Genomic DNA, 71,301 nt, shown 5'->3' on the forward strand with positions numbered 1-71,301 from the left:
AGAGACCTAAATCATGATCTTATAAATTATTCAAGATGATTTCAAAGAAATAAACTTTCACTGAATGTTAAGTTAAGTAAAGTCCAATTTTAAGGGTTTTGTTGTGAAAAGGAAATGTGACAGTGAACTAATAAAACTTCATATTCATAATGAAGAAATAACTCAAGTTTCAGCAACATGTTTTTTGGGTATTCTTAATGATAACAAACTTTCTTGGAGAGAACAGGTTGGCTGTGTCTGCAAAATGGTCAGAAAATCTCTTGAGATTCTCAAAAAAAGAGACTTCGCACACAATTCAAGTTCTCTTACATTATATTATACTTTAATTTATCTGTACTTAACTTTTCCATTCTATCTGCACAAAATATTATTGTTGCAAAAGCGCTTTGTTGTGATTTGCAACTTTCTCTAACATTTTTTTTCCCAAGTGTACCTCTCTTTTGTAAAATGAAATTGTTAACTATTCTTGACATCAACATTCTTCAAATCTGGCCATTTGTTTTCAAGTCAAATATAAGATTGTTGATTTACCTCGCGGTTTTAAATATTATTTTTCTAATAATTCTCAGTTTCATAATTCTCTTCAAAATTTTCTTCAAAAACTCGACAGGCCAAGAATCTTCATCTTCCGTTATATAAAACATCCCATGGTCAGTTTTCTATCAAATACTGTGGAGTTATCATATTGAATATTGACTATGTACATTTTAATTGATTCATCTTTGTCATTGCCTATATGCTAATAGAAACTTAAAAATGCTCTGCTGTTTAAGTCTAGTAATTTGGAAGAATAGGGCCACTGCAGTAACAGCCAGAGATAACTCCATTGGGATACCCCACACATCACAGGTGGTGAAGAGATCAACAAAGTGGGATAGACGGATAGAGACAGAACAAAAGCGGGAAGAGAGAAAATGTAATAAAAATGAAAACAAAAACATACAGTTGTACAGTGATGAATGATTATGGATTAATGCCTGAATTCCACAGAATGACCCAAATAACTCTAACCCTCTGGTGTTTGCTGAACATCCATCTCACTGTGTCAATCTGTGCAGTGGAAGTTGAAGAACCCTCCTGCTGCTGCCCAGCCATGCCCTGTTAAAAATACTCTGTCCCCTCTGCAATTGGTTTGCAGCACACAGTTCAGGGAGGCCATTTTGCTGATAGCAAGGCAAGTAACCCTTCTGTTACCTCTGAGCTAAGTGAATTAAAAGAAATCCTCAGAAATCAGCAAGGGCAGTTGGCCTAACTCACCAGAACTTTTGCCACCTTTAGCAATGCCACTAAAACTCGCAGGGAAGATGTCAATTGTCGACAATGCCAACAGCCTGGTCACTATGCTAAGGAGTTTAGAGGCAAGTATGTAGCTACAAGGCCCCAGCCAGCCTCAGTAGCAGCCTGCGTCACCTCTAATAACAGGGATTGCCCACAGAATCAGGGAAACTCTCACCCCCTGAAATGTTGAGCCAAAGTTTGGGTGGGGGCTCCTCTGGCTCAGAGTCTGTAGTGGATAGTTCTGAAAATTTAGTGTCAGCTTGCCCACATATTACCATTTCAGTGAGTGGGGTTCCAGTTCCGTGCGTGGTTGGCACAGGATCCGTGGTATCAACTGTAACTGAAAGTTTCTTTGCACAGCATTTTGAATCTTGGGGCCCTGAGAAACTCCACTCGTGTAACTGGCTGAGGCTAAATGCTGCTAATGGGCTAGCAATACCATACATGGTTATTTTGAGTTGGATGTGCAGCTTTCTGACAGAGTAATTCCCAAACGTGGGGTGTTGGTGGTCAAGGACCCACTACACGGTGTTCCCTCGGTTCCTGGTGTGTTGGGTATGAACATTATCAAGGAATGTTACTGGGAATTGTTTGTGTTGCATGGCTCTGCTCTCTTTGACTTACCCTCTGTGTTGCAGGCTCCCCTCCAAATACAACAGGCCCACCAGCAGTTTCACCAAGCTAAAGTTTGAGGCAGTGACAGAAACAGTTTCCTCCCAGACTGTAAGCATTTCAGTACAGGACAAGGTTGCTAATGTCGATCTAACAGCGCTTACAGAGCAGGAGCAGAGTCAGGTCAGGTCTTTGCTGCATAAGTATAGTGGTGTGTTTTCTGATCATGAGGGAGACATATGTTTGCACTAACCTCATATCTCACAATATCCCTTTAGTGGACGAGGCACGTCAGAGGTATAGGTGCATCCCCCCTTCAGAGTATGAGGCAGTCAAGGCCCACATCCATCAGCTCCTTAAGGCACAGGTTATCAGGAAAAGTAGTAGCCCCTTTTGCCTCTCCTATTGTGCTGGTAAAGAAGGAAGATGGCAGCCTTCGTTTGTGCGTGGACTACCAGCTCATGAACAGTTGAACAGCTTGTTGGTTTTCGACTTTGGACCTTGCTGCAGGCTACAACCAGGTACCAGTTACAGAAAAAGACAAAATGAAGACTGCATTCTGCACTCCCTTTGGGTTGTTTGAACGGAACAGGATGCCTTTTGGTTTGTGCAATGCTCCAAGTACTTTCCAGAGATTAATGGAGGGGATCTTTGGAAATCAGCATGGTCAGTCATGGTTGTTGTACTTGGACGATGTTGTTGTCTTTTCTTCAATGGTAGCAGAGCATGTGGAACGGTTGGATGCTGTGCTGGGCTGCCTACAGCAAGAGGGCCTCAAGGCAAAGTTGGAAAAGTGCTCTTTCTTCAAGCCAGAGGTAAGCTACTTGGGCCATGTTATATCCAGAGACGGGGTGTCCACAGACCCTGGCAAGATAGAAGTGTTCTCCAAGTGGCAGAGCCCTAACCATGTGTCAGAGTTCCATTCCTCTCTAGGATTTGCAAGCTACTACAGACGTTTCATTGAGGGATTTGCAGGGATGGCTGCTCCTTTGCACTGTCTGGTAGTTGAATTGACCGGCGCCAAATGTCGCAGGGGATCTACCTGCCTTATGGACAGAAGAGTGTGAGCTGAGCTTTGAGGGCCTTAAAAGTAGGATGGTGTCTTCCCCTGTTTTGGCCTATGCCAACTTTTCTCTACCCTTCATCCTTGAGGTCAATGCCAGCTACCAGGGACTGGGTGCCGTGCTATCTCAAGAACAGGACGGCAAGGTCAGACCTGTAGCCTATGCCAGCTGTGGCCTTAGGTCGACAGAGCATAATGGTAGCTGAGCATAATGGTAGCTATAGCTCTATGAATTTTGAGTTCCTGGCCCTTAAATGGGCCCTCACTGAAAAATTAAGGGAGTACCTGCTGGGACAGAAATGTCTGGTGTATACAGACAATAATCGCCTATGTCATCTCTCCACAGCCAAGTTGGGAGCTACAGAACAGCACTGGGTGGCTCAACTTGCTGCATTTGACTTCACCATCAAGTACAGGTCTGGCCAAAGTAATCAAAATGCTGATGCCCTCTCCCGGCAGTACCCAGCCAGTACAAGCATGATTGAGTATGCAGCTTCTGGCATTCCTGTTCCAGTCCCACTGCAACAGGCCATGACTCCGGCTGTCCAGGGCACTCAGGCAATCATATCAGCTTTTCCTTCTCACACTCACTCTGACCTATGTGTTTTACAGGAGGCTGACCCTACCATCAGGAAATTTCTGAGATTTTGGACCAGACAGAAGAGCCCTGATGCAGCAGAACGGTGTCAGGTCTCGAAAGAAACACTGTTGCTGGTCAAACAGTGGGACAGGATACATGAACAAGATGGGGTGCTCTTGCGCCAAATCTGCCACCCTGAAAGGGGAGAGGTTCTCCAGCTGGTGCTGCCTCTGTCCCTTAAAAGCCAGGTCTTGAGGCAGCTACATGATGAACATGGACATCAAGGGGTCGAACGAACAACTGATCTGGTCCAACAGCGATGCTATTGGCCCAGAATGCACCATGACATCAAGCAATGGTGTATGGAATGTGAATGTTTTTAGGTAGCTAAAAACACACAACCTGCTGCCCCTGCTTATATGGGTCATTTACAAATCAAATTCTGGCTGACTTCACTGTGCTTGAACCCTCAAGGAATGGGATGGAGAATGTCCTTGTTCTGACTGATGTCTTTTCCAGGCAGTTCCCACCCATGACGAAAGGGCTTCTACTGTAGCCAGGGTGCTTGTGAATGACTGGTTCTGCAGGTTTGGCGTGCCAGGCCAAGTAGATAATAGAATTCTAAAGGTGGTAAGTAGGATGACTTGCACAATCCCACTGTTACAGCATGGTGAACCTGTATAATTTGTGTTTTCTTGTTTTTGTGGGTTCACCTGCTGCTGTTTTGTCCATACTTAAGTTGTTTTTGCTCTTTTGTTTGGTTTTGACTTAGTTCTGTCTTTGTTTTGGTATTTTATTTCCTTTGACTGACTGGGTTGCGGTTGTTTGATTTGTTGTTTCATTAACCTTGTTTAATTTTTCTTTCAGCAAGTGTCATCTGAAGGAAGTCTAGGCACTTATGTTCGGGACCCTTTGTGTGTGCATGTATGTGTAAATAGGGTCACCAGGCACACGTGTGGATTCCACCTAGTTTGCTGCAAGTTTGATGTGCTGGACTAAAGGTGGCGAGTATTGTGGCACCCCTGGCACTCCTCATTGTAGACTGCCTTCCTCAGTGACCTCAGCTTAGCTATTTTTTTCATTTGTTGTAATTTGTTTACTTTATTTATAATTTACTTTTGCCACTGTTAATATTTTAATAACATCTAATAAATCTAATAAATATATTTTAACTGCCATCCTGGTTTTTGTTGTGCTTTAATCCTTTTTTCCCCTTTTTAGCCTGCTATTTTATATGAAAATTATCATTTGTTTAGTACATGTCTCTGTCCTTTTTATTCAGCAAGGAACCTATTTGTGCCCTATTTTGTTGATCTTGGGTTTTTTTTACCTGGTAGTTCCTGGGGTGAAATTCCCCAGGTGGCGTTGTTGCAACCAGTACTTACATCCACAGCGCTCCACCACATTAAGATAAATAGGAATACAATCTTATTTTCATTTAGGTGCAATCCATCAGGAGAGAAGCGTACTTGGAAACAGTTAAAAATTAAATATTAAAAACATCATTCAAAAAGATAAGGCATATTTTTCTGGGCTATGGTTATACCTCACTCTGATTTTAATTTTATTATTATATTTATTATTTATTATTATTTAAGAGAGAGAGAGAAAGATTCGCTCTGAGTGTCCGCAACGCATTGTTCATCCTCAGATAACGGCGGCATGGTGAATCCCTCGGCAGCAGCGGGAAAAAAGGAAAAAACAAACAAAAAGACAAAAAAAAAAAACCCCACTCTGCACTCATCCTGTGAGTTGGAGACTGTGACTCAGGATTTTGTGGTGGTAGGATCCAAATGTTTGGTGTTGCTCCCTTCGGCGATCCGCTTGAGACGAAAGCTGGGAAAGCTTTCTACTACAACTGGGGCACGGGAAAAAGTGAAGATGGAGAGCCACGGAGCGTCTTTATTACCTGTGTGACGTCACCGAGGACCCCTGCTGAGGGTACTGGCATCCAGTCAATGCTGTCCTGTTCAAACTCAGAGCCACACCCTAGGGGTGGATCCTGGGGTCGTGGCACCATTTTCAGGCAGACAACTCTGGCCCAGGCTTCAGGAGGGACATGTAAGCCTCTCTATTCTTCTTTTCAGAGCACATGGGAGGCGATCCCAACAGTGAGGAGTTGCAAAGGAGGCCAGGGCCAACCTATACGTCATGAGAGTTAATCAGATGGAGGCCTCAGAGGATCAAATCAAATCAAATCGGATTTATTTGTATAGCACCAAATCATGACAAAGTTCCATCAAGGCACTTTACATATTGAGCAGGTCTAGACCAAACTCTTTATAACTTGGCGACAGTGGCAAAGAAAAACTTCTTTTGAGAGCAGGAGAGGGGGATATTCAAACAGGTGTCGGCAGGAACATGATGCCGCAGGAAGTTCATGGAGTAGATGCTGTAGTAAGGAATTCATAGGAGCAGCAGGCATTGCAGGAACATAGGATGGCAATGAGTCACCACCTGCAGGATGAGGACAGAGAGAGAGACGAGAGGAGCTGGGAGAGAGACTTCGGGAAAACAATGTTAGTAAATGCAGTACACATGCTTAGAACTGGGGGACTGCTTAGTCCTTACAACGGTCCTTACTCAGCACTGAGCACCTCTCTTTCTCTCTCCCTCTCTCCATACCCCTTACATTCTACTAACCACATTTCCCTGAAGTTCTTGTTTCTCGCAGTTCCTCTTCTCTCTCTCCCTGTCCTCCTCCCGCAGGTGAATCATTGCTACCCATTGTTCCTGCAACGCCTGCTGCTCCGGTATTTCTATGTACAATATCGTGTTTCTGCTTGCATCTGCCTTGAGTACCCCCTCCTCCTTACCTGTGTGAAGCTGGCCCCCCACCCCACGCAAAATTTCAGGGAAATAGCCCATTTAGTTTGTGCTTCGTTTGTACCATAATTTTTTTGTTTGTGCTGCTACGGTTTTATAGATATTACACATTTTAATGTTTAATGTTCAATGACGTCACCACTCGAAATGCTCTCGGGCTGGTGTTACCCTCTTCATTTTTTTGGATGCGCTAAAACAAGGTTCGTCTCGTGCAACCACGCTAAGTGAGTAGCTTGTTTTGTTTTTAATTCCATATCGTTTTGTATGGTTCTGCACATTTTTCATTTTTAAAGCTCCTGGAATGCCACTGTGGCAGGAGGAACTTCCGGTAAACATGTTACACTACTGTAGCTTTTTTTGCTAGCCTACAGAAAACTTCCTTGTTACCTTTTTCACCATTGTAAATGACTTTTAGTATGAGCATAATATTTATTTAAATGTATTGTTCCCATGTTTATTCAGTTATTTTCTCAATATTCATTAAGCCCATGTAATTATTTCAATTATTATAATAATTAATTAATGTATGTGGAGTTGACAGCATGAAGAAGAAACTTAGGTTATATCAATGACTTTATTTGTCAAAAGGAATATCATCAAAATTAATGCACTGAAACAACAAGCAATCACTGCTTTGTATAGAACACATGTGGGCAGATCTTTGTGTTAACTGATTCTGGTTTCACTCCACTTACCAGGTCGTGTCTATGAATATTCTCATTCTCAGGTCATTGTTCTCGCTCTCAAAATTGATTTGTGGTCAACTGGACTTGTATTTGTCTATGAAAACGTTTTGCCTCCTCTCCAAGGGCTTCATCAGTTCATGCTCATACTTGAGAGCCGAAAGAGACGGCTCTTTTTTGTGAGCCGTGCCAAAAGAACCAGCTCTCTAAACAGACTCGGAATACCCATCACAACACCACAGCGTCAGTCGATCCGGTATTTTGGTTTAACTGGGAACCGTCCTAAGTGGTGACTATATCGCATTACAATATACGTTATAAGAGGTGAATGAGTCTCCTGAACACTATTTAACTTAAGCATAACTTAGATACTAAACACAGATCAGTATGTATCTAAAAACGATAACCAGCCTACTAAAGACTTTGAAGAGAGTTTGCGTTACCTTTTAACACGGTCACCAATGAAACTGAAACACCAGCTTTGTGCGAACTCCCTTGCTGCTTACTTCCGTAACAACTCTGTCCCCCGTCCGTGTTCACTGCTCCCTGCTGCTGTTTTCGGTGGCATCCTTCTACTCACAAATGCACCCTGGTGGTTGTTTGGGTACATTGCAGCTTCTGATGAAAACACAATTACTCCTCCACTAGGCTAGCGCTTAAGCACGCCCCTCAAAAAGTTTCAGCCCCCCTAAGTACCCCCAAGCAAATATAAAAATACTGTAAGCAGCTGCAACCAGAATGCTCTGACAGCTCATCCGCAGACATCCCAACCCTCCCGCAGGAGCGCAGAGTGGCTGTGTGCGCGAATGATTGATCACATGCGCAGTGTGTCTATGTGTGACCGACAGACAGTTAAATTCGTAACCCCCCCCCCAAATTAACAATCCAGCACAGTAACGGTGTGCTCGTTACTGTTGCTATGCCGTCGACACACAGCCTTACATTGCATGTCCCCTGATGACATGGGTTCAACTGATGCTCTTTTAAACTGTATTTCAGGTATATAGTCATTGATGGAAAATAAAAATCCTACAGCTCAACCAGGACAAAACAAAAGTTAATTATTGGTCCTGAAAATAAGAAACAGAAACTCCTGCCAAAATTTAAAGCTTTTAAACCATCACAAGGAGCAAAAAAACTTCTGCCTTTGGCCTTATGACTCTGTGCTTGATTTTATTTGACATATCACAAATACAATTAAAATAGGATTTCATCATCTCAAACATATAGTCAGTCCACTTTCATCAGCATGGAAGTGCTGATGCATACTTTTATCACATAACGCCTATATTAGAATCACTGGATTGGCTTTTTGCACGTTTCAAGATTGGATTTAAGTTTTGTTTATCAGTCCACACATTTTTTTAATGGTCTCAGTCCTTCTTATTTATCTGACCTGCTCTAACATTATGGGCTCCTGCAGACCCTGTGTTCCTACAGTATTGGCCTTTTAACTGTCCCAATGGTGAAAACAAAAACCTCTGGTGAAACCTTGTTCCAATACTATGGTCGTGGCCTGTTGAATAGCCTGCTGGAGGGTCTCCTTCTGAAGTTTATTTATCATGTCTTTTAACTCTTAACTGTGCCCAAGAGTTTTACTCGTGGGAGCCTTCCACACGGGGAATTGTGTCTGGCCGACCAGGAGGTCTGTCCTCTGAGCCTTTCTGGGCTGGGCAGTGGGGGGGGCCTGCACCACGGTTTTATAGCCTTGGCAAGGGCTCTCTGTTGTTCTGGGAGGGGGTCACTGTGGCAGCGCCGTCTGTGATGCTTCTTGGTGTGGATGGCGCCCTAAGATGTTGTTTCTTAACCTGCTTCCTCAGAGTCACTTGCTTGTGTGTAAGTGTGTATGTGTTGTGTTTTCTTTCTTTCTTTTAACCTATGAAGCACTTTATGTTGCTTAGCAGCATGAAAGGTGCTATACAAATAAAGTTTGATTTGATTTGTGACTAAAGACTCATGTCTACAAGTGACATTTTCTGTGTCCAAAAAGATTTTGTTCTGTACATCCTGTATGTACTCTGTTTAAGCTGCTAGCAAATTCTATGGCAGCTACAGGTCCAATGCATCGCTGGGAATCCAGAATTCAAACTTGAACAGAAGAGATACCCCACATTCTGATTGCCGCATGGTTCAAATTCACTTTGAACCATGCTGACTATTTACAGGGCAAAGGTTTGGACACACCTTTTCATTCAAATGAATAGGAAAGTGTGTCCAAACTTTTGGGTTGTACTGTATATGCACAACAAGAAATGGTCTTCAGCAGAGTAATTCACACTGATTAACAGATTAATAAAGGAACACACACTGTCTTTATGATTATATGTATGTCAATTATGACACAATGATTATAGCAGTGATGAATGGGGTGAGGGACACACTTTATATATTTGTGGTGTGGTCTGATGACCAGCAGAGGGCGAGACACAATCTACCACAATCACACAAAATTAACATGAACAGGGTGCAAATCTCCAGGAAGCAGGATGAAGATGAAGAATCTGCAGCTAAATCTGTGTCAAACCTCATTAAATCAAGGTTTTCTGATCACTAATCACACAGGCGAGCAGAGGATGGGTAAATGTTAAACAGGGACTGAGAGGAAAACAGCAACCAGTATGTTTCCTACTCATTTTCCCAGAAAGACTAAGATCTGACATTGACCCCGACACCATTGAGCCATGTCTGGTGAGCACCCCAGAAGGACTCTCCAGAGTCAGAGTCCAAATGTGAACTGCGTCATAGTGGACTCTAAATTAATACAGATGACACTGTTAGGCTCGAAGTTGCTGTGACAATGACAGGGACACTCTGCCAGTAGAAATACATGCATTGATTTAGTTCTTTAGACATACAGCTTGTCTAACGCTGACTGTGAGTGACACAAAAGACTGTGTCCCTAAATGGGTCAAACCTTCAGATGTCTCTGAGTGCAGAGGCTGTGAGGGACACTGTAGACTAGCTGAGAATTGTCCCTCACTGAGCTGCCAAACTACTGGCTAATCAGAATCCTGCAAAACTGAGTTTTGATTCTACAGGCTGACCACGTTTTGTCCTTGACAGACCTGTGACTGAGATTTAGTAACTAACCTGAGCAGTCAGAGTATTGCACAAGTTGGAAACAAACAAGAAAACTGTTTAACAAAGCTTTATACACAAAACTCACTAACACTGGAGAAACCCCTAAAGTCTGAGACTTGTCACTGATGTTAACCTCATGTTGGAGCCACAGCAAAAATCAGACACTTACCAAAGTCAATTGCTTTCATCCTTTGAGAGCCAAAAATCAACAGCTAAAATACTGTGTGAGTTATAAAAAAAACTTTCAATCTTGTTTTAACTCAGTGTGTACCATCTCTGCTGCAACAGATTCTCCTCTTTGACTCTGAGGCTTTCCTGTTTCTGAGACAGAAACCTCTCGTCCTTGCCCCACTACTCGAACAATACAATACCTGCTTTTTCAGATTCAACCAAAAGTTGGAAGTCTGCAATTTCTGGTGTTATTAATGTAGACTCTCCTTCATCTTCTAACCCTAACCCTAACTATAGTGACAACAGAAAACTCTCTCTTGCTGTCAGGACTGGCTTTGGCAATGGTTACACTGCCAGCTCTGCTATTTGCAGGTGAAGGGGGGGTAAAGGGGCTGGAGGGAGACCAGCCCTCCTTCGTTTCGGTCTTTGGGAGCTGATGTTCTGCAGGCTCCTGTGCCTTTCGAGGTAAGGGGTTTGAAACCACAACCTTCTGTGACATAGCTGTTACAGACATCATTACTGACTTCAAAGTCAGACAATGTGACCTTCCAAAGCCATGCCTGATGGAGTTTGGGACTTGGAGTTCAGCCATGGAACAAGGCAGCCTCTGAAGGTAAATTTTTTCTACGGTTTGGCATAGCCTCCAGGGGTGAGGAAGGCATTTGAATGAAGAGGCTGAAGATGGGGTCAGACCTGAGAATGAAGACAGGGAAGTGGAGCCTAAACTTGTTAAAGCAACCTTTACAGTAACTCCTGGTTCCAGATCTAAAATAGGGTTTGGGCAGATGGAGCTTGAAGGACTGGACATGATGTAGATTGACCAGAAGAAATGACAGGGGTGAAAGGTGGGCTGGATCCTGCCATAGAGGTCTGCAAGGGCCTGGGAACATAAGCCTCCAATAATATGTTATTCTTGACATGTTCCTGATTCTCTGTTGTTGGAGACATCTGTCTGAACACAGTGGGAGGAGTTGCTTTACTCTGAAATGAATGTTGAATTGTAAGGTTGCTGTGAGGTGCACAACAGGGACTCGGTGTAGAGCCATGCTCAGAAGCAAGGCTAGATTCACGCAGTTGTTTTTTATTTTGAGTGGAGGGAGAGTAAACCAAACCTGCTGTTTTAGCCTCATGTTGCAGTGGAGCAGAGGCCTGGTTCATTAAAAGCTTGGTTTCAGATTTGGAGCCAGGATTAGTATCAGCTGGCTCCCTGGTCTCAGCCTGCAACAGCTCTTTGACCACAACAGGCTGCTGCCGAATCGAAAATGTGACACCCCCAGTCTCCCCACCTGACCCATCCACTGCTTTAATGCCAACAGGGTCACTTCCACGCCTTAACCCAAATATGGTTACACTCTTCCTTCGTTTCCCCACATTTGGGGCAACTCCATTGGTGCTGTCTGACAATGGTCCGACATCCTTGAACATATTCCTCAGGCTGTAGCCACCCTCCTTCTTCTCCTCACAGTCCTGGGATTGGTCCAGCAAGTCCCTAGAGCTGACCAATGGATTGGGATTTCCTTGAAGCTTCTTATCAGTGTGTGTCACTCGAAATCTGAGGGACCAATGAAATGTGGAGGATGAAACACTGATTCTGTAATAAAGAATGTTTTATAAATAAGTAGTTTGAAGCTGTTACCTGCCAACAGAGAACACAGTCTGCTCCACTGGTCGCTGTTTAGATCGGGCGGTTCTGCTTTGTCTGCGCCCTTTTTTTGATTGAACCTGGGCACAGAGGTGGCAGGAGTTGTGGTCGGCCCCAGAGTGGACTGTGTGGTGATGGGGAGGAACACAACCTACAGACTCCTTGCGCAACCTGCATGTCAACATCATCATAATTTCATTAATACGATTCTTCTTGAGTTGATGTCTGTGGTCTGCAGCTGGAAAGAAAATTGTAAGTAGATGCTCAACTGATCATTTATACTTCTAATTGACTGGGGTTCAACATGTACTTGTCCTCCAGAAGACAGGGTCATGTTAAGCAAATCAAAATGTAGAAGAAATCAGCTTCAGTGCCTTCACAAACGTTCCTCCTCAACAATGTTTGTTCTCTCAAACTAGAAGTTAATGATATGGATGATAGGAGACAGAGTGTCACTGTGACACTTTCAGTTTTAAAATCATCTCTGTAACTCTGTTTACTGCTGATTTATTAACACACAAGTCTTCAACTGCCTAAAACTTTGAGAAATTCTGCTCATCCAGTTTCAGGTTGAGATCTATGTTGTTGCCTGGATTGATAAAATGTGATGCAGACACCTCCCAATGTATCACACTTCATCAGTTAAATCCCTTTGTCTCTCCCGCAATATTTTCAATATTTGTGTTCCCAATTTTATTTTGATATTCACTTCTTGTCTTGTTTTGGGTCTTTTGACCTGCGCATCTGCGTGATTACCTGACCCTTCCGTAAGGTGTTGCATCGGTGTGTCACTGTCTCACCTGTCCACTGTAATTAGGCTGTGGTCTTTTTCTCAATCTCAGTGAAATGGCCAGAAGTATTTTAGTGTCAGAGCCATAATGAGAACTGGTCCAATTCTCTAAATAAAAAGTAAATTACCCTTAATTCTTCCTATGTTATCAGCATAGAAAACACTGTAAAAGGATTGAAGAAATAAAAGGAAAGGAAAAAGGCCCTCCCACAATCCCTTGCTGCAGTAAGCACTGTGGACTAAATTGAAATGCTGATTGAGTGTGCTATATACTACATTTTCAGCTGTGAGGGTGTGCAACTACTAAACACTCATCTTGATTAACTTACCTGGGGTCATGACGCACACAGATGTTATGGTTTCCCAACATCTCATTGAAGGCTTCTATGTTGGCTAGAGGGGACCAGAAGAGCTGACGTTAGGGGCACTAGATAAGAACTGTAAGCCATCAGCTGATAAACTCTAACCTGTGTGTCCTCTCAACATTTTCAGACAAAGCAGCTAGCTACAACTATACCTCCAACTCTTACAGGCATCTTTAATTAGTCACCTTCATTTTCAATGATGCATTTGAGGATTCGTTCCACTGTGTCTTGGTGCTCTTCATCCTCATCTGAAATATAGCAAAACCGGAAACAAAAGGTGGTCACCTGAGGTCAATTCGTTTAATGGGAAATGTTCTTAGATATTTGCCCAAATACCATGGAGATAAAGTGTGCATAAATTGTAAAAGTGCTTCTGTCTGTCCCTCTTTCTCAGGTGGGTAGGACATTTTGTATGCAGTGGTGAACTGGTCACTCGTCACTTTCTCTGCTCAGTTACTCTGCTTTCTCCCAGTGCTCGATATCTATTTGTAGTTGCTTGAGGTAAATTAATATATTCTGCCTTCCCATTACAGAGTTTTCCAGACATTCCAACTTCTCTGTTGGAATGTCTGGAAAACCTTCCAAGGAGGGTACCCAGGAACCCCCTGACTGATGTCCTCTTCATGTGAAGGAGCAGCAGCCCTGTTCTAAACTGAGGAGCAAACTTGTATCTGTGATCTCTATCCCTCTATTACAGCCCCCGGGCCGCAGACAGGTCCGTGGGTCATTCGTACAGAGCCGCAAAGAAAGAATAAATAACATTATATATAATATATAATATAATATTATAATAACATTATTTCTGCTTTATTCAATAGCTGAGTCTGGGTGATATTTTATTTTGAAAAATGACCGGATTCTCTCTGTCTATGACTCACTCTTGACGCATGTCAAGAGGCTTGTCTTGGCCACGTGATACGTTACGGCTAAAATTAAAGCCACAAGCTAGCGAAATTAATAAAAAACAAACGTCTTTTAAAAATTTCTTTGCGAAGGGGAAAAGGCCCAGTGAGGAGACCCTGAAGAAGACTCTGCGACTTCCATGAAAAAGAAAGCTGCATTTAGGTTAGGGCTTAGGGGGCAGAGAGGATGTTACTCATTTTATGTTGTTGGCGCGATGTTATGAGGACGCTGCTAATAAAGTTGCATACGAGGGCATTTAGAAAAAAAAAAATATATATATATATCACGGTTTTTATGCCGATTGTATAATTGTATGTAGTAGTATTTATCCGCCACATCTTAAAGGCTGCTGGAAATATCGTCTGACATTAAACCGGTCCGTGGCTCAAAGAAGGTTGGGGACCGCTGCTCTAGTAATTCAGGCTTGACTCCATGTGCATTGCAATGCCAACACAACTGCTGTTGCACCAATCTGACATCCATTTACCTTCACTTGAACAAGAACCTCAGGTACTAATCAGCTCTTTTGCTTGGAGCAGTGACCTCGCCAACGCAAAAGCAAAAAAACTGAAATCCAGGAGTAACTCGAAGACCAGTAAACTGGGCTTTAATAGAAGAAGATTGTTGCTGTCAGTCACTCTGACATCTTTGTATGTTTTTTTTTTTTTTTCTCTCAACTCACCGTCTGCATTTCCTCCAATTTTCTCCCCCTGCTCTTCGTCATCCATGTCTCCAGTCCGGCAGTGGTACCCCTTCTTCTTCAGCAGGTGACAGATAAGGAAGCCCAGCAGTCCAGTCAGGAAGAAGAGGAAGACCACCAGAAAGATCATGTAGGGTGGGGGATGCTCCCCCACACCAGAGGCTTCCAGTTCAGTCATAATGTTTGTTTAACCTGAGGTTAACAGATAGCTTCATTATTGCAGCAAATGAGCATATCTTGCAGAGAATATTTAGCAGCAACAACTTAATTCTGGAGCAAAATAAAACATGGGTGAGGAAGAGGAGACCCATATTGATGAGAATGAAGTGAAACGTAAAAGGGGGGGACATCTTTGTAGCTGCCTTGTCTGTATCTGTTAAACAAGTATAGACAAGGTGAGACTGAAGCTGATGTGCCAATATTGATTTATACAATATTTTGCAAACTGGTGATGTGAGGTCCCACGAAAGAATGAAGGTGGAAGACACCTCCCTGGAGCTTGCTGAAATATATTAAATATACCATAGAATCCTTCTCCCTTATTCAGTAGACCCAGAGATGTATATTTATTGTGATGAAAACAATCATCTTGAGGCTGTCTGTTGTTTCTCTATTGGGTGTGAAGAACCTGGGAAACAAAACAAAACAAAGTCAGATGATCAGAATATAGATTTGTATGCTGACACTTTGTGCTTGTTCTCTGTCTGCTGGAAAGAAAGACTTTTCGTAAGATCTCTGCAACCTTACCGTTGCAAAACATACTGATGACATTGGTTTCAGAAGGATTTCTGAACTTCTGATTGTCCCAGTGAGCATTATAAGGACCATAATCTGGAAGTGGAGAGAAAATCATTAATTCCTTCATCTTCCACTTACCTGTTTCCAGGTCAAACAATTATCCAGTTGTCCAAGAGCCAAGGACCACTTGTGGAGAGCTTCAGAAAGACCTGAAATTAACAGATGCAATTGTGAAAACAATACGTAATTAACTCAACCACCATGTATGTTCACCATACAACTTGATTGCTAAATAAAAAACATGTTGAAGAATGACTCTGACAAAATGAGTCATTCTTGATAAATGTATGCTGCCATATACTACAATGATGAAGCTGAAACAAGAGTTGACATTTTGGCAAGACGATGGTCCCAAGTGCACAGCCAAGAAACCTCAAATGGTTTCAGAGTAAGAAATAGAATGGCCCAATGGCCTGACTCAAAAACTCAAACCAATCACCTGACTTGAATCCAATAGAAAATCTATGGAAAGAATTAAAGATTAGAGTTTATAGAAGAGGCCCACGGAACATTTAAGGAATGAAGACTTTTTGTGTAGAAGGATGGGTGAAATTAGTTTCTTCATAGAGGAGGGGGGCACCTCAAAGGTGCCATTACCAACAAAGGCTTTTGTGAAAGATATTACATTACAGTAAGCGTGTTAAATGCTTTCTCCCTGTGCCAATCCGATTTATTACATAATTTAATTTCTGAATTTAACTGTTTTGGGTACATTGAATGTATGGATTACTTGGGTTGTTAACGGCCTCTGATGAAAATTTCATGTCAATGGCATTTGTCAAATCGGAGTAACACAAGAGAGGAGAGAGGAGAAACACAAGAAAGTTGTGCTACAAAAAAATGGACCAGACTCGGTCACTAACTCCCTAACAACAAACTTTCGCCCTGCCCTATGTGCCCTAAAGATAATATCTAACTAGGCCAGTGAGCAGTGATGGCTAACTTGTCTTTGGGGTCATCAGGTGGGAACTTCCTTTCACCAGTGTTTTTTCGTCTAGTTAGTCCCAGGACTCCTCCAGGAGGCTAGACAGTGGTCACTGGCCTCCCAGACCCATCCCCCTAATGCCAGCCATCACTGCTCCTCACACAAAGACACTATCTCAAACAGCACTACCGTCTACTGAGAAAAATTGTGATATGCTCAATACTTATTTTATTCGTAGTATGTGTTCAGATAGTGGCCCTGATGGTGACAGGATTCATAAATACCTAATCCCAGCAGTGCAATGGATCATATCACTTCACTTTTCATGAATTAAAGAGAAAACACCTTCATTTAGTGGTAGTTCAATGAGAGCACTTAAAGCCTGGTATTTGTATTAAATACCAGTCAGAACAGAAGAGATGTGGACATAACTGTATCAAGATTTACATAGAATTAACATGAAAGTGACTGTTTCATGAAGAAAAACTTGTAGCATTGCTTTAGAAAAACCTCAACTGACAAACAAGTGATCCCTACCTGTAAAATGGTTAGTGGGCCCACAAACCTGAAACCTGAAGAAAGCAGCAAAACTGTAGAGATTTGGATGATGACATGTAAAGGTTTGTTGTCATAAGAAGCAAAAATATAGAAAGACAAGATGGGCCTCTCCTGTACAGTCTGGGCCCCTAAGCCCCACCTCATTTATCTCAGGGATAGTGTGTTCACAGAGACAGTGTAAGATGTGGGAAGCGTAAAGCATGTAGACTGTAAGACTCACAAGAAACAGCTCATCAGCTCTCCCCACCCACTGGCTTATCAGTGACCAACAACACCCCTTACACACGCATGCACAAATTTAGTGAGGACACACCCTCTTCATGTCCCTTTACCTCAACTATCAAAACTAATCTTTAAACTAAACCTGATTCTAAGAATCCACACAACTGTTCACACATCAAAAAAGATGAATAGACAGTGAATAGTCTGTGTTAGCTCATACAACACACCAATTTAACCAACAACTAACCAAAAACCACTATTTGCTGAGTATGAATATGGAGCCCTGATCGGTTTCCTTGTTTTGTTCCTTGTTTTTTTAACACAATAAATGAGAAGGAAAAGAAATAGAAAAAGGAAGGATTTCTAGTTGAAGGTCTACATTACATAATTACCACATACATAGTATAAAACACAGTGAATTTCTAACATGACATCCATCCAGTCATCGGGTGTTAGTAATTCATTCTATAAATTCTGAAGGACTGGAATTGTTCTTTAGCAATACATTCAGAATGTGATAACACTATTGGTCTGTTGAAATGAGACGCAACTCAAACTAGATCTTAAAGACCAATCGGATGAAGAGCCAGATTTTGACCTGGTTAAAGTAATGTTTTTCCATCACAAAGGCACAGAATGAGTGAAATAACCAGTCAATACCATGACACCAGACTACAGTTAACCAATGTCAGTTTCATAAAGTGAGACGGGCATTGATACATCACAAACCTAAGCAATCAATTCTGTTATAATCAGTGATGTGGTGAAATCTTTGTCCATCACATTAGCCAACTTGTTCGGTAAGCTTCAGGTACAACCTATGACCAGATTTCTCGGCCCAAGCATAGGTATTTTCTTTCATCAACCTCAGAACTGAAAACACAACTTATGCTAAGAGGAAGCTGCACATACCCCCCCCACACACACATACAATCACTTTCTATAAACATGCTCAAAATGTAAATAGGTAGAGAGCTGAGAGATGACTCAGCATCATGGTGACCTCAATAGCTCTTCCCTGTGATGTCTGTGTGCATGTTTGGTGCCGTAAGACTGTAGTGTGTTATCTCATGAAAAATGCTGACTGAGGCAGATGCAGTGTGCAGATACAGATTGCTATACCTCCCAAGTCCTTATCACCATCTTATTCCTTTACACTTCAATTTGCAATGCAAATAAACTGGTTAAACTGTTTCTCCTAAGTACTGGTTCTGCATTGTGGAGTCAGAACAGAATTCATACCTCCCATTTTTTTCACTTTCACTAAAAAGTCAGCTAGGAGATGAGTAAAAACTTCCATCCATCATTTATCCATACCGCTTATCCATCCATTGTAGGACACAGACCTTCATAGGACACTCTTTGGTCTGGCAAATTCAGAACAAGTTTCACCACTGGGGAACAAATAAAGGAATTTTACAGAGCTCCTCTGGTGACGTTCCAAAAATAAAGTGGATTTTAATTATTGTTGCCCTTTAAATGCAGACTCTGTATGGAGTGGGCTGTTGGTTTGACATAGACTGATTTCATTTTACTTTTTCATCTCGAAATGAAATTAATGAAATGAAATTAAGTACTGAAGGCACTCAAATGGAGTGAATCTTCTCAACAATTCAACTGCTCAAATGCATGGGCTTCAACACAGGAAATATGCTGATCTGGGGGAAGTGTATTTCTCTGCAATCAAGTGGGCCGCCATTCACAACAGTTGCAGTTAAGCCAGCCACAGTTAAGGAAAATAGTTGAGCCTCTGCTGGGAAAAACACAGTAGCAGTACCAAAGGCAGTGAAAATAAAAGTTACATATACAGGTGCATTCCAATACATTAGAATATCATAAAAAAGTTTATTTATTTCATGAATTCAACTCAAAAAGTGAAACTCAAGATAAAGGGGACCATGGTGTCTCAAGAAGAACATAAAATTGCCCTGTTTGCAGATGATATTCTGATATACTTGGGGCAGCCAATTAAGTCCCTGCCAGTATTGCTCATAAACCTAAGAGAGTACGGTTTATTATCAGGTTATAAACTGAACACCCACAAATCTCAAATTTTGACATTTAACTATTGTCCTAGCCAATCCTTCAGAGAGGAATTTAAAGTGAGTTGGGAATCAAAGATAATTAAATGTTTAGGTGTGAATATTCCTAAACAACTGAACGCAATTATATCAGAAAACTATGATCCCCTAATTTCCAAAATTAAATCAGATCTGACCAGATGGAATTTAGCCATTCTTTAGGACTAGGACAGAGGATGGAAGCAATAAAAATGAACGTGTTATCTAGATTATTATATCTGTTTTAAAACATATCAGTAGAACTTCCGAAGGGGTATTTTCAAGAATTAGACAAATTGATATCACGATTCATCTGGCAGGGGAAGAAGCCGAGAATTTGCTGTAATACTCTTCAATTAGCAAAAGACAAAGGAGGGCCCTCTCTCTCGAATATTAAAAATTATTACAAAGCGGTGCAAATAAAAAATTTGGTTAACATCTGTAACCTTTCCTATAAAGTGAAGTGAAAAGACATAGAATGTCAGATATCTGGTGGAATCCCATTACAAGCAATCATAGCAGACAGTGGGTTGGTTACTTATCTAAAAGACATAAACCCATTGAAAACGTCAATCAGGATCTGGCATAGGTTAGTTAATGAAAACAAGGCCAAAGAACCATACTGGATTATAAAATGGATAGGATATGACTTAGATTTTTTACCAAACAGAATGGATGCAAGATTTAAACAATGGGTTGCTTAAGTGTTCACAAAACACAGTAACCTCTATGAGTAGGACATGATGCGACAATTCCAGGATATAAATAATACTGGGTTTAACCAATCAGGACTTTTAAAGATTTTTGCAACTCAGACATTACCTAGAGAAAATAATCAGAAAGGAAGAAGAAACTAATTTGCAATTAGTGAAGACATTTCTACTCGCCTACAGGTCAGACCCTGAACATGGATACATATCAAAGATATATGGAGTGTTACAAAAAGTATTTTTTAGAGTTCCAGCTCAAAGGATCTCCCAGGGAGCAAGTACATGTTGCTGGAGATCCTGCAGAGAGAATAAGACAACACATTTTCATGTGTTTTGGGCCTGTCCGGTTATTTCAAATATTGGAAAGAAATTAAATTGACCATGGAGAAAATCATGAGAATAGGGATCCCATTAGAGTTTGAGACTTAATGCCTTGGATTAAGACCAGACACTGTGAAGGGGTCTGAAAACAAATATATATGTATATGACATCATTTGCAGGAGAAGTTATGAATGAAAGGGGGGACCATATGGAGGAGTTGAACCTACTAATTTTACAGCTGTTATTGTCTATTTTTATTCACTGCTGTATATGTACCTGTTTTACGTATTCTATTTTAATTTTTCTAGTTGTCATTGCTTTTTCTTATTGCTTGGATCCTTAAGATGTCCAAGAGCCCTGAAACTGTATATTCCTATAAAGCTGTGATGGGAGAGTGTGAGGGTTCTTTTGCAATTATGTGCATTTGCTTTCTTTCTTTTAATTAACTTGTTTATTTCATGTTATCTGTTTACCTACTTTTCTTTCATTACCCAATTTTATAAGACTAAATGAATAATATAACCTACTTTTCTTCAAATAAAAGTTTAATAAATAAAATAAAATAAAAGTGAATCTCATATTTTATTTTTTTTAAATCACACACAGGTAGATCTATTTCAAGTGTTTATTTCTTTTCATTTTGATGGTTTTAACTCAACAGTCAATGAAAAACCAAAATTCTGTATCCAAGAAAATGTGAATATTGTGGAAAAAGTTAATTATTCAAGACTCCTGGTGTCATGCTCTAATCCACTATTTAACTCAAAACTTCGGCCTTAGAACGGCCTCAGCCTGGTTCAACAGGCTACACAATCATGGGGAAGACTGACAGTTGGCCAGAAGACGATCATTGACACCCTGCACAAGGTGGTAAGACACCACAGGTCATTGCTAAAGAAGCTGACTGTTCACAGAGTGTTGTATTCAAGGACGTTAATACAAAGTTGAATATAAACAAAAAATGTTGGAGAAAGATACACAAGCGACTTAGAATAACCGCAACTTTGAGAGTGCTCAGTGCTGCTAGAGCCAACATGCCACACCACAAAATAATGTTAAAATGTCTCAAATTTACATTTTATTTGATTTGCTCGTCCCTCTTTTGCCAAATTTTAACTCAATCAGTCTATTAAACTGCAATTCTGTTCAATTACCATCCAATGTGTAAACTCTGCTAGGTCTGGTGCTTATGTGTTATCTCGATGGAGGAGACAGGTACGTCTGTTCCGTCACCCTCTGCAGCGCCAATGGACTGCACCATCCTCACCACCCGCACTCACTCACTCTCGACCGCACCGTCAACTCCATCCAGACGGGATGGCTGCGATCACCAGCGCCGACTCAACAGCTCAGATTGAGACCTTCTCGATATGAAGGTTAAAGACCACATAAACTAATGGACGGTCTCCACACCATAGACATCCAGCGGGGGACACTCACCTTTGGTCACACAGTAACACGGCCCGGTCCTCTCCTGCTGCTTCAACGTTGCTCCATGTTTCAGGCGAATCCGGTCGCCCAGGCCGGAACAGGGGGATGCGCCTGTCTGCTAAAAAGGGCAGGGTGACAGGAAGCTGGAGACATAGTGTGCTCAGGATAGTAGCGCAAGTGTTTAACCTGTGTTTAGATCCAGACAGTCAGCTGACAGCAAGCTGAAATCACGTGGGCAAACTAAAATAATACCTTTAAAATTATTTAGTGGAGTTACGAAGAAAAGTTGATTATTGTTATCTGTGCTATAGCTTTACATGCAGACAGATGTTTAAATATATAACATTTATTGTACTTCTTCTGATATGTGTTGGAGGCACTGAGTTCTTTCAGGCCAGAAAGTCAACAAATCATTGGACCAGATGAGAATCAAAGAGAAGCTGCTGGAGTCTATATCACCACTGTGTTGTTGTGCCACCTCAATGTACCCTTCTAACCCTTTCTTTACTATTTGTTGAGATCAAGGTTCTAAATTCTAAATTGGCTGATAGGCAGAGAACTCCCTGACTTTGCAGATAAGTAAAAATGATGATGTATTCTGCAAACAGAAGAATCATTTAACAAGGCTCAAAAACATTCATCCTGCCAGGTAATTACAACACAAATAATCATCTGGCTATTTATTTATTTATTTGGTCCTCAAAATTTCCCAGAAACAAATTGACACACACGATCTTCATACAGTACTCAATCATCTCGATTATATCCGCACAAGGATGCTCCAAACTGTTATCAAGGGGTGAATAGAGGTCAGTTTGACAATATTGAACTGCGCCTCAATTTCACGAAACGAACACCGTCATTTTTATTCGTATCATTGATATTATTAAGCTGTTTCACAATTTGACAGGTAAAATAACCATTTCATTTTGAATGTCAAACCGGAAGTGTTACATCAGTTTTGCCACAGATAGCTCTTTTGCTAGCGTTATCGTCGTTACCTCAGGATCAGCTGCGGAATTATCTGTTATTTTTTGGCTGTGTCGAGGTTGGTATATTGGTAACTGCCTGTCTAGTGGTAATCAGAATTGAGACTTAGTTCAAACGAAATCGGGTGGCCTAAAATGAAAGCAATACTGACGGTTTATTTGCTTTTTAAATTTGCAATCTCGCCCACGAGCTAACGTTAGCTAATAGCCTTATCTTACAACCACCCGATCTCCTGCACAGCACATTTACTAGTTCACTTAAAGTATGCAGCTGAAGTATGTTGCTGTTTAATGTATCAAATATTTTTTGTTCAGTTTGATTATATTACGTAGTAAATGGAGACGTTATTACGACAACGGCAATGCTAGGATCACTGGGTTATCTCACTTCTGCTTTCGTCTTACTGGTTTCTCTGTTTATGGCTAACAAAAAGTATAACACATCTGCTTTTTGGATACATTGCAGATACTCATTGGTATGAAGTAAAGATAATACCGTGTCGATACATAAGTTAAAGCGACCTAGGTGAGGCTGTTAAGCTTTGGTATGTACGCTGTAAACAAGTGTCAATGTAGCTATTAAATAGCCTTAGAGTGTTCGACTGGTGCTAACTTTAAAGTCATGTGACTAGTTTTAATAAGTCCTCTGTTTGTGAATCGCACACTGAAACAATATTAAGTATTAACTCCGGCTGTCTAAACATTAATCTCCTCTAGTTTAGACAGTTGGAGAACTTGTTTTTGTCGCATGTGTCTTTCTTGCAGTGATTCGTATGCTTTCGAAAAAATAAAAACTTTAGAAAGTTGTAATAAATGAAACAATTGACAAATTCACTTCCCAAAACTAAAAATTATAAAAATCAAAATCAGATTAACCACATTTCTGTTTCTTTTCCAATGGATGAAGTGCTACCCTGCAAGGAAAATACATATTTAAACAGTGAAATTATTTATATTCAAAGTCGTCCCTGTATTCTGTACAAAGAAACAGTATGTACATATGGTGAAACTGTATGTTTATGTTAATAATAAGTATGAATTTAATCTAGAGGGATTGAATGCAGATTTATTTCCAAGGTACACAGCACTCACTGAAGTTGTTGAAACAACAAAAGGGTCAAACATAAAAATAAATTAAGAAAAGAAATGATTTAAATAGCTGGAGCTATATTGTCTAGTCTTTCACTCTTGCATACAGAATTCTTGGAAGTTGCTCTACTCTTGAACTCCGGTATTTTCATCAAGGGGGTTCTTCACGCTGGGAGTTGTGTGTGGTCCACCTGTAGGGATGTCGTTCTGTGCTATAGTGCTATATAAATAAATAAAGTTTAAGTTTGAATTTTGTGACGTTGCTCTGTCCTTTGCAGAAAGGTTCATTGTTGAACCACCATAATGACAGTTTCCCAGTGGGAGCTTCCTCCTGAACTATGTTGTCGACCCATGGCGTTTGTAGCGCTAACTGGTTTGGATGTGGTATACAATGCTGTGCACCGAGCCATCTGGGATGCCTTTTGCGCTAACCGTCGAGCAGACAGAGTTCCCATCTCTTTCAAAGTGCTCCCAGGAGACCATGAGTATCCCAAATGTCGCACTAAGGTAAGTGAATAATGTAGATGTCCAATGAAAGATGACATGAAATTGGTATATAGCCTTTGCATTTGCTCATATACAGATTAGTCAGATTACTGTGTGCATCTGAAAACAACCAAATCAAAAGTATTCTCAAACAGCTGTATGCTCTCTGTAGCGAACATCATATGAGTGGTACATCCCCAAAGGCATTCTGAAAACTGGATGGATGAATAAACATCTGAACCTGGTGCCTGCTCTGGTGGTTCTCTTTTATGAACTGGACTGGGATGACCCACAGTGGAAAGAGAAACAATCTGAATGTGCTACTAAAGTGGAGATTGTCAGGTGGGTGAACATTTTTTGCATTCAGAGGAACAGAGGAAGTGGCGAGAGCAAGTAGCTGACTTTTACACTGTTCTTGTTGAGGCCTCTGAACAGTTTGTCTTGTGTGTGTCTCTCTGTTCTAGACATTCAAGATGGTTTGTCAGTTTTGATCTCTCCCGGTTTTTGTCAAGTACAATTCATATATTCACTTTAAGCATTTGTATTCAATTTTAGTAAGCAGTTGCGTTAGCATTGGTACAGTCCCTATTAAGCCCCTTAAATGCAAATAAAGTCGTGACTTTGATGGAACTGTTTTTGAATCATATTAAGGTGTTCTTCACTTGGGTCAGTACTAAAGTCTCTGACATTTGCACAGTTCCACAGATAAATGTGCATAAACTGGGAGCAGCCTGGGTTTTATATACCAAACACTTTCACACGTTCCTATCAGAAATTATAACCAGAGTAAATTTCACCTACCCTTTTTTTTTTTTATATGTTTGCGTGTGTTCAGGACCAGTCTTCAAGGCAGGAACACCAAGGTGGCTGTGGTTCTAATCCAGAAGAAAACACCTCTGCCTCCAGGTAACAAGTAATTTTAGTTTGCCTGCTCATTGTCACCCCACCCCTCTCAGTCCTAGTGTTTTTTTTCCTTTTTTTTTAAATGCATGCATCTATCTATCTATCTATCTATCTATCTATCAGTCAATCAAAGCTGTCAGTATCCTTCTACAGGAGAGGACCTAGTAGCCTCAGAGAGAGCAGCAGCTCTTTGCAACGCATGTGATCTGTCTGGAAAGAGTCTGTTTGTACTGCCACACACTGACCACTTGGTGGGCTACATTATAAGGTAATGGACAATATTTCAATGTACATTTCCCTCCAAAAGTATTGCAACAATGAGACCAATTCCAGTATTTTTCCTGTTGACTGAAAAAGTATTAGTTAAGACAGAAATGAGACAAGAGATGAGCATTTCATCTTTCATTTCCAGGTATTTAAACCCTTTTCTGATACATAATACACTATCTGATACACAGCGAGAATAGTTTGTAATGGACAACCAAATTTCTAAGAGAAAATATAGACTTAAATAGATTAAAGTGGATAATACTCAATATTTAGATGGAAATCCTTTGCTTACAAAACTCCCATCAATCCTGTGACCCACTGACTCATAAAACTTTTGCATTCTTTCTTTCTCCAGTCCTTTTCGGTTGTGTGTTTTTGGGGGTTACTCCAATCTCTTTAGCAAGTATGCTCTGTAGGGTTTAACTCTGGAGATTGATTTGGCCAGCCCATCTTCCACTTCTGGTCCCCAATCAACTCCTTTTGTTATTTTGGCAGACTGTTTGGGTCATTATTTTACTGTATGACAAAGGATCTCCCAATCAGTTTGGTAACATCTTTCTTTAAATTGGTAGACAACATGTTTTTGTATACTTCTGAGATCATTATGCTACTGCCATAACGAGTTACATCATCAATGAAGATTAATGAGCTCATTCCAGAAGAAGCCATGCAAGTCAAAGCCTTGATATTACCTTCACTGTGTTTCACAGATGAGCTTTTATGATTGGGATTGTGAGGAGATGCTTTCTTTCTCCAAATTTTAGCATTTCCCTCACTTTGGTAGTGGTTAATCATTGGCTCATCGGTCCATAAAACTTTATCCAAGAACTTTTTAAGCTCATCTCTATTTTTTTGCAAACTCCAGCCTTGCCTTCCTATTTTTCTCTGTCTTCTGCGAATAGTAGATTGTGATATCTTCACTTCTGACATCTGAAGGCTGTTGCTGATGCCATTAACAGTTGTTTTATGGCCTTTCTTTACAGCTCTCACAATGTTTGTGTCGTCAGCTGCTGACATCTGTTACTTACTATACCAATGGTTTCTTTCTTCTTCGGGACATTCCAAAAGTTAGTACTGGCTATGGCCAATGTTTATGCAATGGCTCTGATTGATTTCCCATCCTCTCTCAACTTCACAATTACTTGTTTTTCACCCATAGACAGCTCTCTGGTTTCCATATTCGTTACAACTCTAATTATAAATGCTGTCTGCACAGGCAAATCCCAAATCTAAAACTAAACGAAAACATTCAGCACTATTTAGTGTTTAAATAATCAAGGTAATAAAACAGACCTGACCACATGTTCCAATACTTTTGCTCATATAAAGAACAAAATGTGCTGTCTTTTAAGTTGTGTATCCGATCCAGATGTAAATACCTGGAAATTAAAGCTGGAATGTTGAGCTCTTGTCTCATATTCATCTTTTGATGTCATACCCAAATGTATTCAGTCTCCAGAAAAATAAAGGAATTGGCCTCACTGTTGGAATACATTTGGAGGGGAGTGTAGCATCACCACAAGTGGAGTAGGGAGGCAAAATTAAAGTTTCACTCAGAGGATGTCTGTGATCCTGCAGGCTGGAGAATGCCTTCTATGAACATGCTCAGACATACTACTACACTGAGATTCGCCGTGTCAAGTCACACAAGGAGTTCCTCAACAAGACAACTCATCAGGTATATACATACAAACTCTACCTGCTTGTTGTGTGTAGGGAAAATTATGATTCAGCATAACCGCAAACTACCCCAATGTAACATTTATTCCACATAATATGCAATTAAATGTCAAATTCATCTCTATGTTCCAGCTGCTGTTTGTCAGACACCAGTTTAAAATTGCTTTCTTCAGTGAGCTGAAACAGGACACACAGAACGCTCTCAAGTGAGTCTGAGGCTACAGCTTCACGATTTACTGTAATCAGCTCCTTGGAGAACCTTAGACAATAGGGGTGTAAGGAAACCACTTTGAAAGTTACTAAATGTAACTTAGGTTTGTTTTACATTGACAGAGTAAGAAAATCACCAGAATCACTCGGATTGTTTATTGTGATCATACTTTAAGAGCGTGTTAGCCACCAGCACTAATATGATAGGTCATTGACTCCTGATACATACAGTGTATGGAGCCTTCATCCTCACAGACTATGAAACTTTTTCCATTCAGTCTTTTCAGACAAAAGCTGTGTCTTGAGAAGTGTGAAACATTTTTATATTCTAGCTCTTAAGTATGAGCTTGTATCTATGAGTGTTTGTCTCCATAGGTATTATAGAACTGCGTACAGTCTTGTTCATGAGCTCAGATCCCATGAGACCAACATGTTGGAGATCAAAACTATGTCTGGATTCATCAACTATAAGGTACGTGGCTGTTGAAGTCACAGGTGTTCGGGTTGGCTGTGACCTTCACTCAGTCACAGTGTGTGGGCAGTGGAAAACATTCACAACACTGCAGTAATATCATAAACATTGATTACGGTTAAGATTAGCGTTGTTATACCTTTGCATAGGCATTACAAATTTTTATATTAATGCACTTCTGGTTATTGTACCAAGTGCCCCAAACCTGGAAAACCCAAAATGCTGTGCTACCATTATCTTTTTGGTGAATGGTGGATCCTCTGGAAAGTTTCCATTTCCTTAAGTCAGGTGTGTAAAGATTTGAGAAGTTGTAGACTGTTTTTCTTTATTATTACATAAAATTTACCCAGAGGAAGCAAAACTATCTTAAAAACTAGTGATTCCCATATGTGTAAAACAAACTCTTTCTGTCATTGTCCCTTCATAGCCGTCCTTTTCTGTTTCTTCAGATCTGTCGTCTATGTTTCCAGCACAATACTCCTCTGGATGCCATAGCTCAGTTCAGGAAGCACATCGACTTGTGTAAAAAGAAGATTGGCAGTGCTGAACTGTCTTTTGAACATGCAGCATGGATGTCTAAACAGTAAGATAGAATGACAAACATTAAATTATATGCATGCCTGCAAATCTGTACACAATGTAACAATTACTGGTATAAAGCACAGACAAATACTCCTGTTGCTGACAAGGAGAACCGACTCTTTCAAACCACAATATACATACATACATACAGTACCAATCACATGTTAGCGGTTTAATATCTTACCTCAAACAAATGCTGGTGAAGAGCTACACTTAATGAAGAAGCATGTAACTTTGTGACCAGTGACCGGGGATGGAGTGTTTCTGAAACTGCAGATCTCCTGGATTTTCATTCCCAACAGTCTAGAGTTTTGAGTTAGAAAACCCATGTTTAACATAGAGCATTACCATAATGCTGCTGCTCTATGTTAATGAGAGAGGTCAGGGTTCAAGAGGGAATGCACAGACTTGTTGGAGCTGGCAGAAAAGCCACAGTGAATGCACATAAAGATGAATGCCTGGTCTCCATTTCTGGTCCTCATCATTAATTTTCAAACCAGATAGGTTAATCGTGCTGTTGTTATTCCGTTAATACTTTCAAGTTGTGAGTGTCAAGAAGCCATGAACGCCGAAAAGATTGACATAAGTCGGCTTATTCCACTGTATTCATGTTATGGAGGTGCTTTGCATTGAACAAAGAAGTACTGCTTGCATGTATGATAAATTTTATATAGCCAATTGTTTTTAGGTCCATGCCATTTTCATTGGATTTGTGCAGGTACAGTTGTAATATACACACTGTTTAAAAATGGGACCTCAAACCTCAATCCAATAAACCACCTTTGGGATGTGGTTGAAGGTGGATTTGTAGCATTACTCATTGTATAAATGGGCATGAATGATGTAAACTAGTCAACATAGAGCAAAGTCATTCTAATTTGGTACAATTGTCTAGTCATTATCTCGGCTCAGGACAGTAGCTCTTCCTTTCTCTTATGTGCATTTATTGTCAGGTTCCAGTCATTTGGTGATCTTTTTGATGAAGCAATAAAACTGGGTCTGACAGCCATCCAGACCCAGAACCCTGGTTTCTACTATCAGCAGGCTGCCTGTTTCAGCCAGGAGAGAAAACAGCTGGCACAGCAGCTTTGTCAGGTGACAACAATCTCTCAAACTGTAACTACCTATAATACTAAGTACTGCATATCGTAATTTACCTCCCCTCCTACGACACTGGTTTTATGATTCCAGTAATACTACGTGTGCTAATATGCTAGTGCTACCATGGATTTACACACAGTTTAATTCCATCAGGACAGGAAAAGTGTATACACTACATCTTTTGCTTCATGTTTATTTTTGTTAGTTCTAAGTAAATCAGTCAAAACACATTTAATTAACCACGTTAAACCTGACATGAATGACCAATGCTACCCTAGCAATATAAACTAAATGATCAATCTGTGGTTTCTGGTTCTAGGCTGCAGTGAATTATCCCTCCCCTGACCCACTGGACACTCAGAGTGGAGGATTGGACTTCTATGGGCAGAGACCATGGAGACAAGGACACCAGAGTAGGCACAAAAGAGAAGGATATCAGCATCATCATAGCATTAAGTAATGTCAGAAATGTATGGTGAAAACATTAACTGTTGTTGTTTGTAGGTATTGATCCTCCGGATGGAGAGAAGGAAAAGACTGGGATTCTAGCCCTTCAGAATAAAGAGATAGATGTTGCACATTCTGTAAGTGTACATACCTCAAACACAGCTGTGGCCATACTGGGCCATACTGGGCCTAACTGCTAGTTTTGCCCTTTGTTTTTCGGGACAGAAGTTAAAATGTAATCTCCTATGTTATGAATTCTTATAGTATTCTAATTTCTATCTGTTACCTTGTCTTCTTTTTTGGGGGTGGATGGGGGAAGTGGGGACGGTAACAGAGTATAAAAATCCTAACCCTACACATTAAGACTTTACATACCAGCAAATGTACAATCATCAAACTGAACATTGAGTATGTCTGTTTAATCTGAAAAAGAAAGATTTTGGGAGCATATCGCAGTAGTAATCCAGGGTACAGGGAGCATACCAATTTGGTTCCTATTTCCTGAGAGGCTGTTGAAGATTCATTTTGCATTTAGTGTGTCTCCACAGCCACTTTTAGGCGGTGTATTAAAAAGTGATCTTCTCTTGGAACAGGAACTGATTATAGCTCTTCTCAGCAACGCTGTTGCCCAGTTCAAAAAGTACAAGTGTCCCCGAATGAAAAGTCACCTCAGTGAGTATCATTATGTTGTCTTGATCACTACAGGTCAATTACCACTACAAGGGTTCAAATAATCTAGAGCTAATGAGTGCTGAAATTCATTGTTACTGTTATTTTTTAACCACTTTTACAGCCACTGTCAATTTGTACTGTATTGTCTTTTCATATAAAGACATTCATACTTGAAATTATCATGATAATGTACTAAAGCACCTTTGTAAATGATTCTTCCTTATTTTGTCAGTACCCATCGTTTGTTTCTACATTACTGCATCAATACACAGATTTCTCATAGGATAAAGTGATGAAGTGATTTTATGTCCTAAAGATCAAAGGTCCAAATGTCAATGTCAATGTGAAATCATTCAGCATAAACTCATTGGGTCACTTTTGTAATTTAAGAAGGAGAGACTGTGACCATATTTGCTGCAAATTGGCTTGTTGTGTAAACCTACAACAATGAGGTGTGAATATAATTTCAAAACTTTATCCTGTGCAGCTCTTTAAAGACAGAGATCAAAATGCCCGTTAAAGTTTTCCAAACAACCTCCACAGGAGATACTACAACAGTATGTGTCTCAAAGCCCACTTTTTACCACGATGACATGCACACACAAGCACACAGGCATAGCAGCTCTGCTGTTGCCACTACTGAAAATAGCTAGGGTTTCAGGTAGAGATTTTTTTTTTTTTAGTCACACGGTCATCTACTTGCTGTTATGATTGGTAATCTGTTGTTAAACATTTCTTGTACACTGTCTTTCCTTTTTGTCTGTGTGCTAGTGGTGCAGATGGGGGAGGAGTACTACCATGCCAAAGACTACACCAAAGCCCTGAAGTAAGGAACAATACTGAAGTAGTAGCTTTTTACTGAGAGGAGTGTCTCTGGTAATTGCAGTATGGATAAGTTTATACAGTAAATGGTGATATGTGAGCAGCCAGTCTTACATTGATCAGATAAGTGCTTTGTGGAGTTTTTACACTTACCTGTGTGTGTGTGTGTGTGTGTGTGTGTGTGTGTGTGTGTGTGTGTACGTTCAGGCTGTTGGACTATGTGATGTGTGACTATCGTACAGAGCGATGGTGGGGACTCCTGACAGCCATATTGATCACAGCTCTGCGCTGTGCCTATTTGATGGCCAGTGTTAAAGACTACATCATATACTGCATGGAACTTCTGGGTAGAGGTAAGCAATATGGCTCCACCCTAATACAGAACCATCATTAAACACCAATCTCATCCACTTTCTGTTTGTTTGAAGCAGTGACAATATCAGTGATTGTTAACTTAGCTTAGTTAACTTAAAATGTTACATCAGCTGTTTTCGCCTGATGTCGCATCCCAGTGTTTATGCCACTGTGAAACTTTTTTTAAGATTAAGTTTGTGTCAGGACATAGACAGACAGGAAGTGGAGCCAAGAGCAGGGGAATGAAATACAGAAAAATCAGCTGTGAATCAAATCAAGCATTGGCCTGCAGAGTATGTGTGCCTGTATTATATGCTCCCCAACAACCCAGCAATCGGGGGCTCCAATTTGGTGCATGGTGGTCAGGAACTGACTCATATATATTAGGTTTGGATCTGACCTCATAGCTGATACCCCTCCTCTTCATCCCACAGCACAGTCCCTCTAATCACCTGGGGACAGATTCTCCAATCTTTTCTTAAGTCGCAATGTCGCAATTTACCCACAACATCCCCCACCCCTCCCCAGAACAACCCATTGGCAAATACACCTATGGTGGACACCTCCCTCAACAGAAACAAAGCAACAAGCCCACATTATAGTAGTCCCCATACCCAGTGTTACAGTATTAATCTTGACTGGTTAGTTACATTAGAGGCTTAAGTTTTCATTGTAGGAATTTTGTCTTAAAATGTTGTCTTAAACTTGAGAATACCATTTATGCTTAAGTGTTTCATTAAGAAGAAACTTACGAAGAAAGTTGAGAAAATACTTTAGAACTTTATTAGAGAATATAAAATTTTCTGTTTTTTATTCTTAATACAGTAATTGGGGAAAAATGGCACTTACGTTTTTTCTTCTGAACAACATTGATGATGATGATTGATCTGTCTGAAGTTATTGTCTCAGGTGTCAGAACTCACAAAGTGATATCATGACAAAACACAATTGACTATCAGCAGTTTGACTCCAGAAATATCCGAATATAAAGCATCCTTGGTTTACAACCTAATATTAATATCATTAACAGCATATAAAGCTCAGTGAACTCTGGAAAAGCTAATGATATACCATCTTTTTTCTAGCTTCAACATTGAAGGAGGAACAAAAGGGGAGAATTGAGAAGAATTTCTTCAAAGTTCTGATGGTGAGTGGACAGAATGTGCAGAATCATTCAGTGAGACTATGATTGACATGGATTGTCCGTCAGTTACTATATGTTGTCTGATCACCCAGGATTCCCTGTTTTCGAGTGTCAGTGTCTTTCTTTTCCATCAGAACGAAGTTCCAGACCCTGAGCCAGACTGTGATCCGTCTTCTGTTGCGGTAGCCAGGTCGCTGTGGAATGACTGCATTGCTTTAGCAGCATCTAATGAATTCACCATAGAAGTGCAGGACTACATACCATTTAGTTAGTATTTAAACTTTTGCTCATAGAATCTGTAAAACAATACACTTGTTAATTGACGTCTACCTTGAGGTGAGAAGATAATGACAACAGTAATGAGTTGTATGTTGTTAAAAGACACAGCTGCCTTCTTGTATCACAGTGACATCGATGTGTAAATCTATTTAATGAGAACTCAGGTGTTTGTAACCTTCCTTCTCTCTCCAATTCCAGTTCAGTGTAAGGCCAAGTTCTGCTCTCCTAGCTTCCATATAGACCAGCCCATCCAACTGCAGGTCTTCCTCCGCGCTGACTGTCCTCATCCAGTGCCACTGAACAAGTTGGCCATTAGCCTCAGTAATCAGGTACACACAAAAAATGCATGACCTCAGGTGAAAAAAATTAACTTGTGTGTTCTGTGGATAATCCCCATGTGTTGTGTTTCGTGTGTTCATGCAGAGGACACTTAGAGCCAAACGTATAACGTCTTTCATCTCCAAAGGAGCACAATTAAAATAATAAGGATATATAAAAAAAAAAAAAAAAAACCTATAGATTTAAAGCTCTGTGATGGACTGGCAACCTGTCCAGGTTGTACCCTACCCTCACCCAATGTTACCATCTTTATCTTCCTAATGATTCTGTGTCTGTAGGAGTACAACCAGTGGTGTGTGGTGGAGTCATTGGCTCAGGAGACCATGAGCTTGTTGCCAAGGGCAACCAAATGCTTCAACTTCAGATTTGTAGCAAAGAGTGAAGATGTTGGCAAGAAGATCGAGGTAAGTGTGGTCAAGATACATATTTTTGCACCTTTGAATTCTTAGGCTTAAGTTAGGTTAAGGGGTTAAGGAGTGTGTCTTCACAAAGAAATACAAGAGAGTGTGTGAGAGAACGACTAAACTAGCTTCTGCCTGTGTTTGTTTCAGATGACAGGTATTGAGGTGATGCTGGGCAGGGACAATGGCCGCTGCGTGTTTCTGACCTGGAGAGGGGCAGGTGGAGACATTGCCTCCCACCATGAAGCCTTGCAGGCCACCAGATCCTCACGCCGATGGGGACGAGGATTTGAGATGCGGCCCGAGCTGGACTGGGACAGCCTTCTCATCCAGCACAGTACCATGTGAGGCCCAGGTCCTACAGTCAGTGTCGCTTTGCAGAGATACCAACAGTGAGATATGTTCAGGTGGTTGGTTTGTTTTTGTGTGTCCAGGATCATCTCCAGACTCCCAAAGTTATCTGTTCAGCTAAGCCACCAGCCTCCTGCTCTTATCCATGAACTGTACCGCATTAGCGTCACTATCGAATCACAAGAGGAGGGCGTGGCCAAAGATGTCACACTGACAGCAGGCCTCAAACCAGGTACACTGTGATAATTGGCTAGCAAAGCCACTGTTGTAGCACAAATATCCAACTGTGAGCCCTTGTCAGATTTAGAAACTTTCATTCACCACAGTAATGTTGTTGTTATTTTAGACATAGCTACATAATTTACCTGGTGATTGGTCTGCTCAGGCCAAGATGCCATTCTAGGACAGTCCACACATGTGACCCTGGATGGCACAAAGGTGTGTGATGACACCACACTGGCTCTTCTGCCAGATGTCCCACTAGGAGACCTGAACTCAGGCACAAAGGTACAGACACATTCCCAAAACATGTTTCAGCCAGTTTCCACCATTTTCAGCCATCTTCAGTCTACCCACAGTGAAAAACTTGCAACTCCATTTTTGCCTACTTTGGTGTTTAGTTGGAGAGAAGTGTCTATGTGAGGTGTCGGTCGACTGGGCCAAGGGTGTTCCTGTTCCATGTGGCCTACAGCATTGATACAACAGTTGAAGGACAACAGATTGTATGCAAATGTCACAAGGTAGAGAATGTGGTTACCAGTCTGGCACAGGTCTCCCTTCTGTGGATGTCTCTTGCTTCTGTTGCTATATCAAAAAGGTCCAGGGTCAACTCTGACATTATTTTGTTCTGTAAACACTCATGGTCAATATTCTGTGGTGAAACTCTGGGTGGGTATATAGTCACCATGTTTCTTTTAATTTGATTGGCTGGTAGAGGTAGATTTATTTTAGATGGTCAGTAGTTTGTGTCTTCTGTAGTTCATTCTTCTCTTGGTCTCTTGTCTTCCAGGATGAAACTGTTACCATAGAAACAGTGGTCCCATTTGAAGTGTCTGCCAAGTTTGTATCCACTAAGGTGAGTAGCTGAAACAGATCAGGGGCACAGTGTGTGTGTGTGTGTGTGTGTGTATTCTTCTTATCCATTTCTCGTCACTGACTTGTGGCTGTGTGTTCCAGTTTGAGCCTCTGGACCAGGTGGCAATAGACATTCCCTTCATGTTGATGACAGACATTTTCTCCACATCTCCCTGGCCTCTTGTGTTGGCCTCCTCATGTCTTCAGCTCCTCACTATGACCAGCAACACACCACAGCTTCAGTCGCAGTTAGAGGAAGGTACAGAACTTAAATTACTCCAGCACTGTTCCAGATCTCCGGCAAGTGTCAGTGGAATGCGATTAAAAAAACAATCAACATAAAAATAATTAAAAACTTGTTGATGCGGGATATTGTCAGGTTTGAGCAGCCAGTTGAGTTCTCCTACCAATGAGTAACACTAGCCAATCAGAGGTGGGGTGGGTCTTGGAAACCTCAGTTGAGGTGCCAATGCATTCTGAACAAAAAATTATCTCTGAGTTGTCAAACTCGGAAATTACTGCTTCCAAAATAAACATAAATGGCTGCTGCACATATTTTAGTGCTCACAAAATAGTGGAAATATGCCAAACTTATTTTTTCTCCTCTGAGTTAACCTGTAGCCTAAATACTATGATATTGGAAGTCAGAAATTTCCGAGTTGTAACATAGAATTCTCAGCTCCGAGTTTTTGTGAACGCAGCATCCAAGCTGGCGTGTTTTTCGTCGAAGGCACTGTTGGAGATGATGGAGAGTTTGTGAAGCTAGGGGAAAATGTCCCAACAGCAGACAAAGGACTGAGAAGATGTAGATAAAAGAGAGGGGCAGAGACAACAAGCCTTTTGCTTATTTATTTCCTATTTTGTATTTAGAATTAGAATAAAATAGTTTACTGATACACTGTAACTGTTTACTTGTTTAATAGTTTTTGTATAAATTGTCCTTTACTGAATTAAATAGTTGTTAAATTTAATTTCTAGTTGCTATAATTCCTCAAATTAATTGTCTTGACTGAGTTTCACATTTAACATTATCAACTGTAATTTCTAAATAATCCCCCCTGGAAAAAATTCATGCTCAGGATTTTTTCTTACTTTAAGCCCTGCAAATATTATCTTACACAGCTCCTTACACACAAGTCTCTCATGTAACGTTTTTCTGTGTGTGTTCTTAGTGGTTTTGCAGACGGGTGAATGTGCTAGTGAGTGTTTCTGTCTCCGATGTCCACCACTGACCAACAGCAATAACACGGTGGCTACAGGACAGTACTTGATATCATGGAGGAGGTATTTGCACACACACGCAAATACAGTCACAAGGGGTATAAACAACAACAATTTTATAAAGAAAATAATGCTCAGGAAAATATTTTGGGGAAGACAAAGTTGGCCAAGAGTCTCCCAGTTAAATAGTTATTATAGTTGAATTTGATTTAATTGGATTTAGTTCTGATTTAAACACCTGAGTGAGTTTCCAGCTTGTTTTAAAATGTTTGATCTGTGTTGTAATGTTGTTGGGCAGGAAGCCCTCCAATGCAGGAAGTCCTCTGATCCAGACCACAGTCACTCTCCCTCATGTCATCCTGGAGTCTGTTCCACTGTACATCCATGCTGGTCAGTGACTGCATGTCTTTCGCACTGTCCAGAACAAGGGTCACCAATCCCAGTGTGCAAGGGCTACTGCTGTGCATGTTTCCGATGTTTCCCTGCTCCAACACACCTGATTCAAATGAGTGGCTCCTGATTAGACTTCAGCAGAGCTTGTTGATTACCTGATTGCTTGAGCCCTGGAGCAGGAAAACATCTTAAACATCTTAAATCGAGGACCAGAATTGGTGACCCCTGGTCTCGAAGTTTTACATATTGTATGAACATGTAATATCAGTCAACATGTAGATTTGAGTGATATTTACCATTTGTTATAGATTTACCATCATTTGGTCGGGTCAGAGAATCTCTTCCAGTGCTTTACTACATTGAGAACAGGACTGCTTTGGTGCAGGAGGTGGATATGGCTGTTGAACCCTCTGATGCCTTCATGTTTTCTGGACTCAAACAGGTATCTCAGGTATCAGGTAGCTCTGTTGAAGTGGTAGCTGACCACTTTTAGCGACTCTCCCTCTGTCTGTATGTTACATGTTTTGCTTTGTGTGTTTTTGACCAAGTCCAGGGTGGAGGTGGATCACCACTGAGCTCTGGGTTTTAGCTTTAGTCCTCCTCCCACCGTAGGGAACATTTTGCATAACTATTCCCGCTTTTTTATGCTTTGGATCATCCCTTGGTAGCCACCTCAGATGTTACATTATGACCACTGAATGGTGAAGTGAATAACACTGATTATCTCTTAATCACTATTGGGTGTCATATACATTTCCCATCCCAAAAAGTCACCACCATACAGTGAGTAGCTTCTCATTTCTTAAACAGAAGATACATCCTGTGGTTGTGGAAAAGATGTTAATCTTTCAGAGGGGTCTAATTTTTGGCATGCGTCAAGCAAAGAAAAAAAAAAGGAGTTGGCTGAAACTACTAAAATCAGCTTAAAAACTTTCCAAAGCATTATTGAAAGTTGGAAGCATAGTGCGGAACCATCATCTTTGAGGAGGAAATGTGGTCTAAAACTGTGTTGAGTCATTGAGTGATCGTAATCAGCGATCACTTAACCGCTAGGTGAAAAAGAAAAGTAGAGCTTGCAGCTATGTTTGGGCCATGTTAGTAACAATGATTTGGGCAATGTTCTGCTGGGAAACATGCCATTCATGTTCATGTTACGTTGACACATACCTCCTACCTAAACGTTTCAGACCCTTTACATCCTTTTATGGAAACGACATTCCCTGATGGCTTTGTCCTCTTTCAGCAGAATAATGTGCAGTGCCATCAAGCAAAAATAGTTTGAGCAGCACAAAAACTATTTTGAGGTGTTGACTTGAGCTCCAAATTCCCCAGATCTAAAACCAATCGGGCATCTATAGGATATGCTGGAAAAATAAGTCCGATCCATAGAGGCCAGAGCTTGCAACTTACAGAACTTAAAGGATCTGCTACTAACACATTGGTATCAGATACCACAGCACAACTTTAGGGGTCTAGTGGAGGCCATGCCTCGACGGGTCAGGGATGTTTTTGCATCAAAAGGAAAGCAAACATAATTTTATGCAGTTGTTCATAATGTTATGCTTGATCCGTGTGTAATTGGTTGAACAATTGTGACAAATGTCGAGCTGGGGATCTAGACCTGCCCCTAATGTTATAAAGACTAAAACTGTCCTCAGTTCTGACTTAACTAAAGATTGGAGACCAGTCACAGGTTTTCATACTTTCTTTCATTTCCTGTATTCACTTTGAAATACTGACAGTGTATTCATACTGTCTGTGTCTGTCTGTGCTTGCGTGTGTGTAGGTACGTCTCCGTATCCTGCCTGGCTCAGAGCAGCGAATGCTGTATAACTACTACCCTCTGATGGCTGGTTACCAAACATTGCCCCAGCTCAACATCAGCCTCCCCCGTTGCCCGACTACCAACACACACACACTAAGACGCTTCCTGCCTCAGCGCATCTTTGTGAAGGTAATGTGCACAGATATGCACAGACACACACCTCAGTCAGTATTGTGTGAATGTGAAGGAGTCAAGTGTGCATTTCTTTGTCCTCAGCCTCAGGGTCGACAGCTGGATGACATCTCTATCGCTGCAGCTTGAGAACAACACAAACTGTATATCTGAGAAGAAGCGTTGTGAGTTGTTGAGTTTTCTCAGATGACAATATGGACAGTTTGTTTTATGTGACTCTGTAGAAACACCTGAAAACTGCATGGAACATCATTTGTTTGTGTTCCCTGAAACACTGATGTTCATATTACAGCTAAAAAACCTGTGACCTGTGTTCATATGTCTGGAGAGTGTTATATATTGAAACTGAATGTGATTATGGCTGAATTAAACCCAAGTGACACAAGCTAGCGATGCACCATTAGCATTTGTCATATAAAGTGTATTTATGAGCTGGAAAGCCTGTGACTCCAGTATTTTCACAATGACTGCAGATAAATGAGGTATCGGTAGGTGAAGCTCACCGGTGAAGACACTGGGAAATTAGTGAAGCTTATCTTCAAGGTTGGCCAGAGGACCGAGAGCAAAGGTGTCCAAATCCGGTCCTGGAGGGCCACTGTCCTGCATGTTTTAGATGTTTCCTGCTCCAACACACCGTATTCAAATGAGTGACTCCTGATCAGACTTCAGCAGAGCTTGATGGTGAGCTGATCATTTGAATCAGGTGTATTGGAGTGTGTGTGTGTGTGTGTGTGTGTGTGTGTGTATGTGTATATATATATATATATATATATATATATATATATATATATATATATATATATATATATATATATATATATATATATATATATATATATACACTATTGTGATCCACCCAAGCAGACTGCAGCATAGAAAAGTATACTTGCCCCCACCAAGTGGTAAAACATTTGCAGCATCTTTCTGCAGATGTCTAAGGATCTGAGCCAAATAAAAGGTGTGTTTTTTTTTTTTTTTTGTTTTGTTTTGTTTTTTTTCCCCCTTTGGTCTTGTTGCTTAACTCAGTTAGTTTGCTCAGAGTTGATTGAATTCAAATCACCTGTTCTGAAACTTGGAGCTTCAAACAGGACCCGCTAGATTCTCTGTGCCTACATAAAAATGGTTTGCTTAACATCCACTCACTGGATTGACTGACGCACGGTACAATGAGAAAGTCCAAGGAGCTCAGTGCAGATGTGATTCATAATTGTAGATTTACACAATTTAGAAATGTTTCTTGGAGCCATTTCCAAACAACTGCATATTCCCAAATCATCAACACAAACAGTTTTAGTTTTTGGGACGTTCAACTTTACCAAGGTCCAGAAGAAAACATAAAATGTTATAATCCGCTTGGAGGAAATTGGTATGGTTGGTCAACAAGCCAAGGCACGTGCTTGACATGAGCTGGAAGCTGGTCGAACATCTGTGTCACTCTCCAGAGTCAAGCAAGTTTTACATTGCCCTAGACTGAGGGGCTTCCTTCCGAGAATGAAACCCCTGCTTTAAATTAAAGTTTAAGTAAAAGGAAAAACACGGTTGTAAAAGTATATAAAAATAAAGATTGTATAAAGACTGCAGTGGAGTGGATTTTTATTGCAGCATATAATGGTTAAACATAAAAGAAAAAGATATTAATCTTTTATTGAGACGAAGGGAAAAAGCTCTCCAATTTAATTTGTTTATTTTTGATAGTTGCTGTTGTTGGTGCTTTGGGGTTTTTTTTTTTTGTTTTGTTTTGTTTTTTAGTTTTGCGCTTTATGGTGCCAGCGCGGTCCCGGCGCACGGTTTGAGGACAGTTACTTTAAGGGAAAATGACAAACTTCAGCTTTAGTGTAATTGTGGAGAGCTGGGATAGAATCAGAAGGGGTTCATACACGGAACAAAGCAAGCAAAAATAAGCAACCACACTTTAAATAACAAGCTCAAAAACCCGCAATCCGCGGCTGACGATATTTTACAAGCGACTTTACAGAACAACGAGCACAAAGTCGCTTATAATAAGCGGACCAGGCAACATTGTGTTTGATGGAAGGGGTGTCAATCAAATCTCGCTCTTCAGAAACAACCAATCACAGCAGAGTTTCGAGCGAGAGTGCAGAAACCCACTTCCCGGGAGTGTTTTGTTTTTTGTTTTTTTCTTTTTTTTGGCTCACTGGTCATACATTCTTCTTCGCTCGCAGCACTTTTTCCTCGCTTGGGGAGCAGTTTCCTTTGAGTCCGCGCGAGCAGATATAATTTGCGCGCTCTCAGTTAATATCTATGCGTGTATGTTTTAGTGCTTTTTGGCACTAATGTGTCGCCATACAATTCTTCCTCCATTTGACTCCATCTGTCAGTATAAATAGAGATATTTATTTTTCCAATGCTCCGCCCCTGGTCCTTCGCTGCCCAATCATCCACGACTCTCATCCAGCCACTGTGGTGTCGCGATAATTCTTTGCAAACTGCGTTCGGTTCAAATTTACCAAATTGGCGGTTCGTGCGATAGAAGACTGTTACACAGACGAGGTAAACGCGTATTTTTTTTTCCACCATGTACATTTTGTAACGTTTGTAACTGTCAGCACCTTTAGAAACCTCAAACCGTTAACGTCCATTAAGTGATAAAAATAAACTGGGAAAGTTTCAAGTGTGCCATTACTGTCGGAGTTGGTTAGGCTGCTAATGAAAAGTCTGGTTCGAGGATTGATTTCATTCTCGGAATTACGTTAATGACGGCCGTTGGTTAAAAACAAGTCTCAACCTTTGCCTCAAATTTGTGCGTGTCAGAGAGAATACTGACCCTAACCCTAACCTGTGGTCAAAAACATTTTATAACAGAAGACAAGACCTTACTGCTGAAGCTGTGGCAACTGTAGTCACACCCACAGACCGTATAATGCTGAGGTGACAAGTAAACACTTACGGGCAATGTACCTACATTCAGGGATTTTTGCTTTAAGAGGTCAGAAAAAATTGATTTATTTTCCGTTCTGCATTTTTTTTCCTCGACAGTCTGGAAAATCTGATACTTTTGCGGTTGTGTCTTCGTACTGAGCAGTTGTCAGTCAGAATAGGAACATCAATGAGGCTTTGTATGCTGGCTCAGATATCAGTGTTTCCTCAACAATAAAGATCCCCAACACCTGAGGTCCTCTTTCTGGCAAAAACTCAAGCTTACCACAGAGTACTCTCCTTTTCCAAAACCCCCCAACACAGGTAGTTAAACCACAAATTTGCAAGTTCTTATAGAGACAACAAGAAAAGCAAGTACAAATGGAAAATAATTAACTTTAAATATCTCCCAGATTTCTGAATATCACATAAAAATTCAAAGAAAAAGCATTTTTACTAATCTATGAAGAGTCACAGTATCAGCACAACCAACCACCAATACACACACATTTTTTTTAACCCTGTGCAATATTACACTGATACTTAATAGGTAAAATACCTATTACCTATACCTAAGTATTGTTTTTTCCCTTTATAGCTATGCTGATCTGAAGCAGCCCTCATCTCTAGTGCATACAGCAGATTTTACAAACATCTCTTCTTACTCCTGTTTTCAGATGGCAGCAGTGGAGGAAATCCAGCTTCTCCGGAGCCAGCTGAAGGAGAGGGAGGAGCAGGTCCATCAGGCTGCTCAGGCCGGTCTAGACCTCCTCAACCAGCAGATGGAACTGCAGAACAGACTGGATGAAGAGAGAGTAGAGATGACCAACGCGCTTGAGGTATGACACAGTTCTCACTGTTGGGAAAACAAAAATCGAAACCTCACTAATTTTTTTCTCATTTATAGTGACAGAACACTGTGACTACCTACACAGATAAAGGGTTCCTGCAGGTCCTTAGAAAGTCTTAAAATGTCTTAAATTTAAATTAATGCCTTAACTTACCCTAAATTCACCATAAATTCACTATAGGTATTAAATTTCCAGGCGGTGCGTTTAATGCTGATGGGAAAGCACAGTAGTTGACCGTAAAAAAAATAGTGTGTATTTGTTTGATTAACTCAGTACAAAGGCCATGTAATAAATGAGAGACTCCACGATTAATAGCCGTTTTACGGTATGTGAGCGACAGACTGACGTCGAAGATGGGGAAGTGCAAATTTAATGACTAATGGATGGAAGAGGATGCATTTAGGAGGTGGTTGGCACTGGCTGAAAACAACGAGGCAATGTGCAAATTTTGCAAAAAGAGTTTTCCATTAGGGACCGTGGGTCTCAAAGCCGTTTGGTCGCATATTAAAGGAGGAAAGCACCAGCGCTATGTGGCAACAGCTAGCCACAGCGGGGGCCATGTTTAAATTGTCTTAAAGTAAATAAATAAATAAATAATCCAAAAAAGGTCTACATTTTATTTGTTGAGGTCTTACAAGGCATTAAAATTTAGTATTAAAATGGTACAAGAACCCTGAGATAGTCACAGTGTTCTATCTTAAAGATAACCACTCCACCAACTCCTGCCATCCCTGGTGATGTCAACAGTTATTTTAGGAAGTGTGTCTTCCAGATAAAACAGTTAGTGGTCAGTTCAGGCAATTATGCAGAAAGCCTCCTACCTGTCCCAATGTGATGTGTGTCACAGGCCCTGGAGCAGGACAAGTACTCACTGCAAAAGGAAGTGGACTTGAAGACTCGAATGTTGGAGTCACTGCAGTCAGAATATGACTGTCTGAAGACCCAACAGAAACTGCAGCTTGAGGAACAACAGGAACATCTGGAGCGGAGCCACAGCTTCACACTCAATGACCTCCACAACAAGGTTCACTTACCTCTACTGTACCCTTTTTTTTTTTCAGGGCTTTAGCCTAGTACAGTTGTGTTCAAAATAATAGCAGTCTGTTTAAAAAATTGAGTAAAGCCCAAAATCCTTATCATGGTTTTTATTTCCATGCATTGGGGACACTGCACATTATATTCTAAATCAAAACATGAAGAAAAAAGCAGAAATTCTTTACTCACTTGACAGAAAATGAAGAAAAATGAACATTGGGCTGTTCAAAAAAATAGCAGTGTCTGCATTTTACTTTACAAACTCAAATATTTACTGTATAAACTGAAAAATATCCAGGATTCAGCATTCCTATGAATCACTAAGCTAATATTTAGTTGTATAGCCACTGTTTCTGAGAACCGCTTCACATCTGTGTTGCATGGAGTCGACCAACTTCTGGCATCTGTGAACAGGTATTCCAGCCCAGGATGATTTGACAACGTTCCATAATTCCTCTGCATTTCTTGGTTTTGCCTCAGAAACAGTATTTTTAATGTCACCCCACAAGTTTTCTATCGGATTAAGGTCTGGGGATTGGGCTGGCCACTCCATGACTTTAATTTTGTTGGTCTGGAACCAAGAAGCTGCTCGCTTACTGGTGTGTTTGGGGTCGTTGTCTTGTTGAAACACCCATTTCAAGGGCATTTCCTCTTCAGCATAAGGCAACATGACCTCTTCAAGTATTTTGATGTATCCAAACTGATCCATGATCCCTGGTATGCGATAAATAGGCCCGACACCATAGTAAGAGAAACATCCCCATATCATGATGTTTGCACCACCATGCTTCACTGTCTTCAGAGTGTACTGTGGCTTGAATTCAGTGTTTGGGGGTCGTCTGACAAACTGTCTGCGGCCCTTAGACCCAAAGAGAACAATCTTACTCTCATCCGTCCACAAAATGTTTCTCCATTTCCCTTTTGGCCAGCCAATGTGTTCTTTGGCAAATTGTATCCTCTTCAGCACATGTCTTTTTTTTAACAGTGGGACTTTGCGGGGGCTTCTTGCTGATAGATTAGCTTCACACAGGCGTCTTCTAATTGTCACAGTACTCACAGGTAACTTCAGACTGTCTTTGATCATCCTGGAGCTGATCATTGGCTGAGTTTTCACCATTCTGGCTATTCTTCGATCCATTCGAATGGTAGTCTTCCGTTTTCTTCCACGTCTCTCTGGTTTTGCTTTCCATTTTAAAGCATTGGAGATCATTTTAGCCGAGCAGCCCATCATTTTCTGCACTTCTTTATACGTTTTCCCTTCATTAATCAACATTTTAATCAAAGTACGTTTTTCTTCTGAACAATGTCTGGAACGACCCATTTTTCTCAGGTTTTCAGAGAGAAATGCATGAGCAACATGTGCTGGCTTCATCCTTAAATAAGGGCCACCTGATTGACACCTGTTTTTTCACAGATTGAATGACTTCACTAATTGAACTACACACTGCTATTTTTTTGAACACGCAACTTCAATTCATTATTCAATTACACAGACTGAGGAGCATACATATCATGAATGTTGGCTCTGTTGGTTTTCTATGACCCTACTACAGCAACTGGTAAATTATTTGCCATGCAGTAATGTAATTTCTACCAAAAACAGGTTATTCATGTTGGACTGCTATTATTTTGAACACAAATGTATATGCACCTTATTTTTCACGGAAGCAAGGAGGCCAGACAGAACGCAACCAACTTCCGGTTTATTGTGCGACACTTCCTGTCCAGCACGCTTGACCACTGTGTAACTATTAGCTAACTTGTGTCTACCGCAGATACAGAGAGATATTTATGATGTGTTTTTTTTGTTTGTTTGTTTGTTTGTTTGTTTAAGTAATGGCTTCAAGGAAGACTGGGGTCTCCTGTGTGGTTAGGGACTATTGTAAAAACTGGTATAAACGCAAAGTTTACATAGAGGGTTTACATACATACATACATACATACATACATACACAAAGTTTACATACATACTGTTTTGAACATCAGCCGTGTGCGAGAGCTGATTATGGATGTAAAGTGTCCTATGATCTGCATCCTCTGCCGAAAGACAATAAATCCCTTTGCCTGTGGTTCATCTATGAGGATGCTGAGTGAAAATGGCAATCTACATTTAGGAAAAAAGGTCTCATCCACTTGTTTGTTTGTTGTTTTTTTCTTTATCTAGTTACAGACCACTGTGCCTTGATTGAGCTATCATTTGTACGTATGATATACATACATACATATATAATGTGTATGTTTACATTAACTAAACAATTACAATTTATGAGAAAGAGGGTGTTTCTTAAATGAGCTCGCTTTATTCTGAACAGTTTGTGTTTGTCACCTCTATTTTTCATTAATTCTCCTATTTTTTTGTGATCATGTTCTTAGATGCTGAGATTGCAGTCAGCTCTGGATGAATCGCAACTCAGTGAGAAACAGCTAAAACACAAACTGGAGGTGCAGACTGAGGCTCTGAACAACAAAATGGAGGAACTTCAAGCTCTTAATGAACACGGCCAGAGATCTATGACGTCTGAGGTGATGGAGGTACAGATAAAGATCATGGACCTGGAAACTGTTAAGGTGAGGGAGTGCAACTTTTCATCAGTCTCAATAGCTTACTCATATCTGGTCTTAACTACAGCTCTGACCACAAATGTCATCATTACTAGCTTGCCAAAGTGGACTTATTGTTCTCCCTGGGTGGAGGGTGATTTTCTTTGTCTAACAGGTGGAATTGGAGCAGACTCTGCAGGAGTCTCAGGACAAGGAGCAACACCTGGAGCTAACCAACAGGAGTCTACAGCGTCACCTGGAACGAATCACAGAGGAGAAGGAGGATAGAGAGAAAGAGGCTATTTCCTGGTTTAATGCCTTAGAGGTATGTAAAGATCCATGAAACTACAACTGTACATACATCCATCCATCCATCCATCTTCAACCACTTATCCAAAGTCATTTTGTGGGGGTAACAATTTTAGCAACGAGCTCCAGACTTCCTTTTTCCCGGCAATCTTGCCTAACTCTGACTGATGGATCCCGGGGCGCTCCCAGGCCTGTGAGGAGATATAATCTCTCCACTTGACCCTGGATCTGCCCTGAGATCTCTTCCCAGTTGGACGTGCCAGGAGCACCTTCCTAGGAAGATGCCCTGGTGGCATCCTTATCAGATGCCCAAACCACCTCAGCTGGCTCCCTTCCACGCAAAGGCGCAGCGACTCTACTCCAGGTCTCTCCTGAATGACTGAGCTTTTCACCATTTCTCTAAGGGAGACCCCAGCCACCCTGCAGAGAAAGCCCATTTCGGCTGCTTGTAGCCGCAATTTTTTTTACTTTTGTCATTACCCATCAATTATGACCATAGGGGAGAGTAAAAACTAAGATTGACAAGTAGATTGAGAACTTTACCTTCTGGTTTGGCTACCTTTTTACAGTGAATGCAGCACCGCACCAGCTGCCCTGATTCTCCGGTCAGTCTCGTGCTCGTGAACAAAACCCTGAGATACTTGAGCTCCCTTACCTGAGGCAAGGACTCATTCAAGCTCTTTCTTTGGGCATATATGGATTGGATGGCTCTCACCCCATACTCCCACAGTACCTCCCACAGAAAATCCCAGGGAACCAGATCGTACACCTTCTCCAGATCCTCAAAGCATATGTGGACTGGGAGATTGTATTCTCCTGCCCCTCTCAAGGATACCTGCGAGACTAAAGAGCTGGTCGGGTGGCAGGGAAGCAACGATTATAGATTATAATTGTACGATTATAGTCTGAGGAATAATCACAGTTTCACGATTATCATGATTATTATGCATTAATTAATTTCACAACACTACTAATGACCTAATACATAAAATCACATGGACATTCTTTAGCTATTTTGATTAATTTATTATGATTTATTTCTGTCAGAAATAACACTGTAATAAAATAATACAGTAAAAACTAATAAACAAAGACAAAAAAAAAGTCAAAAGTATTTCCATTTTGAAAAAACTAATGGAATCAAAGGCTGCAGGACCTCTGTCTGCATGGCTCTTTTGATTAAAAATATCCCAAAATTATTTTGTATTTTAAGTTTGTGTATTATTCCATAATTCTTTTAGACCTGAGTCAAGAACTTGCACGCAATGTTGAAAAGGTGTGTCAACCATGACAGCCCTCAACACCCAGATCCATTGCAGGGGTATCTCATCAACCCCTGGAGCTTTGCCACTGTGGAGTTAAACTACTTCAGTGACTTCACCCAGGGAAATTGACGATGATTTCTCATCATTCTCTGGCCCTGTTTCCATTAGAGAGGGTGCATTAGGGGGAATAAGAAGTTCCCCAAAGGGCTCTTTAACCGTCATATCAGCTCCTTAGTGGAGTTTAACAGAGTGCTGTTCTCACTGTACAAAGCTCGGATGCTCTCGTCTCCTCCTCCTGAGGTGACGGACAGTCTTCAAGAAACACCTTGGGGTCATCTGAAAGTCCTTAATGGCCTCACAAACTCCTCCTCCACCCGCTGTTCTAATCTCTGCCACAGCCATGGCTGCTGCCCTTTGGGCCTGTCAGTACCTCACAACTGCTTCAGGAGTCCCCAGCAACAACATGTCATGCTCTGGGCATGGTAACCTTCCTCCCTCCTCTGTCTTCCAATGAGTCTTTAGAACCATTCTTTGTCTGGCCTCTCACCTGAGACCTATTTTTGCCTTGTAGATCCTACCAGACATCACACCCTCTCTGCTGATTTGTCAGCTGCTCATGATGCACATGGAGCTGTGTGTGTCTGGTCCTGGTCTCTTGGTCTGTATTAGTCTCTTTATTTTTGTGTTTGCTCATATTATGTTTCTTTGTCATGAAACAGAAATCTCGTGAAATGAACCGAGACCTCCAGATCCAATTGGACCAAGTTCTACAACAGGCACAGGACCCCAACAGTAAAGGGAATTCCCTGTTTGCTGAGGTTAGACCAAGAGAATGTCATCTTGTATCAAAATGTTTAACATACAAGGCAAATTGGTGAAAATAAATGGGAAAAAAATGTGACTCTGTGTGAATGTGTTTTTTCTTTTGCAGTTGGAGGACAAACGTGCTGAGATGGAGAGACAGCTGATCAGTATTAAGGTCCAGTATCAGTCCTTGCAGAAACAACATGTCTTCAGCAAACAACAGCTGCAACGCATGAAGGTACTGAGGGTCACAGGGGCAACTGGATGAATGCAATGACCATAAAAACATACTCTGGTTTGTTTATAATCATGTGACTGTGTTCTAGGTTCAGATAGCTACTCTGATGCAACTCCAGGGTTCCAGGGCAGACCCTGCTCAGATGGAGAGACTCCAATCCATGCTCTTAGAGAAGAATGGGGAAATCCAGAATCTTACTAGTAAACTACAGAGACTAGAGAAGTTGGAGGTGAGTGCTTATTTTAGCTTGATTTAGTTTGGTGCAAGAAGGAGCGCTAGTGTAGGTCATTCATTCCAGCAGCTATCAGACTGCACAACACCACTCTGTCACAGCAATAAAATCTGTACTCTGGAGTATTAAATTTATTTGCACTACTGACAAGCTTTATGCTTTATCTTCACTACCCTATCCACATACACTATGCTTTTTAACATTTCTGAACCTCACAGTTTGAGCCTCTTTTGTATTTTCTTATATTTTATGTCACTTTATTACATTACATCTTTTAACTATTACCACTGCCACTTTACATTTCTTGTACTTCTATTCCTTGTTCTATTCTTGGACTGCTATTCCTGTGGTTGCTGCTGTAAGACAGAATTTCCCATTCATGGGTTAAGTCCTGTCTTACCTTATCAAGTCCAAATCAAATTGACCTTAGCTGTAGATACATTTTAGTGGAGAATGTATCTGTAGGAGCAGTGACTTGTGTTATCACTTTCTCATCGGGGTAATGGGTATCTAGAGATGTGTGGGCAGAGCTGTGTTTGGCACTGCAGTTGAATGACTGTCTGCTTGATATCACCTGCACCAGCCTGATTTTAGTTTTGCTTCGCACAAAGAGAGGGTGAGTAGGGTGTTGATAATTTCTGTTTACCGTGTTTTTGTCCAGTTTAGCCATAGCTGATGATGGGTAGATGACACCTCATGATGTGTGTGGAAAATTTCCATGTGTTGACAGTGTTGACAATGTGTTGGTGTGTCACTTAATTGCGACATCTGCTGGATGGAAGAGAAGTGTATATATTACAGTTAATTTGATATAATAACCAAAATAATATGACTATGTCAAAAATATTTTCCCTGCTATCCAGAAACAGCTAAGTGACAGCTAAGTTCATCCAATGTTGTTCCCATAACAACTGATGGGATAGGCTCAGGGCTCCTCATTTTCTCCTTAAAGTCGGAGGGATGTGGGAGAATGGGGGAATCTCCACCCCCCCCCTTTGCGGACCTCACAACACAAACGAGTCGAAAACTGCGCTTCGTGATAAACACAATTTGGAGCCTCACTGCAACACAGCACTGTGACATAGTAGTTAGGGGTAAAAAAAGAATTAATTAATGCAACACGACACAACAGCTGTATTGGTCATGTGTGTTCTTATGGGGATGCACGTATAGACACATGGTGTTGCTTATTCTGTTTGACAAGTGCACTGACACTTCAGTATTGTTTGACCCATCACCAGCCATAACAGTGTTCCAGAGCATAAGTGCTTTTACATGTGTGTCAGTAAGTGCCAGCTAAATGCAAATGCTAATCCATGGTACTTTTTGGACACAGCATGTCAGAAAGATCTCCCTACATATCCCCTTAGCAGCTGATTGTAACTCTTTTTTGGTTGTCACAATACTAAGTTGGTGAATATCTCCTCAGTCTGCTGGCTGTCTGCTGTGTGTGCTTATAGAAATGTCTGATGTTTCACAGTGCCTGAGACTCAGTACCCTCAGAGTGCTGGTACGTGGTACGTGCTAATGGGTATTGCTAATTAAAGGATTACCAGGGGAAGTAGGAGGAGCTGGTCTACTATTACATTGCTCCAAGACTCTGGAGTTTTTACTATGGCTATGAAGACAGCAGTCATTTTATAAATGCATGTCTACTGGCAGGGGTGCATAGTCAGAACTGAAAGACAAGCTGGTCACAGTGGCACCAGGGCAGTTTAGACATCTCAACTCTCTCCAACAACACTTTCAAGCTCCTCCATTGAGATCCTGAGGCATGTAATATGTGTGGTCTGTATCTAATTTTACTACCTTCTTCCCTGGCAGACTCAGACTCAGGAACCACCTGAATTGCAGCTGTCATTGTGAAGGGGCAGCAATTATGCTCTGACTCCTTCTTGCTGTCAGCTTCTCCCCATCACTGAGGTTAAGCCCAGAACCCCTGAGATGGCAACTCCTTGTAGCATCTTGTAGCTGTGATCTCGGTGTTTCGATCATTACCGAGCCTCTTTGTTAGCTTAGCTAAAGACTTATGGTCCTCATCTGCACTACCAGTCAGAAGTTTGGAAACATGTTCCTATTCATTTGAATGAGAGTGTGTGTCCCAACTTTTTACTGGTAGTGTATGTCAAAGTGGTTGTGTAAAAGGTCTATGGAGCTTCTGAAGGGAGGAATATGTTTTTCTGTTGAGCTGCTGCTGACTTACATCTGATCATCCACGAATATTTAATATCTAATTAATATGATTGTCAAAATAAAGTTTGTAAGCAAGGGTTGTTATCCCATTGGCTGTAGACTGCTCAATGCAACATTTTTTTTGTGTGTGCGCACACGTGTAGATGATACTGAAGTCTCAGCCAGCTTATCCGGTTCCAACAGAGATCAGCAATGGCCAAGATGAAACCTATTACATTGACCTGCTGAAGATGAAGCTCAACAGCACTGTGTGAGTTGTCTGGTTGTATTACCTATGTCATGTTAGATATCTACTGATTTGGAGGGACACCAGTTAGCAGCCATACGCCAGGTAAATCTTCTAAACTAGAAAGGATAGAAATTAATGCTGCTTATTATTTTAGACAGTGATCAGTGTCAGCTGTAGCCTAGCACTATGAACTAATTGTTAATTTAGTTTATTTATTGAATCGTCAGTTTGTGAAAAAAATTAGGTAAGTGATTGTCCCACCAACATTTACAGTTTAAAGAGGTGCGTCTTTGCCTTTATCAACATGCATAAGCTCACTGTTGTTGTGTGTCTTCAGTAAGGATGCAGAGCGTCTAGGAGATGAGCTTTCTATGCAGAGGATGAAGTCCTTGTCAGAGAGTCAAAGATCTCTGGAACTGGAGAGGAAACTCTTCATGTGTGAAAGAATGCTCAAACAGGTGAGGGTTCAATACTACCAGTTTAAATGATGTTTACGTCTTAAAACACTGTCTGCAGGTGTAATTACTGGGACGTTATGTTTAACCACTGTCTCTAGGTTTATTTACTGTATCTTTAGGTCTAATTACTTTCATTAGGTTTAATTGATTAGCTTAATTTGTGTTATTAGGTTTCATTAGCATGTGTGTAGGTTTAATTACAGGGTCTGTTGCTTCAATTAGTGTTTGGGTTAGGTTTAATTACTGTCAGTAGGTTGAAAGGCTGACAGTCAGTTTATTTACTGTGTCTGTAGATATTAACAGTTTAAATGCTGTCTGTGTCTTAGGACACTGTATGTAGGTTTAATTACTGGGTCTCTGTGTTTAATCGCTGTCTATACATTTAATTACTAATGTTCAGTTTAATTGCTACAGTTTAAGTAGTATTTCTGAAGGTCTAATGACTTCGTCCTTTGCTTATCTTAATCTGGTGAAAATAGATTGTAACAAAACTGCTTCAGCCCCGATAAAGAATATGAGAAATTCTCAGGATTCCTACAGAATACACAAAAAGATTGGGCCACACTAAAAGCATGTGGGATGTTGGTGAAGTTTTAGGGACAGTCTGCCTTGAACTTCTTGGGTGCTTCATCTTCACAATCTCCAGAGTATACTCTGGAGCAAGGTTGAATTACTATCTGTAGGTTAAAATGTTGACCATGGTAATCATGTTATATTTCTTAATTTTGATTGACACAATAGAATTTCAGAAAAAATACCAAGAATGCCCACAAATATGTCAGTACCTACAAACTTCTAAAAAATTGTTTGCCAAGTTTGTGGAACCTTCTCCTATAAAATTTAATATATTAGATTCAAGACGGTTCAAGTAAATCAATGTTTGTATTTTATTTGCTTTATTTGCTTCTCAGAAAAAGAAAAAAAAAAAACTTGTCACAATGCAATCAAAAAGCAACCTAGGCTCTGCCATTATTAATATCTTTAAACTTGCTTTAAACTACAAAATGGCCTGAGTAGAAAAACTGCTTCAAGCCTCCATAAAGAATATGAAAAGTGCTCAGAGATGCTGCAGAATACAAAAATTGCGAGCCACTAATTCAGTGGTGTGGAACTATTTTGTCTGCTTTGTTATGACTTGTGGATAGTTGTGTAACAAAGAAATAATACTTAGTTAATAATACTTGTTTTGGGTGGTATTTATACTTGAGTTTATTTAGTAAGGCAACTTCTACTTTTACTTTGCTACATTTTCTAAATAAAATGCTTACCTTTACCTCACCACATTACCAATAACCATCAACATTTTTTACTACAAAAAATAAGATGAAAAACAGATAGTGGTGAATCAGGGTGGTCTGCTTGAAGACCAACTGCCTGTTAATTGTTAATCATGTTATGTCCACCATGCTTTCAAAGCTCCACCACTATTTAAAAAAATACAAAACAAAACACACACACTTAAAAAAAAAAAAGTGACCAGTGGGCGGCTTGGGGTCCTGGGTGCAAGTGATCTCACGACACTGAAGTTTTGCACTCCGGTACCCAGACCAAAAACATTAACTTGCATAAAATGCAACTCTATTTTATTTATTTTTTTAATTTAAATATATTCCCAGGACTCTGTTGTCATTACACGCTACTAATCATTCACCATTGTTGCTTCTTTCCATATTTCCCCTACTGCTAATATTTACTTGTACACATTTAGTGTTAGAAGGTTGCAATCAGAGGTTTCTGCCTCTTAAAGGAGGTTTTTCCTTGCCACTGTCGCCAATTGCTTGCTCTTCAATGGATATGTTGGAGGGTTTTCTTTAGCAACTCCATAAAGAGGTGGGTCTAGACCTGCTCTCTGTGTAAAGTGCCTTGATGCACCGTTGTTCAAATTTGGCACTGTTTAAATAAGTTTGATTGGATTTTCTATTTGTTTAAGTTGTCAATCATCGCTGAAATTTAGGCCAGATTTTCTGTGGGCCTAAGAAGAAGAAAAAAAGAACAAATTGTTATTTCTTATTTAAGTTCATGTTGATCATCATATTTGCTGATTGTTCATAATAAAAAATATTTCCATCCCACATTACTCCCTCAAATGGAGAGCTACACTTCACTGATGTTTCTGGACCTGTTTCTTTCTGCTGTAGACTCAGAGTGACAAAATCAAACTACAGCTACGAGTGGAGGCACTTCAGCACAAATATGAACCCAAAGGTCAGTAGGATAAAACTAGACCAACATGTGCTTGTTGGCTTGGTGTCTCAGAGGGATGGGGACAAAGAAATGCTAACTGTTTGGTTGCAGGCATGTTGAAAATGTTTGACTGGTGTTATTTTATCCTTAAAAGTAAAAAGCAATCTGATCCAGAAGAAAAATAAAGAGAAACTTCCTGTGGACATTGTACCCTTCTCTGAGGACACCACCCTTAGAAAGGGGGAGCAGGCAGTCACCATGGAGATGGATACACATAATCAGACTGCAGGCACTGAGGCTGATACTTGTTCTACAACTGTGGGCCTGAGCTCCACACAAGGTGTGCTAAGATTGAAAATATGGTTAAGTAAAATGACAACATGAACGCAAAATACTGACAAAAAATTGAGCTAGTTTCACTGATAAGACTTCTATGACTATCACAGGTCCAGGGCCAACTGAGCCACAGCCATCAAAGTGTGTGAAGATATGTGTGGATGGCCCTTTTGTGATCCCCAATCCCAGGTCAGTGTATGGTCTTGCAGTAGTTGATCTAATTCCTGTCTGTAGCTTGGCTCAATCGCAGACCTGGGCCTATTTAACTGCTCTGACTCAGATCAAAACCTCCTTACAACATTGCCAACCACTTAAAAGTCCATAACAAGTCCACATTTTAAAAGTCCTCAATCCTACAGCTCCCTGACAGTACGCATATGACCCTGATCAATTTAGGATATGACATCACTGTAACTGAATTTACCTGCCCATATCCTTTTTTTCTTCTTGTATCATATTAAAATGGTCCTGTCCATTTTGCCTGTGTTGAACTCAAGAGTTCCCTGGACAAGGTGACAACCAATTTCACACTCATTTCAGGTTATTAGGTTACCATGTGAGATAAGCAAAGACAACCCTGGATGTTAACCAGCTTCAGTAGGTGCCAGAATGGTGACATTAAAATTTCACAAGTGATTTTAACTGTTGAATCAGAGTTAAAACTAAAACTAATTAAATCTCACTTGATGACAGGATTAAGAAAAGACGTTGAATAATGACATTTCTGTGTTGGTTCCTTGAAGTTCTCCTGTAAAGGAAGCGGCGCAGAACCAGGACGAGAACAGTCAACAAAACAAACACGACAGAGTGACGAAACCAAGAGGAGTGGAGACGATTCATGTCAGTTCTAACAGCAGTATGGAGAACCAGTGTGCTCAACAGTAGAAAGCAGTATGTTCAATGTTTTACAGGCTGCTTTAATCTGATATTCTAAAGACATTTGGTCTTTAGCATTGACTTGTACTTTTCTTTACTCATTTTATTGCATTATTAAATTCTACAGGATTTAGATCGTTTGTCCCTTATTTACAGCTTAATTTGTATTATACCAAGCTGACAGGGAAAAAAAATGACAGTGAAGAAACAGTGAGAATGAGAAACTCGAATCGGGCTGCATGCAGCACTGTCTGTCATACAAGCACTGCTTCGGTTACGAACCAAGTGGGCCAAATTTGAAACATTTGGGTTACAAAAAGGTATTTTAAAATAAATCAGATCAAATCAAATCAGATTTATTTGTATAGCGCCAAATCATAACAAAGTTACATCAAGGCACTTTACATATAGAGCAGGTCTAGACCAAACTCTTTATAAATTTATTTAAAGAGACCCAACAGATCCCCTGATGAGCAAGCACTTGGCAACAGTGGCAAGGAAAAACTTCCTTTAAGAGGCAGAAACCTCGAGCAGAACCAGGCTCAGGGGGGGCGGCCATCTGCCTCGACCGGTTGGGTTGAGAGTGGGAGAGAGAGAGAGAGAGAGAGAGAGAGAGAGAGACAGGCATTGGGGGGGGGGGGGGGGGGTGTAGGCAGGAACATGTTGTTGCATGAAGTTCATGGAGTTGAGCTGTAATACAGAATTCATGCTATATGGGACCAGCAGGTGTTGCAGGAACATGGGATGGAGATGAGTCACCACCTGCAGGATGAGGACAGGGAGAGAGAGGAGAGGAACTGGGAGAGACAGAGACTTTGGCAGAACATGGTTAGTAAATGCAGTATAAATGCTTAGAACTGGGTGAAACTGTTTTGTTTTGTTTTGGTTTTTTTTTGTTTTTTGTTTTTTTTTTTTTTTTTAAGAAGGATGGTTTTTATCAGCGCATGCAAGGAGGGAGTTAGAGAGAAAGAGGGAGAGAGGGTGACAGGGAGAGACAGAGAGAGAGAAGCTCAGTCCTTCCCCCAGCAGCCTAGGCCTATAGCAGCATACCTAAAGAGTAGAGGACTTTTTAACTGTACGCTCTGTCATACAGGAAAGTTTTAAGCCTGGTCTTGAAAGTTACTAAAGAGTCTGCCCCCCGGACCGATGCTGGGAGTTGGTTCCATAGAAGAGGAGCCTGATAACTGAACGATCTGCCTCCAGATTTACTCTTGGAGACTCTAGGAACCACAAGTAAACCTCCATCTAGAGAGCGGAGTGGCCTGCTAGGACAGTAAGGAACTATGAGCACTCTGAGATACGATGGAGCTTGGCCATTAAGAGCTTTATACGTTAAAAGAAGGATTTTGAATTCTACTCTATATTTTACTGGCAGCCAATGAAGAGCAGCTAACACGGGAGAGATGTGATCTCTTTTCCTAGTTCCTGTTAATATTCGTGCAGCAGCGTTCTGAATTAACTGAAGGCCTTTTAGAGATTTGTTTGGACATGCAGATAGTAATGAGTTACAGTAGTCCAGCCTAGAAGTTACAAATGCATGGACTAGTTTTTCTGCATCATCCTGAGAGAGGATGTTTCTGATTTTCCTAATGTTTCTCAGGTGGAAGAAAGCTGCCCGACTAACTTATTTTATGTGAGGGACAAAGGACATGTCCTGGTCAAAAATTACTCCAAGGTTTCTTACAGTGGAGCTGGAGGCCAAAGTAATGCCGTCCAAACTGATGAGATGATTAGATAGTATTTTTCTGAGGTGCTTAGGACCGAGTACAATAACTTCTGTTTTGTCAGAGTTGAGAAGTAAAAAATTTCCAGTCATCCAGACTTTTATGTCTTCAAGACATGCCTGCAGTCTGACTATCTGACTGACTTCATTTGGCTTCATTGATAGGTACAGCTGAGTATCGTCTGCGTAGCAGTGGAAATTGATGCTGTGTTTCCTGATAATGTTGCCTAGAGGAAGCAGATAAAGCGTAAAGAGGATTGGTCCAAGTACCGAACCCTGCGGGACTCCATGACTGACTACAGTACATGAGGAGGAGCTGTTGTTTACATGAACAAACTGATGTCTATCTGATAAGTAGGATTTGAACCACTTTAGTGCAGTTCCTTTAATTCCAATTTCATGTTCCAGTCTCTGTAGTAAAATATTATGATCTATGGTGTCGAATGCAGCACTAAGATCTAGAAGGAGAAGTATGGAGGCTGATCCATTGTCTGAGGCCATTAGAATGTCATTGGAGACTTTAACCAGCGCTGTTTCTGTGCTATGATGGGCTCTAAATCCTGACTGAAACTCTTCAAACAAACTGTTCCCATCCAGATGCTCATGTAGTTGTTTTGCTACAGCTTTCTCAATGATTTTAGAAATAAATGGAAGGTTCGATATGGGTCTATAGTTTGCCAAAACATCTGGATCAAGATTAGGCTTTTTAAGCTGGGGTTTGATGACCGCAGTCTTAAGTGCCTGAGGTACATAACCCAGAAATAAAGTCAGATTAACCAAATCTAGAATAAACGGCTCAATTACATAAAAGATCTCTTTAAAGAGGCTAGTTGGTACTGGGTCTAATAGACAGGTTGACGGTCTGGATGATGAAACTATAGAAGCTAGCTCTGAGAGATTTAGAGGTGAGAATGATTCCAGATGTAAAAGAGGCGCCGCAGCTGATTCAGCAGTTGCCGTCTTCAGAAGGGGATTTTTATCTAACGTAGGCAAGAGCTGATAAATTCTTTCTCTGGTCGTGAGAATTTTGTCTGAAAAAAAACTAATAAAATCATTACTGCTTAGAGCTAAGGGGATCACTGGTTCAACTGAGCTATGGCTCTCTGTCAGCCTGGCTACAGTGCTGAAGAGAAACCTGGGGTTGTTCTTGTTTTCTTCTATGAGTGCTGAGTAATATGAACTTCTAGCACCGCTGAGAGCTTTTTTATAAATTTTTAGGCTGTCTTTCCAGGCTCTGTGAGACTCTTCTGACTTACTGGAACGCCAGTTTCTTTCTAATTTCCTTGATGTCTGCTTCAAGGTACGGATTTGGTAACTATACCAGGGAGCCATCCTCCTCAGATTGAATATTTTCTTTTTGGGAGGGGCAGCATTATCAAGATTCGAACGCGGTGTGGCCATAGTGCTAGTCACAAGGTCATCAACCTGCGTATGGGAGAAATCCTCATTTAAATTTAGATTTAGATATGGCATTGTTGGGAATGATGACCAAATGTTCTCTTTAAATTTAGCCACAGCAGCTTCAGATAAACATCTTCTATAGCTGAATTTATTCCTCAATGCTGTGGAGCCCATTAAAGTAAACTCAAATGTAATAAGGTAATGGTCAGACAGGAGAGAATTTTGGGGAAGAATTGTTAGCTTGTCAATTTCAATGCCATAAGTTAGAACAAGATCAAGGATATGATTGTAAAAGTGAGTGGGTTCATTCACGTGCTGGGAAAAGCCAATTGAGTCTAGTAGGGAAAGAAATCCAGAACTAAGGCTGTCGCTTTCTACATCAACATGTATATTGAAATCTCCCAGAATAATGATTTTATCTGTACTAAGTACTAATGCTGATATAAACTCAGAAAACTCTGATAGGAATTCTGAGTACGGACCAGGTGGACGGTATACTGTAACTAACAGAACTGGTTTTTCACCTTTCCAGTCCGAGTGGGAGAGACTAAGAGTGAGGCTTTCAAAAGACCTGCAGCCAGATTTTGGTCTGGGGTTGATTAATAGGCTTGACTGAAATATTGCAGCCACCCCACCTCCTCGACCTGTGGTACGAGGGATATGAAAGTTAACATGAGTTGGGGGTGTAGCTTCATTAATGCTAACATACTCATCCTGCTGCAGCCACGTTTCAGTTATACAAAATAAATCAATATGGTGATCAGCTATGAGATCATTTACTAGTAGAGATTTTGATGATAATGATCGAATGTTCAACAGTCCACATTTGATCGCAGTGTTATTTGAGACTAAGTTTGTGGCTGTTTTAATTACAGTTAGGTTTTTGTTTTTAGCTCCTCTTTTGTTTAATTTGAGTTTATTAACTTTTCTAAATTTAGGTCGTCGGGGGACAGACACGGTTTCTATAGACCTAAACATAGACAGAGACTCTATTCTATTCTCGGCAGATGACCGCTCTGACTGAGGCGCAGAGGAGCGTGTTAAACTGCGGCTCTGCCTCCTGGCTTCTATTTCTAGAAATGAGAGCGGCCCCGTCCACGGTGGGATGGACACCATCTCTCCTAATTAGACCAGGTCTCCCCCAGAAAGACTTCCAGTTATCTATGTAGCCCACGTTGTTTTCGGGACACCACCTCGACAGCCAGCGGTTAAATGACGACATGCGGCTGTACATGTCATCATTGGTCCGATTGGGGAGGGGGCCGGAGAAAACTACAGTGTCCGACATCGTTTTAGCAAAAGTACACACCAATTCCACATTCATTTTTGTGACTTCCGACTGGCGAAGTCGGGTGTCGTTACTGCCGACGTGAACTACAATATTAGCATATTTACGTTTACCCTTAGCCAGCAGTTTCAGATAAGACTGGATGTCGCCTGCTCTGGCCCCCGGGATACACTTCACTATGGCCGCCGGTGTCGCTAACTTCACGTTCCTCAGAATAGAATCACCAATCACTGGAGTCGGCTTTTCAGCGGGTGTGTCGCTGAGAGGGGAGAACCTGTTGGAAACGTGAACTGGTCGATGGTGAACCGGGGGCTGCTGCCTACGACTATGCCTCTTGTCTCGGACAGTCACCCAGCCGCCCTGACTAGATCCCGGCTGCTCGGGAGCCACTAGGGGGGAGGAAACTATCTTAGCTGCCGTATGAGCTCGTCTAGGTTGGTCCGCACCGGCTACAGGGGGGGGGCTAACTACACTAGCATAAGTTGGGCTAGCTAAAGTGCGGAGCCGGGATTCTAACTCATTAATCTTCGCCTCCATTTCTACCATCATCCTACATCTATGACAAGAGGTGCTATCATAAAAGGAGGCAGAAGAATAACTACACATGAGGCACAGAGAACAGGAGAGGAGAGGAGGAGGAGAAGGAGGAACAGAGAGTGGAGACAGAGAGCTAGAGGACATTGCTAATCGGGTAGTTTGATTAGTGGAGGAACAGAAACGGTTATAAACTTTGGAGAAAGGGGAGATATTGACTTCTAAAACCTAGTGTTGGTGTGAAAATAATTTTCTGCCTGATTACTCGAATAATGATGTAGTGGTGTGGATGTAGCCTAACTTTTTATCACTATTAGGTTAAATGATGATCTTACCAGAGGACTCACTCAGGTAGTTTGAATAGGCCATTCAGTGGGATCATTTCTCTGTGAAAATAAAGGCAAACAAAAGGGACAATGAGAGAGACCCACAGATGTGAGTTTTTCACTGTACCATTTTCTCCAGTACAGCTAGTGTGTTAGAATAATTATCTGACATGTTGAAATAATGTTTTAAGCGAACTACTGGACAGTATTTTTATTTTTTTTTTAATTGAGCCACTGATTGGTTTCCCCTCCGGTGGGCGTGGCTTTCGGAGTATGACCTGTCTCTATCACAGGACACCCTGAGGAGGATTTTCCTTCAGCCAGAGCACGGATATTGACTCATATTACTCGTATGGTACTTGTACTGGTCAAAATTGCTGTATCTGGCTCAACCCAATTGTTAAATGAGCCCAAAAGCACATTCATTCATTCATCTTCTACTGCTTATCCGTTTTACCAGTCAACTTAGATATACATGTCTCAGGTGTTAAAGTATTCTAGCACCGTGCTGGAACTCCGGTGAGTGTTGTTAGACTGCAATTAAAAAACTAACCTATTGATGCGGGATATTGTCAGGTTCAAGCTGCCAATTGATAGAATGAGAGTAACTCGGCTTCCCCTCTCAACCAGTTTAACATCACTTAGCCAATCAGAAGTAAGGTGGGGGTGGGTCTGGGAGAACTTGGTTGCAATCTAGCAGGATGATGCTGCATTCTAAACAACTTAGGAAAAAATACCTTGTTGTCAAACTCGGAAATCACTGCTTCCAAATCTGGGACAATCTGGGTCAGGATTTTTTTCTTACTTTAAGCCCTGATGTCTTTGGGAGGAAACCAGAGCACTGAGAGGAGACCCACGCAGAGAATATGCATACTCCACACAGAATCAAACTCACTACCTCCTTACGGTGAGGCAACAGCACTACATAGTAGATTTTGGATTTTTGAAGAAATCTCCTGAGTCAAAAACAAAATTTTAGTTTACATGCGTGACCATACCCTAGACTGCAGAGCTGAGTAAAAATAACTGAGTTTATCTTGAGCCCCTTCTTCTGACTTAAAATTTTACTCCTCAGGTGTTAAATTTTTTTACCACTTGAAGAGTGAAATTTCATATTTCATATTATATCATATAATATATTCTGATGCTTTTAAAAGTTAAAATTTATATATTATTCATATATTTTATTTTAAAAATTACTGCTGTGCAATTTACTGTTTACAGATATTTTATTTAAAACAAGTCAATAGCATACATACGGCCTTCAGTTTAGTTTAGAACAATAAAAACAGCAGGAGTGTCTGAAAGACTCATCTTCTCATCTCATTCTGCCTCTCATCTTCATGAAGACTCACATTTTGTTCCATGGTGAAGAAGAGGTCACCTGTGGTCACTATGGTGGTTCTTGAGGATTTGGGACCTCCTACAGGCACCACTGTCTTCAGGGATGGAGAGGGAAAAAAAGCCTTTGTTGCTCTGACTATAGTAGAACTGTTCCTATGGAAAAGAAAAAAAAACAACACAATGTGAGTTGCAGTGGCTTGGTCCTGACTGGCCTGCTATCCCGGACCAGGGGTGTGTTGTGAAGGCCCCCCACATCTGCTACAGTTAGCTATCCACAGCATCCAATGACAAACCGTAACTGACACATACACACGCGCACACATATATAAGGTGCACAATTGCACGGAAAATCCTGTGGCCAATGCTCTCACTGTTTGTTAATATTGTTGTTGCTGTTGTTTCTATGAATAAATTTGTCATAAAAAAGCTTTTCATAATGCCTGACAGAGATTCATAGCTCAGTTGAACCACTGATTCCTTTAGCTCTTAGCAGAGGTGATTTTTTTGGGGGGTTTTAACTAATTTAACTCACGTAGAGGGTCCTGAACAACTGTTGCTGCATGATTTGCACCGAAACCTGCCTTGACAGCTCCACCCCAGACGCTGCTATTGAGCTAGCAGGACACACCACTTGCTGGGCCGACAGGACCGCGGACTTTGGTAAAAAGACTGGCGGGGAACTTAGCATCTATGTAAACAACTCGTGGTGCACGAACATCACAGTAGTGGATCAACTGTATAGTCCAGAGGCAGAACTCTTGCTGCTAAAGTGACCGTCCGACCGACCGTTCTATCTCCCCAGGGAGTTCACTGCTGTTTACATTCCACCTGGCGCTAATGCTAATGCTAAGCTAGCCTTCGCACAAGTATTCAGTAGCATAAACAACAGCCAAGTAGCACACCTGGACAGCGTTTTTATTGCAGCTGGGGACTTCAATCACGCAGATTTAAAATCCGTCCTTCACAAATTCCACCAAAATGTTAAGTGTGCTACTAGAGGAGAAAGAATTTTGGACCAGGTGTACACCAATGTAGCAGATGCACACAGGGTCCAAGCTTACCCCCAACTGGGTCTGTCAGACCACCTCTCCCTTCTACTGCAGCCACGGTATTCACCCAAAATCAGGAGTGCTGAGACCACTGTCAGAACAGTGAAATTATGGCCAGAGGACGCTATTCCTATATTCCTATGCTCCAGGACCGTTTCCACCATACAGATTGGGATATTTGGGATATGCAGGGCACGGACACTTGTGAGACTTTGAATAATTACACCTCCACTGTTTTGAACTACATCTGCTTCTGTGAGGACAACATAACATCATGGAGACAACTCTGTGTGTTTAACACACCACCTTGGCTGACACATGGAGTACAGCAGCTCATCGAAGTTTGGAATAGTGCTTTTAGGTCTGGAGACCAAGAGACGTACAGCAATGCCAGGGCTGCTCTGAGGAGAGGGAGCAATACTGCCAAGCAACAACACAAGAGGCGTATTGAAGCCAAGTTTGGGAGGGCATCAGGGCCATAACAGACTATAAGAGGAAATCACCACCTCCCTCAGCTAACTGTCCCACCTTGGCTGAGGACCTAAACCTCTTCTCTCTTCTTTGCCCATTTTGACAGGGAGAACACCGACCCTGTCCTGCCCCCCCTCCCCACACCCCTATGGATCCTGCTCCAGTCCTGAGCACACACAACAGATGTGTCTTTCGCAGCATTAACATCAGCAAGGCACCCAGACCAGATGCAGTGCTGGGCCAGGTGCTCAAAGACTGTGCTGCAGAGGTGTCTTCACCTCCATATACAACACCTCGCTGTCCTCTTCATGGGTTCCAGCCTGCTTCAAAGCCGCCACAATAGTTCCCCTTCCCAAACAGTTCCACATCACAGGTCAAAGCAACTATAGGCCTGTGGCACTCACCCCCATCCCTGCCAAATGCCTGGAGAGACTGGTCATTAAACACATCAAAGCTGCCATACCACCATCACATGATCCATATCAGTTTGCTTACAGGGAAAACCGATCAACAGAGGACGCCATTGCCATTGTGCTTCACACACTTCTGGAGCATAAAAACTATGTGCAGACCACCCGGAGGAGCTGCACAGTAGTAGTTCTTGGACTCATTACCAATGACAATTAAATGGATTATAGAGATGAGGTGCAACATCTGTCGTCATGGTGTGACAACAATAACCTGGCCTTGAACATCAAAAAGACCAAGGAAATCATTGTGGACTTCCACAGAAATTGACTTAAAAACCACAACCACTGCCATTCCTGGATTCCATTTTCTCCCCTTGGTGGGTTTGGAACCACCCTACTTATGTTATCTTTACTCCCAGATACTAGATACTGGGAGCTGAAGTATGCCTTTCCCATACAGTGCCACAATGCTTAAACATCTCGGAACACCTAGCCACTTCCTAATGTAAAAGCTTACTAGTCCTTCCATTTTCTCTGCAGCAGATATTGAAATCTCATATAATGACAGTGGCTACATCAACCTGGGAAATAATCCAAACTGCAAACACCACAGCTTCAACTTTCCTGGAAGTTCATCTATAAACCGCCTCTGGTCTGAAAAGCAGTAAGCGTGTTACATCACTGGTCACTGGTGGTTGTGCTCTGTGTCATCTTGTGTGTTGTCTCTACTATTCTTCTGCTATTCTTTCCAACTCACTCGATTAATCTGATAGCAAATTGTTGTCACACTAACACTGGTATAGAACTCAATATCTCTTCCCTTTCCTAATCTTATAGCCGATTCTGTTGCTCCGCTAATCAAACTACCCGATTAGCAATGTCCTCTAGCGCTCTCTCTCCACTCTCTCTTCCTCCTTCTCTCTCTCCTCTTCTCTCCTGTTCTGTGTGCCTCATCTGTAGATTTTCTTCTGCCTCCTTTTATTATAGCACCGCTTGTCATAGATGCAGGATGATGGTAGAAAATTAGCGAGTTAGAGTTGCGGCTCCGCACCTTAGCTAGCCCAGCTTATACTCGGCAGTAACGACACCCGACTTCGCCAGTCAAAACTCAAAAAAATTAATGTGGAATCTGTGTGTAATTTTGCCAAAATCATGTCGGACACTGTAGTTTTCTCTGGCCCCCTCCCCAATCGGACCAGTGATGACATGTACAGCCGCATGTCATCATTTAACCCTTGTGTTGTCCTGCAGGTCAAAAATGACCCACCGCCATGTTTAGCTACAAATAATAATAATAATAATAATAATAAAATAATATATATATATATATATAGGGACCCCAACATTAAAAAAAGTGAAACTCTGGTTTTGTTTACCTTTCCATATGGGCTGTACACCACTAGATTCCAAAGATTGTCTTATGGGTCATTTTTGACCTGCATGTTATTAAAGCATTTACATGACAGAAAAAAGTTCAAAGGCCACATACACAAACTCTCTCTAACACACACACACCCACCCCTCACATCACAAAAGATCCCTGACAAAACAAAAATGTAAACCAATGTAAAACAAATTCAGTGGAGAGGATATAAAGAGACCACTGACCATAGAACCCCCAGTTGGTTCCTTGCTGAAGCCATGAGTGGACATTTTACTGTACAGCAGCTCCTGGACCAGATTTATTCAGAGGTTCAGAATGAGCAAGAACACTATGATGTGGAAGAAGAGGTATTTGAAGAAGAAGATGAGGAGGAATAAAACACAGACCATGAAGCCTCTTCAGATGAAGAAGAATTGACCCAAGCTGACAGAGAGACATTTTTATCCAAGAACAGTAAAATAGCATGGTCCTCATCAAACACAGATGGCACCCCAGGATAAGCTGCAGCACAAAATAGCACTTGGATGACCCCAGGGCCAAAAAGATATTCTGCTCCCCATGCCAAGGACATCTCCTCCACTTTCCTCCTGTTCATTACACCAGCCATTGAAAAGATCATACTGGAAATGACAAATTTGGAGGGTTCCTGTAAATATGGAGACAACTGAAAAAATATGGATCAGACGGACCTGCGTGGCTGCATAGGGTTTTTGATCTTAGCAGGTGTCTATAGGCTTTGTGGTGAGGCTACATCTAGTCTCTGGGATGCAGAGAGTGGAAGGGCAATTTTTCCTGCAACAATGATGCTGAAAGTCTTCCATGGTTTTTCAAGAATGCTAAGATTTGACAACCATGAGTCAAGACCAGCAAGGCGTGTGACATACAAACTGGCAGCCATCAGAGATGTCTGGATCAAGTGGGTTGAGCGTCTGCCATACCTTTACAACCCTGGACCTGAAGTCACAGTAGATGAGCAGTTGTTTCCATTCAAAGGTACATTTTTATTTTCATAATGTTACTTACCTGAGCCAGCAAATATGGCATCAAAATATGGGTGGCCTATGAAAATCCAGCTATGCATGGAATATGCAAGTCTATACCGAGAAGCGGCCCAGTGGAGCACCAGAGAAGAGTGTTGTACTTGATTTGACGGTTGGACTGAGGGGGCACAATGTCACGTGACAACTTTTTCACCTCCTATGAACTCAGACAGCAGCTCCTGAAAAGAAAAACAAGCCTGAATTCCCCCCTGCACTCCTCGCGGCAAGAGGGAGAGTGGTCTTCTCGACAAAGTTTGCCTTCACCCCCATCACCACTCTTGTTTCTTACCTCCCAAGAAAGAACAAGAATGTGGTCCTGCTGAGTACACTGCACAAGGCAGCTGAAATCACTGATCGTGAAGACAGGAAGCCAGGCATCATCCTGGTCTACAACTGCACTAAAGGGGACAACCTTGACAAGGTTATTGGAACGTACAGCTAGAGTAGGATGACTGCATGCTGGCAGGCAAGAGAAAAAGGATTATGGTTAGGGGATGCAATGGGGATGCCCCTGGAAGAAGGACTGCAAGACGAAAGTTGTGTGCTGCACGTTTGAGAAATGCGTCTGCGAAGCCCATGCTCATGTTTGCACCTACTTTCCCACATGTGCTAATGTTCATTATTAAGCAACCTTTTGCTGTTTTGTTATTAGACAAGAGAAGAGAAGGGAGAAGAGGTGTATTTGATAATTCACTTCCAAAAGAATATTAACAAAGAATAAACTGTTGGAAAAGTTCCATACTGTTGACTGTTATTTTTCCATTCAATAAAATGAATTCAATAGTAATTGCTTCACATTGATATGATAATAATAATAAACCTTTACTGTATAAAAGAAAACTATTGACAGCTGGATTGTGGTAAAATAAGAAAAAAATAACAATCATATTCACTGGTTTTAACTGTTAGAAAAAAATATATGATGAAATGGAATAAAATTGAGTTGATATGATAAATAACAGGATGTTTCATCATACAAAATAGTTATTGGATTTAAAATTAAGCTGCTTTGTTTTAGAGCTTTGGTGAAGGCGGATCATTTTTGACCCATATGACAAGGGAAGTATACAGAATGTTAAGACTGCACTGGCTGTCAAGGTGCTGTCCCAAAAACAATGTGGGCAACATAGATAATTGGAAGTCTTTCTGGGGGAGACCTGGTCTGATTAGGAGAGATGGTGTCCATCCCACCGTGGAGGGGGCCGCTCTCATATCAAGGAATATGGCTGATTTTATTAGAAAGCTAAAACCCTCACAATCCCGTGTCGGGACCAGCAGGCCAAGCCGCAGTTTAACACGCTCCTCTGTGCATCAGTCAGAGTGGTCACCTGCCAAGAATAGAATAGAGTCTCCATCTATGTTTTGGTCTATAGAAACTGTGTCTGTTCCTCGACCACCTAAATTTAGAAAAGTTGCTAAACCAAAATTAAACAGAAGAGGAGCTAAAAACTAAAACTTAACTGAAATCAAATCAGCCACGAATTCAATCTCAAATAACACTGCAATCAAATGTGGACTGTTGAATATTAGATCACTATCATCAAAATCCCTGCTCGTCAATGACCTCATAGCTGATCATCATATTGATTTATTTTGTATAGCAGAAACCTGGCTGCAGCAGGATGAGTATGTTAGCATTAATGAAGCTACACCTCCAACTCATGTTAACTTTCATATCCCTGTACCACAGGTCGAGGAGGGCGGTTGGCTGCAATATTTCAATCAAGCCTATTAATCAACCCCAGACCAAAATCTGGCTGCAGGTCTTTTGAAAGCCTCACTCTTAGTCTTTCCCACTCAGACTGGAAAGGTGAAAAACCAGTTCTGTTAGTTACAGTATACCGTCCACCTGGTCCGTACTCAGAATTCCTATCTGAGTTTTCTGAGTTTATATCAGAGTTAGTACTTAGTACAGATAAAATCATTATACTGGGAGATTTCAAGATACATGTAGATGTAGAAAGCAACAGCCTCAGTTCTGGGTTTTTTTCCCTGCTAGACTCAATTGGCCTTTCCCAGCATGTGAATGAACCCACTCACTTCTACAATCATATCATTTATCTTGTTCTAACATATGGCATTGAAATTGACAAGCTAACAGTTTATTTTCAAAACTCTCTTCTGACCGACCATTACCTTATTACATTTGAGTTTACTTTAATGGGCTCCACAGCATTGAGGAATAAACTCAGCTATATAAGATGTTTATCTGAAGATGCTGTGGCTAAATTTAAAGAGAACATTCAGTCATAATTCCCAACAATGCCATATTTAAATTCAAATGAGGATTTCTCCCATACACAGGTTGATGGCCTTGTGATTAGCGCTAAGGCCACACTGTGTTCAAATCTTGACGATGCCGTGTCTCTCAAAAAGAAAGTAATCAATCTGAGGAGGCTGGCTCCCTGGTATAATTCCCAAATCAGTGCCTTAAAGCAGACATAAAGGAAATTAGAAAGAAATTGGCATTCCAGTAAGTTGGAAGAGTCTCAGCCTGGAGAGCCTGGAAAGATAGCTTAAAAACATATAAAAAAGCTCTCAGCGGTGCTAGAAGATCATATTATTCAGCATTAATGGAAGAAAACAAGAACAACCCCAGGTTTGTCTTCAGCACTGTAGCCAGGCTGACAGAGTTATAGCTCAGTTGAACCAGTCATCCCCTTAACTCTAAGCAGTGATGATTTCATTAATTTTTTACAAATAAAATTCTCACAATCAGAGAAAGATTTCATCAGCTCTTACCTACATTACACAATAATCTTCTACTGAATACAGCAACTCCTGAATCAAGTGGAATGTCTCTTTTACATCTGGAATTATTCTCACATCTGAATCTGTCAGAGCTAGCTTCTATAGTTTCATCATCCAGACCGTCAACCTGTCTATTAGACAGTACCAACTAGCCTCTTTAAAAGATTTAAAAGATTTTTCATTTAATTGAGCCATTCATTGTAGATAAAAAGTTAAAAAGCCAAATATTGATCCAGATGTTTTGGCAAACTATAGATCCATATCAAACCTTCCATTTATTTCTAAAATCATTGAGAAAGCCATAGCAAAACAACTACACGAGCATCTGGATGGGAACAGTTTGTTTGAACAGTTTCAGTCAGGATTTAGAGCCCATCATAGCACAGAAAGGGTAAAAGTCTCCAATGACATTCTAATGGCTTCAGACAATGGATCAGCCTCCATACTTCTCTTTTTAATTCTTAGTGCTGTATTCGACACCATAGATTATATTTTACTACAGAGACTGGAACATGAAATTGGGTTTAAAGGAACTGCACTAAGGTGGTTCAAATCCTACTTATCAGATACACATCAGTTTGTTCATATTAACAACAGCTCCTCCTCATGCACTGTAGTCAGTTATGGAGTCCCACAGGGTTCGGTACTTGGACCAATCCTCTTTACGCTTTATCTGCTTCCTCTAGGCAACATTATCAGGAAACACAGCATCAACTTCCACTGAAATGCAGACAACCCTCAGCTGTACCTATCAATGAAGCCAAATGAAGTGTCGGATAGTCAAACTGAAGACATGTCTTGAACACATAAAAGTCTGGATGACCAAAAATTTTTTGCTTCTTAACTCTGACAAGACTGAAACTATTGTACTTGGCCCGAAGCACCTCAGAGAAACAATATCTATTCATCGAATCAGTCTGGATGGCATGACTTTGGCTTCCAGCTCCACTGCAAGAAACCTTGGAGTAACCTATGACCAGGACATTTCCTTTGTCCCTCACATAAAACAAGTCAGGGCGGCTTTCTTCCACCTGAGAAACATTAGGAATTTAGAGAAAACACAAGAAGCATCCTCTCTCAGGGTGATGCAGAAAAACTAGTCCATGCATTCATAACTTCTAGGCTGGACGACTGTAACTCATTACTATCTGGATGTCCAAACAAATCTCTGAAAGGCCTTCAGTTGATTCAGAACACTGCTGCACGAATATTAACAGGAACTAGGAAAAGAGATCACATCTCTCCTGTCTTAGCTGCCGCTAAAATACAGAGTAGAATTTAAAATCCTTCTGTTAACATACAAAGCTCTTAAAGGCCAAGCTCCATCATATCTCAGAGAGCTCATAGTTCCTTACTGTCCGAGTCAGCCGCTCCACTCTCTAGATGGAGGTTTACTTTTGGTTCCTAGAGTCTCCATGAGTAAATCTGGAGGCAGATCTTTCAGTTATCAGGCTCCTCTTCTATGGAACCAACTTCCAGTATTGGTCCGGGGGGTGGACTCCTTAGCAATTTTCAAGACCAGGTTTAAATCTTTAATGTATGACAGAGCTTATAGTTTAAAAAGTTAAAGTCCTCTACTCTTTAGCTATGCTGCTGTAGGCCTAGGCTACTGGGGGAAGGACTCAGCATCTCTCTCTCTCTCTCTCTCTCTCTCTCTCTCTCTCTCTTTTTGAGTGAGCAGGGTGAGGTGTGTGAGTGAGTGTTAGGAGCGTTTTCTCTGTTTTTTATTTTTTTATTTCTATCACTGTTGTATGGGTTTTGGTTTCATAGTTTGCTAATCATAGTCACTTTATTTTTTGATTTAAGGTTTATTGTTTTTTCTTTTCTTTGTTTGATTTTTTTCCCTGAACTGGCGTTTGTGCTTTGTTGCGGCCAGCGACGAAGGTAGTCCTGTCAAATGTCCCCCCGCTTGATTTCTGATGAATTTTTCAGCAGAGAACTGTCCAGACATGGGGAAATAGTGTCCCCGATTTGTATGTTCCCATCTGGATGTAAGTCTCCTTTGCTTGCTTTCCTTTGGTAGTCTAGATAGTCTGAAGGGCCTATCTTACCATCATTCTTTGTCTGTTGAAAGACACTACATCCTAGATGTTCTCCATAGTCCTCACAGGTGGGACCATCCACACATACAGGTGCAGGAAGACCTGGGGCCTTGCTGTTGCACAACTTTTTCTTTACAACACAGTGATTAGGGCA

General features: G+C 41.0%; 3 protein-coding genes across 18 annotated transcripts; 2 read left to right on the forward strand and 1 right to left on the reverse strand.

The window, feature by feature from the left end:
• Nucleotides 1–9,411: 9,411 nt before the first annotated feature.
• On the reverse strand, nt 9,412–21,905 carry rell2 (RELT like 2). 13 transcript variants are annotated; one of them, XM_029512970.1, is made up of 8 exons: nt 16,955–17,296; nt 15,571–15,641; nt 15,217–15,322; nt 14,677–14,886; nt 13,277–13,339; nt 13,056–13,119; nt 11,931–12,107; nt 9,412–11,846 (listed from the first exon to the last, which is right to left on the reverse strand). In XM_029512970.1, exons 4-8 carry the CDS (start codon nt 14,870–14,872, stop codon nt 11,060–11,062), a joined length of 1,287 nt encoding a protein of 428 aa, XP_029368830.1. In that variant the 5' UTR covers nt 14,873–14,886; nt 15,217–15,322; nt 15,571–15,641; nt 16,955–17,296; the 3' UTR covers nt 9,412–11,059. The 13 variants fall into 13 exon arrangements, with proteins under 13 accessions (XP_029368830.1, XP_029368826.1, XP_029368822.1 ...); XM_029512966.1 differs by having other exon boundaries at nt 15,442–15,641; XM_029512962.1 differs by having other exon boundaries at nt 14,677–15,067; nt 15,442–15,641; nt 16,955–17,294.
• Nucleotides 21,906–22,674: 769 nt separating this feature from the next.
• trappc11 (trafficking protein particle complex subunit 11) lies at nt 22,675–39,345 on the forward strand. Of its 3 annotated transcripts, none has more exons than XM_029512813.1 (30): nt 22,675–22,768; nt 24,077–24,305; nt 24,457–24,626; nt 25,120–25,190; nt 25,311–25,455; nt 27,036–27,135; nt 27,270–27,343; nt 27,723–27,819; nt 28,269–28,402; nt 29,355–29,496; nt 29,822–29,915; nt 30,007–30,086; nt 30,543–30,621; nt 31,393–31,447; nt 31,651–31,796; nt 32,883–32,944; nt 33,076–33,208; nt 33,419–33,549; nt 33,838–33,963; nt 34,111–34,304; nt 34,395–34,543; nt 34,697–34,818; nt 34,932–35,051; nt 35,321–35,386; nt 35,488–35,644; nt 36,558–36,669; nt 36,905–36,996; nt 37,308–37,441; nt 38,786–38,953; nt 39,041–39,345. In XM_029512813.1, the coding sequence occupies exons 2-30, from the start codon at nt 24,102–24,104 to the stop codon at nt 39,083–39,085; spliced, it is 3,402 nt and encodes a 1,133-aa protein (XP_029368673.1). In that variant the 5' UTR covers nt 22,675–22,768; nt 24,077–24,101; the 3' UTR covers nt 39,086–39,345. The 3 variants fall into 3 exon arrangements, with proteins under 3 accessions (XP_029368673.1, XP_029368675.1, XP_029368674.1); XM_029512815.1 differs by having other exon boundaries at nt 25,341–25,455; XM_029512814.1 differs by having other exon boundaries at nt 22,707–22,768; nt 24,081–24,305.
• Nucleotides 39,346–41,400: 2,055 nt separating this feature from the next.
• On the forward strand, nt 41,401–56,157 carry spdl1 (spindle apparatus coiled-coil protein 1). Of its 2 annotated transcripts, XM_029512697.1 has the most exons (15): nt 41,401–41,467; nt 42,511–42,672; nt 43,532–43,708; nt 46,093–46,287; nt 46,436–46,585; nt 48,554–48,652; nt 48,766–48,876; nt 48,965–49,105; nt 51,445–51,551; nt 51,868–51,988; nt 54,127–54,193; nt 54,327–54,512; nt 54,619–54,697; nt 55,252–55,399; nt 56,111–56,157. In XM_029512697.1, the coding sequence occupies exons 2-14, from the start codon at nt 42,511–42,513 to the stop codon at nt 55,391–55,393; spliced, it is 1,737 nt and encodes a 578-aa protein (XP_029368557.1). In that variant the 5' UTR covers nt 41,401–41,467; the 3' UTR covers nt 55,394–55,399; nt 56,111–56,157. The 2 variants fall into 2 exon arrangements, with proteins under 2 accessions (XP_029368557.1, XP_029368556.1); XM_029512696.1 differs by lacking the exon at nt 56,111–56,157 and having other exon boundaries at nt 55,252–55,511.
• The last annotated feature ends 15,144 nt before the right edge of the window (nt 56,158–71,301 follow it).

This window comes from Echeneis naucrates, chromosome 10 (genome assembly GCF_900963305.1).
Source record: "Echeneis naucrates chromosome 10, fEcheNa1.1, whole genome shotgun sequence".
Taxonomy (NCBI): domain Eukaryota; kingdom Metazoa; phylum Chordata; class Actinopteri; order Carangiformes; family Echeneidae; genus Echeneis; species Echeneis naucrates.

Bases quoted from the DNA above. Each gene is read 5' to 3' on its own strand.
- spdl1 (XM_029512697.1), top strand. From the start codon at position 42,511: ATGGCAGCAGTGGAGGAAATCCAGCTTCTCCGGAGCCAGCTGAAGGAG. The intron at 51,552-51,867 runs GTGAGTTGTCTG...GTGTGTCTTCAG, and splicing joins ATGAAGCTCAACAGCACTGT to TAAGGATGCAGAGCGTCTAG. The intron at 54,698-55,251 runs GTCAGTGTATGG...GGTTCCTTGAAG, and splicing joins TTTGTGATCCCCAATCCCAG to TTCTCCTGTAAAGGAAGCGG.
- trappc11 (XM_029512813.1), top strand. From the start codon at position 24,102: ATGACAGTTTCCCAGTGGGAGCTTCCTCCTGAACTATGTTGTCGACCC. The intron at 25,456-27,035 runs GTAATGGACAAT...GTGATCCTGCAG, and splicing joins TTGGTGGGCTACATTATAAG to GCTGGAGAATGCCTTCTATG. The intron at 36,997-37,307 runs GTCAGTGACTGC...CATTTGTTATAG, and splicing joins TCCACTGTACATCCATGCTG to ATTTACCATCATTTGGTCGG.
- rell2 (XM_029512968.1), bottom strand. From the start codon at position 14,872: ATGACTGAACTGGAAGCCTCTGGTGTGGGGGAGCATCCCCCACCCTAC. The intron at 13,340-14,676 runs GTGAGTTGAGAG...GCTATATTTCAG, and splicing joins AATTGGAGGAAATGCAGACG to ATGAGGATGAAGAGCACCAA. The intron at 12,108-13,055 runs GTAAGTTAATCA...GTTGACATGCAG, and splicing joins TGTGTGCGTCATGACCCCAG to GTTGCGCAAGGAGTCTGTAG.